We start from the raw sequence: 63,668 nt of genomic DNA, 5'->3' as shown, positions 1-63,668 counted from the left end.
TGGTACCACTGCACAGTCTAGCGGTGCTACCGTCTAACACACTGACACTAGGCAGTATTATTGGGAAATCTAGGGGCGACATCACATGCGCAGTGGAAGAATATTAAAAACAAAATCCTCAATTTCTCAAAGATGTGTTCGTCGTCGTATGAAGATTGGTGCACAAAAATCGTGAAACTTAAAATTACGTATATGAAAGATTGTGTTACCTACAGAGATCGTATATCCCTGAATCCTTGCAGATCTCTAAGAGAGGGTGAAGGAGGTCAAGCATCCTCCTCTCTAGCAGTGATCCACACAATAGGGCTGTGACGATGCTTCTCAAAACTCCAAGCCTATTATTTGAGGAGGAGAAGGGGAGGAGAATATGAGAGGCAACCCAAAAATGCTATAGCCTATGAACCATTGGTTCCCTCCTATTTATAAAGGTCCACTATCAACTTAACCCTGATGGATCCTATCCTATTTGGTATTGGATCTCCATCCAATAATATCTCATTGGCTCTTATTTGATCTCATCCATAGGATCCAATAATTCAGGGGCTTCTTGGATATCCAATAAGATAGGGACTCCGGCGGATACCTCATATCTGAACCTCTACTCATCGCAACACCTACCATATGTGTGTGACCCTCTAGACCCAATATCGAACTGGCCGTGAGTTATACCTATCAGAACTCCTTTTGACATAGTGAATTATTATCTTCATAATAATTCACTTGACTCGTCGATTGCGGACGTTCTAGGCCACTACGCTATAGTCCCTAGACGATATAGGGGAATTCAATCCTTTGAACATATGTGTCCTTAGTTACTATGTGCCTATAGTCCATTATTCATCTAATATCCCAAAAACCGTATATCGTGCATATTGTTATCAAACCCATACGGTTTTTACTCGAGTCTCACTTTAATCGGATTCTCCCGAAGAACTTTTTCTCTCTCAATCTGAATGACCCTGACGAAGGATTTGTTTGAGCAAGAATACATGAGATATTTCTCTCATGACATCGAGAGTGGATGATCCTCTATCGATACTCAATAGTCATCGTAAGGTTGGCTACCACTCCCGATGATCGACTGTGCTAGATATTGAACCTCCAGACCTATAAGTCTGATATCAAAGAATAAAGTACTCATACAAGACATCCTTGGTATCTTAAGTCTAAGGACTAGATACACCATTGGGACTATGGAATCGTTGTTTGACAATAAAGCATTATCAACCATCCAACATTCCGTAAGCGGATAAATTAATGAACTCATTTTCCAATGAGCACCTATATTATATCCCTAGTGTCCCCACATGAGCAACTATGAGACCAGTTGCATCCATCATATAGACGGATATACAACACACTAATCTTTCTGGTTATCTCGATGTCCCTCTTGAGTAACATATGATTGAGATTATTTAGAATCTATATTTAATGGTGAATCGGTCTCATTATCGCATCTAACATGATCTGATTCCTATTGCACAAATCCATAGACATTACAATATATTCAAACAATAATCAATATTAAGTGATAAAATACCAAAATATAATAATAAATAAAAAGACTACGTGTCAAGTAACATGTGTCATCACTCACGTGATTGGCTTGCAGGGCACCTATGACTAGTATGTATCACTGCCTAACACAGTTTGGGTATGTCTAGGTGATACCACCGTCTAGTTTGGGCGGTACCATCATTAGATTTTGTTACAAGACTTTGAATGGGCCAAACAATATACCCAATTTAATCTTGATTCAGGCCCAATTGACCCTTAATTGAGTTGGCATTCTTTCACCCCAATATCGACTCAATTATACCTAAACTAACTTGATATAGACAAATTATTATAAAGCATAAATTATATGTTGTCCGACTTGTCATTCGTTCTTTTAGCGCTTCGTTTGATTCTTCGGCACGTTGTCCTCTTCGACGTATTGCTCTATCGGCATATTGATTCCCATAACTTTCGATCTCATTGGTGCAATGTCTGATCCTTCAACCTGATGCCGAACTCACAGCACGAAGTCCTTCTATCAGCACGTCGATCGATCCTTCGGCCCGACATCCAATCTCCTGATATGTTTAACTCTGACTCAATGTCTGATTCCTCCTACTTTAATAAATTTGTCTCTCCTTGATCGAAGTTGCTCCTGCGTCACTCAAAACACAGATTAAATCATAAACTTATCAATTGATTTCTTCATCAAAATGCGAGATTCAATAATCTTCCCATTTTTGATGATGACAATCAATTGATGACAGAGTTTAAACTAAACTCCTCGTATCAATATGTCATATTGATAAAAACTTTTAATTCAGAAAATCATGCAATATTTTAAAATATAAAAGTATATCCTACCATTAATAATTCAACTCATCATCATATATTCTCTCCCTTTGTCATCAATAAAAAGGAGAAGTGCATCTAATAAGTTTTTAAGATATGCAAGTTTTACAACATATAAGCTAACAACAATTTTAAGTTGTGCAAGTTTGTAAATTTTGCTTGTTTAGATATGCAAGTTTGCACTTTTGCTTCTCTTGAGATGTGCAAGCTAGTAAATTCTTCTCTTTGAAATGTGTAAGCTAACAAGTTTTTTTCCTTGAAATGTGTAAGCTAGCACTACTTTCTCTCCCTTTGTTATTGTCAAAAAGAAGGAAAGAATATAATTTTATAATTATTTTTTCTTTACATCAATTTTCACATCATGACAAAGATAAATTTAAATCAAATGTGATGAGATATACACTTTATTAATACAAGGGAATATTATAAATAAATTATGACATGAAAGATATAATAATAAAGATCATTTAAATATCGAGAGACATGATTCATTTTGATAAATATCTTCTTTTGTAAATAGCAAAAAGAAATATAGGAGATTAAATACTAGGCAATCTTCAAAGGAAATTTTAAGTCATGAATTTTGAGAAATCAAGAGAAATCATGATTCATATAAAAAATCTCCTCTTAAATAAAATCTAAGAATCATATAAGAATAAATAGTAAGAGATCTTGATTCATGAAAGAAAATCTCAAGTTATAATTCCGAGAATTCAAGATCATGATATAGATAAAACTTATTTAAATTCAAATCGTCAAATCATCAAAATTACTTTCAAGAGATTCAAAATGACATAAATAGATTTATCAATTTCTTATTAATAAGTTTTTGGGGATAAAGTCATTTTCAAGAAAAATAATACATTCCTCTATGTGATTGATTTTATATAAACATGTCATTGTTTTCTAAGCCAATACCATGCATTATCATTTAAACTCGAAAAACAAGCTTCATCACGAAAATCATCAAGATAAAAATTTAAGCATTCATAGAATTATTTTTATTTGGTATGCAAGCATTATATTCGAATTTATATCACTTATTTCATAAATACTTAATGAGTTATGTCCATTAACATAGCATCTTCAAACAAAAGATTCGATTTGTTAATAATTGTTTCAATTCTAATGATCTTTCTTGTATTATTGTTTGTTATAGTAATATATTTTCTTTCTTAGTGAATCTAACTCATTGAATTTAGTGTAAGGAGTTAACATGCAATTGTTATGCTCATTTTTTATTTTTTATAATCACTAGAAAGAGAAGAGTGATTTTTTTATATTTTTTAAATTACTTACTAACTAATTTAAAAATAACTTATAAAATGGATCAAGTAATTTCATAATAAAGTAAAGGGGTTTTGGTTGAGTCACTTACCTTGTTGTCGAAAACCACCAAGGTGTAGTTCGTCACTTTGTTTTTGTTGTTTTACTTCTTGTCTTTGGATGCACTCATTTCGTCCCAAGCCACCTTGAGTGTTTTCTTCTTCTTTGACAATTTCTTCTTTTTAAGTTCATTTTTATTCTTTAATTCTTATTTTAAGAATTTTTTAAGCTTTTATTATTAAGAGTTCAAAGTCATCATCACTTGAGTTTTCGCTCGAGTGGTTTTTATTTGTTCTAAGTATCAAATCCTTCATGTTCTTTGGAAGGTTGTTCTCAAGTCCATCATTTTTTATATAAGTCATTTCATAAGTCATTAAAAACCTAAGTTCTTCAAGAAGAAAATTGTTCAAGTTCTTTGTCTCTTGTATTGCCTTCACTTTCGAATCCTAACTTTTTGGAAGAGATCTTAATATTTTGTTAACAAGTTTAAAATTAAAAAAACTTTTACTAAGTGCTTTCAAACTATTGATGATATTTGTAAAACAAGTGTACATGTCTCTAATGGTTCACTTGGTTTCATTTTAAATAATTTAAAATTATGCATTAAAAGATTAATTTTTTATTCTTTAACCCTAGTTGTGCCTTCATGTGTGATTTTGAGTGTGTGCCAAATATCATGTGTAGTTTCACAAATCAAAATACGATTAAACTCATTTTTATGTAAAACACAAAATAAAGGCTTTAGCATTCAAAGAAAAAGTCTTCTTCTCCAAATCATTTCATTTATTCATTAGTTTGGAAGACTTTTCAAAATCGCTTTAAACAATGTTCCATAAATTAAAATTCATAGAAAGCAAGAAACTCTCATTCAAGTTTTTCAATATATGTAGTTCATCCTATTGAACATAGGAGGACGAATGAAAGAGTGACTCTCTTGAAAGCCGAAAAAAGCCATCTCTCTTAGGTGTTAAACTAAACAGAGAGTAACTGGCTCTAATACCAATTGTTAGGATTAAGTTGGCACTAAGAGGGGGGGTGAATCAGTGCTTTCGTAAAATCATGTCGGTTTGTAAACTTCGTTTCATAAAATCATATCGGAAAGATGTTTAAACTTAAAACATTTATAAAAGTAGTAATAAGTAGGTAAATCAATTGCAATATAAGTAAACAAGTAGAGAAAGGGAGGCACACTGATTTAATAGTGGTTCGGTCATCATGACCTACATCCACTTTCGATTCCTCTTCACTCAAGACTACCGGCTTCCACTACCGATCTTCTTTCAACGGGTTATCACAGACAAAATTATAAATAGGATGTTTGATATAATACTTATGTATGTCCGTGTTTTTTGGTTTATTCATGCTTTGCACAGCATGTAGAGGGACAGTTGAAGGCTTAACAACCCCATTTTAGTTGGGTTTGGTGATCGTTTTAGGCTTGTAAATAAATATTTTATCATGTGAACACTTATGAGAGATAATCGATCTATAGTGGATCATTTTGACCATTTGTTATGCAACCATTCAAAGCTTGTAAAGTGTGTTTATAATTTACATTGACTATAAAGTGTTTTCGAAAATATTTGCTTGTGGATCCCGAGTGAGGTGCTTTTTCTAACTCGTTTTCTCTTTTGTAGGTCCTAAGGGACCATGGGAGATTTCGGGGAGGCTGACCTTTGCGGACGGACACACAAGGGTGCCACACGACTTAGGCGAAACCAGCTAAGTCTATGATAGATAGTATCAAAGTAGGACAAGCACTCATAGAAACACTTGGCATGTAAACGTGGGGGACCTAGCGTGGCTACGTTGAGGGCAGCCAGCATGCACGACTGTTTGGGGGAAAACGGGTATGGAGATGTAAGGAAAATGAGTCGCTTGGAGGAATAGACATCTGATATTGGCATTTAGAGGAATGGCCAACCCTTCGCACAAGAGGTACCATGAGAATAAGCAAGCTTAGAAAAATGCGTAGTGCACAAAGATTGGGATGGCTGAGTTTGAGCTATGACTCGACGTTAACAACAATACTTGATGGTGCTCAAGGCAAGCGAGGCGCTTGGTAAAGGATGAGACCATGCAAGGTGGAATGAGTTGCTCAGCGACCGAAAGAGTTGTGCAAAGCTCATAGAGGTGAGAAGAATTGCTAACTCAAATAATTCGGTACTCGTGCAAGGGCTTGTATGTGGACGATGGAATGTTTGCAGCTATACCAAGGCAACCGAAACTTAGCGCCATAGAGCATTGAAACTTTCTCTTCGGCATGAGAAGGATATGTCCGTAGGAGGCTGAAGTGTGCAGTGAGTTCAACATGTTGCTAGACCTTGAGTGGTGCAGCGGGGGCTATATTGACGTAGAGTTGTAATCTAGCAAGTGTGTTTATAGGAGGCAAAACAATGCACAGTTTGTTCAGTAAGTCGGAGCAGTCCAAGGGGATGGTGGTCTCCGAAGCTTTCAAAGGGAAGGAAACGAAGAGAGATGTTGCTCCAATGGGATAGTTACTCATGAGGGATAAGTCTCGACTCTCTAGAGGGAGAATCACATATAATAGACTACACATGTTGAGGAGGAGTACCTAAAAAACAACTCTACAAAGCTCAATAGACCGAGTGAGCGGCGAGGAGTCGTCGCATGATCTCGCTTGAGAGAATGCATTGGTGGATGCAAGTGGGGGAGCGACCTAAAGCAATACAAATGAAGACATACTTAGAGTCAATATGAAGATCAGACTCAAGGGAGGGCTGACCCGTGGAATGGTGGGTGCGAGGGCCACCATTAACTCAATGCAAAATAAGGAGTAGAGAAACTTGGGTGTAACTTGGCAAAGTACCTAAGCTGTATAAAGGGAGGTGAACTCTTGTAGAGGTAAGAGCGAGATCATGTTGTTCCATGGGTCCTTTATTCTAATAGAGCGAACTCATCTTGCATGGTGCCAAAGATTAAGGGAGCTTCTAGGCATATGCACATTATCTCGGAGAAGCATTTGATGGAGGAACTAAAACGACTCAACTTGTGGAGATGAAGTTGAGTTCAAAAAACCTTGGCACGGGGCAAGTGAATGCTGAAGCAGGTACTCTTGAAGAATATGCTACAGTGTTACCATTCAAGTTACCATAAAGGAAGCAGTGCATAGCGGAGATTGTGCTGGTAGGGGTAGAGGCCCAGGATCCAAACAATGGTGAACCATTTTCAATGAAGTCGATGGACTTCGGGAGCTACTAGGCGACAGACTGTCCTAGAGCTATGCTTCATCTAGATGTGACCTAAGAGTAGGTGGATAAAAGTCGATTGCTAAAGGAGCAAACACAATAAAAAGTGAAAGAGACCCTACAATATATTGGCAGAGGCCACATATGTAGGGATCGTAATTCGAGTTCATTCCACAATGATTAGAATGCAATGGAGATGTCACCAAGAGGCGACATGGTGCAGCGGATCATGGTGGAATAGTTCATGGTAATGCGCTACATATAGATTGTAGTCCCATGAGGGACTATCTCATACAGAGGTATGATCGAGAGCTATTGGGAGCTCCACTTCAATGAACAACACGACAGCAAGAAGGGCTATGGATTCAAGGAGTGAAGGCTATGGTACCGCAGAGGCAGGTCTTTCATGCGTGCATCAAGTTTTGCATCGGATAAAAGCCTTGTTTATCAGCATATGAGGGCTATGTTCCACCGAGGGAAAAGCTTGAATGCAAGTACCAGTGAGTCCCATGAGGGACTATATCATACGGAGGTATGATTGAAAGTAGTTGGAGAGTTGGACTACTCCATAGCCCATATTCACTTAAGGGAGCCTAGCAAGTCAGAGAACAACGTCGAATAAGTGAACATTGCTACCAAGGAAGCTAAGGAGAACAGAATCGGTGTAAACCCTATAACATGATGGCAGAGGCTATGCATAGGAGTTACAGTCTATCTTTGCATTGACCAAAGGGAGCTACTTGGAGAACACAAAGGTGTTAAAACAGAGGGTCGAAAGGGGCATGGAAGCGACGATGAGTCCATAGGGATTTAGCTACCCAAAACCAAGCATCAGTTAGAATGGATGTGGACTTGGAGGAGTGTCACAGTGCCACAGAGGCAGATCTACCAATCATGAAAAAAGGGATGCAGATACGAGGCAACTGATAGTAGGGCTATGGGCATGACAATGCCATAGTACCGCAGAGGCAGGACTTCCGTGAAGTCATCGATCCCTTGCTCTCATAGAGGGAGAGCGCTTGGTCATGAAAGAGGCCGAGAAGGTGGAGCATGCGGAGGTAAACTCTAAGTACCAAGACAAAGCTGAAGGGCAGAGACTAAGGAACTTTGTAAGATTGGTGTTAATGAGCTTCTCATCAAAATAACTGAAAACGAAAGACTTCGGGTTATGTAAGAGTACACAACTAAGGAACGAAGCAAGCAGTACACGGTGTTGTACCTTTGCTACTTAGTGGAGTAGGTGGCAGGGTTGATGGAGAAGACGGTACAATCCTATAGGCGACCAAAACTATTAGAGACTTACTTTAAGTTGGGGTGAAAACTTTCTGCATTCCAAAAGTTCGATAGCATTGAGAAGCTGAATCATAGTAGCTAACTCAACGCAATGAGTGCAAACACTACAAGTTCTTCAGAAAGAAGTGTGAGCAAAAAGTAGGCGAAAGCTAGTAATCAACTCGATGCATGGAGTACAACCCTCGAGGAGTGGGTGAAGTCAAGTAACCTTTATCTTCTCAACTCTTAAGAGAATGAGCGAAACCGAGTATCCCAATTCTCTTATCTATTCAACAGAGGAGCTCTGCATAGGTTCAAAGACATTTCGAAGATAATATAAGATAATAGTTGTCAAATCCTCACCAATGGTGATCAGTGCTACTGAGAGTAGATTATCCACTTCATTTCCCAATAGAATGCCAATCGAAAGCAAAAGTAATGCGAATTTACTTAGAAGTGACAACTAAGTGAAAGAAGAGTCGATGGGCAAATTTTATGGAGGAAGGACCCAAAACTTTAGAAGTTTTACGAGGCGATGCTCGTTAAAGCTCCAACAAGCATCCACCTAGTTCAAGCAGCATAGGACATTTGAGAGACTGACGCATAGTAGGGATGGTCTTTTCCTTCATCTGATGGATCCGTAGGAACCAACAATGATCATCACTACTCAGCTAACCCCACACTAGTGTTAGAGTCATTGGCGAGTTAAAGCAACATGACAGATCAAAAGTTTGACTACTCAATAACAGCAATGGAGAGCAACTGAGAGCCAAGAGGCGTATTACAGCTGGAGCAGAAGATTGAAGACTCAGTGAAGGCGAGGAGTTACAGTATCGGCAAAGGCTTTGATGAGGATGTCGAAGGAATAAGTGGGGGAGAATGTCACTGACAAAATTTTAAATAGGATGTTTGATGTAATACTTATGTATGTCCGTGTCTTTTGGTTTGTTCATACTTTGCACAATATATAAAGGGATGGTCGAAGGCTTAACAACCTCATTTTAGTTGGGTTTGATGATCGTTTTAGGCTTATAAATAAATGTTATGTCATGTGGACACTTATGAGAGATAATCAGTTTATAGTGGACCATTTTAACTCTTTGTTGTACAACCATTCAAAGCTTATAAAGTGTGTTTGTAATTTGCATTGGCTATGAAGTGTTTTCAGAAATGTTTACTTGTGAATCCCAAGTGAGGCGATTTCTCTAACCCGTTTTATCTTTTGTAGGTCCTAAGGGACCATGAGAGGTTTCGGGGAGGCTGACCTTTGCTGATAGACATGCAAGGGTGCCGCACAACTTAAGCGAAACCAACTAAGTTCATGACAGGGCAAAGATCAACTGCCCTTTTACACCCCTTTTTCTCATTTTTATAAGTTTAGGAGATAACATTTATAACTACTCACCCCTCTCTTAAACTTCACCCAACACCTAAAGCTTAAGAGGAGTTCTCACAATATTACAATATCATTTTTTTCTTTTTTGCTCTTAGTTCTTGTGAGCAGGGATGAGTGGGGTTTTTATAAGCTCTAAATGGATTCAAATTTAGAGTAAAAAATTTGAATCCTCGGGATTTCAGGATACTGGCAGTACCACCGCTTGTCAATTCTGACACTAGGCAGTACCACCGCCTAGTCTAGCAGTACTACCGCTTGACACACTGACACTACATGATAACACCACCCAGTCTGGCGATACCACTACCTAACATAGTCTAGGAGACTTTCTCTGGGCGGTACCACGACTAGACCCTGCTACAGAATACTAAATAGGTCAAACAATAGGCCCAATTCAGCCCTGATTCAGACCCAATTGTCCCTAATTGAGTTGCCATTGTTTCACCCCAATACCGACTCAATTAGACCTAAACTAACTCGATCTAGATAAATTATTACAAAGCACGAATCATATATTGTCCGACATGTCATTGGTTCTTCCAACACTTCGTCCGATCCTTTGGCGCATCGTCCTCTTCGTTGCATTGTCTATTCGACATGTTGACTCCCGCAACTTTCGATCTCCTTGGCGCAATGTCTAATCCTTCGGCTCGATGCCCAAACTCACAACATGAAGTCCTTTTACCAGCATGTCGATTGATCCTTTGGCCCGACGTCCAATCTCCTGACATGTTCAACTCTGGCCCAACTTCTAATTCCTCATACTTCAATCAATTTGCCTCTCCTTGATCAAAGATAGTCCTACATCACTCTAAACATAGATTAGATCACAAACTCATCAATTAATTTCATCATCAAAATTCGAGATTGAACATGAGAAACTCCATCGACTCGAGCACTAAGAGGTCACTATCGTAACGGAAGGCCATAGCCTGGTGCTTGTTCAACCTGATGGGGTTGGTGAAGGTCAAGTCCTGGACCACGACCAGGTCAAGATTGGACTGAGGATTCATAGTGAATTCTTATTGATTATAGAAAAGAAACTATAAGTGATGACTCTGAGGAAAGTTGAGTCTGAACTCATGGATGATAGCCGTGTTGTAGGTGGAGACGTCGACTATGTCGACATTGAGGGAGCTCGTAAGGATTGTTTTGCCCATCCTATCCTCGATAAATACCAGGTTTGTCTTCTTAAATGGCATTCGGACCATCTCCTTGTACAACCCTTCCTTTATGTAGATCATATACAGGCCAATGCTGTGCTCCGGTACAACATCGATCGCTGCTTGAATAGCTCATAACTAGCATTTGCCCTCCTTACAGATCGTTGTGTCCAATGGTGTCCCTAGTCATGGGAACTCCTTCCAAACAACCTCTTCGCTTGGTGACATTGAGGTGGCATCCGATCGGTACCCATCCCTCTCGATTTGCAATGGGGCCGAGAGCTAGATGTTGACATCGTAGTGCTGTAGGGTGGCCACCATTGTGGTGGCACCACCAATGACATTGGCGAGGTCAGCAAGTAAGGCCATAGCGTTTGCCACTTGCTAAGTATCATTGATGTACTTAAAGGTGGACAAATAATCGTACTGGTAAGGTATGATAGCAGATAAGATTTCTCCAACTGTACGAGAAAGCCTCGCTACTCTGTTAAGAGATATACGGTGTATGAGTAAGTGCAATGAGCAAAATCTCGTACAACATAGGGGGATCAACATGCTCTCATGTACAGAACCATATGTGGCATGCAAGCAAGTAGAAAAAAAGAGGAGAGGAGGAAATTAGTCACTAACGAAGGTGGTGCTGGAATCTTTTCTAGAACGTTAGTTGGTCTTGTGTGCTATCGACATCGTCGTTGGTTTGACATTCGTAGCATAATTGGAGGGGAGGGAATCAAAGCAAAAGAGAGTGATTTCTATTAAGGCTTTTAAGTTACCAAGTGAAAAGTTTATATAAAATTATATGAAATTAATAATTTTAAAAATAATACAATTATTTTTTTTTAATTTTTTTAATTCATGTCCTTTTTGTAAGTGATGTGATTTTCTTCATCAATAAAATTAATGATTTAAAAAAATTAAAATTAAATATTTCATAATTATAGGGATGCCAGTATTATTTTTTTAAAGATAAAGATTGAGATATTAATCATAATGAACTATGCTAATATGAAATTATTCTCTCTAATCGTGATCGCGCCGTATGTACGTATTTATAGATGACTGTGTCTGTGTACGTATGTACCCTTGTACGTTTCTCTCCCGTCGGGAGCACTCTCCAGCTCGTTCGATTCCGACGAAAATTCTAATGACTTGCCAACATTCTACGGGACGAATTAGCCCGTGACACGAGAGCAGGTCCCAGTTTCGTTTCTATTGGGACCCATCCGTTACACTCAGTTATAACAAGGGTACTAAAATTGGGTGTAAACAATACGGTAAAAAATATCGATCTCTTTTCCGTTTTTAATGATACCTCAAAGTGATATGTGCCTTCCCTCTCCCCATTTCCTCTTTGGCCCTTTCATTTCTTCCCCCCCCCCCCCCCCCCCCAACACCCTAACCCTAAAAGCCATCTCTAAAACCCTAATCTCCTTCCTCTTCTCTTTTAGAAGAAAGGGAAGAAGGTGGGGAAAGATGTATCTGTACAGCTTGACACTGCAGCAGGCGGGCGGGGTGGTGTGCGCCACGAACGGCAACTTCGTGGGCGGGAAGACGCAGGAGATCGTGGTGGCTCGGGGCAAGACTCTGGACCTGCTCCGCCCGGACGACGCTGGTAAGCTTCAAACCCTCCTCTCCGTCGAGGTCTTCGGTGCCATCCGCTCCCTCTCTCAGTTCCGCCTCACCGGCTCCCAGAAGGACTACGTCGTCGTCGGTTCTGACTCCGGCCGCCTCGTCATCCTCGAGTACTCCCGTGAGCGCAACCTCTTCCACAAGGTCCATCAGGAGACCTTTGGCAAGTCTGGCTGCCGCCGCATCGTCCCCGGCCAGTTCCTCGCCGTCGACCCGAAAGGCCGTGCCGCCATGGCCACCGCCTGCGAGAAGCAGAAACTAGTTTACGTCCTCAACCGTGACGCCGCGGCCCGCCTCACTATCTCTTCGCCCCTCGAGGCGCACAAGTCCCACACTATCTCCTACTCTGTTGTTGGCGTCGACTGTGGCTTTGACAACCCTGTCTTCGCCGCCATTGAGCTCGATTACTCCGAGGCCGACCTCGATCCCACAGGCCAGGCTGCGGCCGAGGCCCAGAAGCACCTCACTTTTTATGAGCTGGATCTTGGCCTCAATCACGTCTCCCGCAAGTGGTCCGAGCCCGTTGACAATGGTGCCAACCTCCTCGTCACCGTGCCTGGTGGTGGCGATGGCCCCAGTGGCGTCCTTGTCTGCGCTGAGAACTTTGTCATCTACAAGAACCAGGGCCACCCGGATGTCCGTGCTGTCATCCCCCGTCGTGCTGACCTCCCTGCAGAGCGTGGTGTCCTCGTTGTCTCTGCCGCCACCCATCGCCAAAAATCCATGTTTTTCTTCCTTCTGCAGACTGAGTATGGGGACATCTTCAAGGTCACCCTCGAGCATGAAGGTGACCGCGTTGCCGAGCTCAAGATCAAGTATTTTGATACCATCCCCGTTACCTGCTCTATGTGTGTCCTCAAGACTGGCTTCCTCTTTGCTGCCTCTGAGTTTGGCAATCATGCATTATACCAGTTCCAGGCCATTGGGGAGGCTGAGGATGTTGAGGCATCCTCTGCCACGCTGATGGAGACCGAGGAGGGATTCCAGCCTGTTTTCTTCCAACCCCGGGGCTTGAAGAATCTGGTGAGGATTGACCAGATTGAGAGTCTTATGCCCATCATGGACATGAGGGTCATGAACTTGTTTGAGGAAGAGACTCCTCAGGTGTTCACCCTCTGTGGAAGGGGCCCACGCTCCTCACTGCGTATCCTGAGGCCAGGACTGGCAATCAATGAAATGGCTGTGTCACAGCTTCCGGGTACTCCCAGTGCTGTGTGGACTGTAAAAAAGAATGTGAATGATGAGTTTGATGCCTACATTGTGGTGTCCTTTGTGAATGCTACCCTTGTGCTCTCCATCGGTGAGACCATTGAAGAAGTCAGCGACAGCGGGTTTCTTGACACCACGCCTTCACTCTCAGTCTCTTTACTGGGAGATGATTCCCTTATGCAGGTCCATCCCAATGGAATTAGGCATATCAGAGAGGACGGGCGTATCAATGAGTGGAAGACACCTGGGAAGAAGACCATTGTGAAGGTTGGATCCAATAGGCTCCAGGTGGTGATTGCTCTAAGTGGAGGGGAGCTTATCTATTTCGAGATGGACATGACTGGCCAGTTGATGGAGGTGGAAAAGCATGAGATGCCCGGAGATGTGGCTTGCTTGGATATTGCACCAGTTCCGGAGGGAAGGCAGAGATCACGCTTCCTTGCTGTTGGTTCTTATGATAACACAATTCGGATTCTATCATTGGATCCTGATGACTGTATGCAGATACTGAGTGTCCAGAGTGTGTCCTCACCACCTGAATCACTCCTTTTGCTTGAGGTACAAGCTTCAACTGGAGGAGAGGATGGAGCAGATCATCCGGCTAGCGTCTTTCTCAATGCTGGCTTGCAAAATGGTGTTCTCTTCCGGACAGTTGTTGATATGGTTACTGGTCAGCTTTCAGATACTCGATCCCGGTTCTTAGGACTGAGAGCTCCCAAGCTCTTCTCAGCTACTGTGAGGGGCCGGCAAGCGATGCTTTGCTTGTCCAGTAGGCCCTGGCTTGGTTATATTCATCAAGGACATTTCTTGCTGACTCCTCTTTCCTATGAGACACTTGAATATGCTGCATCCTTTTCTTCTGACCAGTGTGCTGAAGGTGTTGTTGCAGTTGCTGGTGAAGCTTTGAGAATTTTCACAGTTGAGCGGCTGGGAGAGACATTTAATGAAACAGTTGTACCTTTGCGATATACTCCAAGGAAGTTTGTGCTGCAGCCCAAGCGCAAACATTTAGTTATTATTGAGAGTGATCAAGGGGCGTTCACCGCAGAGGAGAGAGAAGCTGCCAGAAAGGAGTGCTTGGAAGCTGCAGGGATGGGTGAAAATGGAAATGCAATGGAAAATGGTGGTGGTGATGAGGAGGAGAAGGAGGATGCTCTCTCTGATGAGCAATATGGTTATCCAAAGGCAGAGTCTGATAAGTGGGTATCTTGCATCAGAGTTCTTGATCCACGAACAGGAAATACAACTTGTCTGTTGGAGCTTCAAGAGAATGAGGCTGCATTCAGCCTTTGTACAGTGAATTTCCATGATAAGGAGTATGGGACTCTCCTGGCTGTAGGAACTGCAAAGGGGCTACAGTTCTGGCCTAAGAGAAGTCTTGCAGCTGGGTTTATTCACATATATAGGTTTGTTGAAGAAGGAAAATCTCTTGAGCTTGTGCACAAGACACAGGTAGAGGGAGTTCCACTTGCGTTGTGTCAGTTTCAGGGGAGGCTGCTTGCAGGTATTGGCTCAGTGCTGAGATTGTATGACCTGGGGAAAAGGAGATTGCTCAGAAAATGTGAAAACAAGCTCTTCCCTAATACAATTGTCTCTATTCATACTTATCGTGATAGGATCTATGTGGGTGATATCCAAGAGGTATGACTTTCTTCTTTATGTATGTACTTTTTGTCAATAGTTTTTTTTTCTTGCAATAGACTGATTTCATTCAATGGAACTTTTATTCTTGCCTGTCCTTTATTTTAGCTGCTGTTCTTTCCCACTCATTATTGATGAACTTCACTTTTCATGACTGGTAGGATTAGTAGGATAATATTGTAAGAACCCCAATTTGGCTTTAGCTAGTGTGTAGTACCCTTTTTCTGTATTCGTGGTTGATCATTAGGTTGGTGAGGTGTTTCCTCAAGCATTTGGAATGGATAATTTTGTTACTGAATGAAGTTAGTGTGATATGTGTACATCGCTATTTCTTATGAGATGCAAAAACTTATTGTTCATGTGGATTTAGTTTCATGGGATGAGAGTGTGCTGATACTTCCCTTGACATGGCATGCCTAAGTCATGTCCTACACAAGCCAGAAATTGGGCTAGTTATGTCAGCACCTCTGGCATGGATCAGCACAACGCATGTTGATATCTTTCTGCAACAGCTTGTTCCAGCGTGTGTTGGTTTGTGCCAACCGATGCAGATACCTTTCTTGTTTGATCTTGAAAGTTTGATTATGGTTACACAGCTTCTGCAATTGATTAATCTTCAAGGTGGCCTCAGAGACCTGGCATACATAACTTATTCCGTGGTTTCTTCTGCTTGGATTATCAATGTAATATTGTCAGGGAAGAATGAGGCCTGAACAAGGATGAAATATGTAGAAAGGAGTGACTTATAATGGAGAGAAGGGATATAAAGATAATATGTTTTCTCTCCTAGTTGGCTCTGATGATAGATGCTGTATTGCAGAACATGCTCAAGTGAAAGTATATTAATTAAAAAAATAATATTTGAAGTGGATAGGGTAGAGGAACAAAATTAGAGAAGGGAAGTGGGAGCTGAATAAAAAAAATGATAAAAGAGAATAAAGTAGCAGGATTTGCATTGCAACTACAGAGTATTGGACTACTAATCCTGACTTAAGTATGAAATAATATCTGACCCATCTTAATTTGGTAAACCTAGTAGTGGTGATTCTAATGTTAAATAGACATTTTTTGAATCTACCCTAAACTAGAGCTAATTCAAAATCTTTAACTGACTATATGGTATCAGTTACCTGTAGTCTTCATCATATTTTGCTCCCACTATGGATTGACATTGTTCTTTGCATTTTCATGATAGATGGGAGATCAGTTATGAGGGGGCAACCTAACATATTTAGAATCGATTATTGTGTCACTTTTTGTTTGTCTGCTTGGCCCTTGTTGATTGTTTCTAAGTTGCACCATATTTAGTGCTATATCTGAATGGAAAGTGTATCTAACTTTAATTTTATACCCAGTTGTTTCAAGGGTGATAAATTCCCAGATAGATTCCTCTGCTAAAGGACCTTGCGCAAAAAAATTTGCTTTCCGGTGCCTGGAGTTGGAACTTAGTTTGGCTTGTATCCTATTGTAAGTGTTTCAACTTTTAGCCCATAGGATAAAAAGGTCCAGTAGTGAATAAGAAATACTTGGTAATGTCTAGAGTATATAACCTGAGGTTGACAGTGTAGGATTTTTTTTGCTAAAATTATGTAAGGAAAATAATGTGAATGTACAATTAACTTTGTAAAATATCTTGAGAAAAAAATTACAAAATAGTTGGTCAGAGTCTAGTAATGTGCTTGTATTGTCATGATGTAGTACCTTTTTCACTCATCTTGAAAATCACTATATCAGATTGATATGCTGCTTGTGATCTTACTTCCTGTTCCATCTATGTGTGCTATATAATGCAAATTTGATCAGTGATCTTAATCCAGTAATTACCTAAATTTAAGGTGTGTCATTTTATCTGCATATTTTAAACGCGGGAGTTTATATGAATAATCAGATTTTGGGTTGAGGATCCCCAGTATGTGATAAATTGCTTGTTGACTGCTCAACATTATGGTGTTCTTATAGTGTCTTGTTAGTTCATTGCAACTCCCTGTTAAATGTTCTCTCTCCTTGTAGTGTCATTATTTGATCTCTATCAGGAACTTAGGTTGTATTGCATGAAAGTGTATTGCCCATTCGGTAGACTTCTTATCAGGCAATCTTTGTTTGACAGGAAAGGCTTGTAATTAACTTCGATCATCTCAGTTATAAAATTCAGTATCACTTTGGAAGGTGAAAACGGCAGGGTAAGAGCAAAACCTTTATCTAATCCCAAATTAGTTAGGACAAGTCTTGTATATAGCTAGAATCCAATGATATATTCATATCTGTGAAAACATGTTGGGTGTTGAACCCTTTGTATGTGTGATAGTTCCTGTCCTTCCTGTTCCTTGTGCACTTGGATAACATAGGAATAAATGAGAGCGATTATGCTGGACTTGTCTGTTTCTGTCTTAGCATGTACATGCACTTTGCTATTTGGGTTTGTTTAAGCATACAATACTTCATCTGCTTGTATATCTGCAACCTCGTTTGGATCTGTTTTGAATAGCTGTGTGCATGTAGTCATTAAGCAATGGATTACAACCTTTTAGGCCGTGTTTGCTAACTAAATTGTCATTATGGTGTTCTCTTGCAGTCATTTCATTATTGCAAGTACAGAAGGGATGAGAACCAACTGTACATTTTTGCAGATGATTCTGTTCCAAGGTGGCTCACTGCATCACATCACATAGACTTTGACACCGTGGCAGGAGCAGACAAGTTTGGAAATGTATACTTTGTCCGACTGTCTCAAGATGTATCAGATGAGATCGAGGAAGATCCAACGGGAGGTAAAATAAAGTGGGAGCAAGGGAAGTTAAATGGTGCGCCGAATAAAGTGGAGGAGATAGTACAGTTTCATGTGGGAGATGTTGTTACATGCTTGCAAAAGGCCTCACTGATACCTGGAGGAGGTGAATGTGTTATTTATGGAACTGTGATGGGAAGTTTAGGTGCATTACTTCCATTCACATCTAGGGAAGATGTGGACTTCTTCTCTCACTTGGAGATGCACATGAGGCAAGAACATCCACCACTGTGTGGTCGGGATCATATGGCCTTCAGATCTGCTTATTTCCCTGTCAAGGTGACCTTTCAGGACTCAATACAGTTTGCTTGTGCATTTTTAGTATTGCTTCTGTCTCATTTGCAATTCTGGTTCTTTGTGCAAGAGATCTTTCGAGCATGTAGTTCCGATGGTTTAGGAGGGGAGACTACTCATGATATGTGATGTGGTATTAGTTTCCGACGTTATGTTCTTTAAAGGGTTAGAAAATGATGGGTAATATGCTTTGGTATCCCTTTTCATGGCAATTGCACTGCTAATTTTCTTTGGTTGGTGTACTTCTCGAGGTCAATTTCAGATTGTCGTGTCCCATGGGTCTCTTCATGCTTGTTCCCAATTTGACATTCACATGAAGGACTACCTACTACTGCACCTTATTGCCTTTTGTTTAAAATTATTTAAGGCTGCTGTACTTCAAGTTAAGCTTTACAAAGATACACAATAAAACAGTTGCTTATTGAAGTAAATCATTCTACAGGATGTAATCGATGGTGATCTATGCGAGCAGTTTCCGACCCTCCCCCCTGATTTGCAGAGGAAGATTGCTGACGAACTTGATAGAACACCAGGTGAAATACTGAAGAAGCTTGAAGATGTCAGAAATAAGATAATTTAAGGATTGCAACAATTGAGTTAGGGAATGGATCCTGCTTGGCTTTATGCTGCTATTATATCAGCAAGCTAAACGCTCATTGTATCGCATTATGTGGCCATCATTGCTCAAAGTGATATCACCAGTCAGAGCCAGTTCAGCAGTTTAATGTTTGTCTACAAGTTTAGGAGAATATCTACATCTGCTGTTCTTCCTGAACAAGAGAGCATTCATCAGTTGTACTTTGAATTTGCTAATCTTGACATGTTTAAACTGTTACAAGTTTGGTTAGCTTGTCATGTAGGATGCTACTGATTAATAGTGACCATTGTGAATTTTTTTGCATTACTTATCGTTCCTTCCGAGACAGCAGCTTGGAAGGGGAAAAAGAGATCTTGATCCAACATAAACTCAGAACATTTTTAGTGGTGTGAGATCTGGAATTTGAGGTTCATAAGATCAGAGGGAGAATGAGTCTGCTGCTCCCTTACTGAAAGCCATAGGAAGAGTTAACTTTGAATCAGTAAAGAGTTTTGTGGAAGTCTTTTGAGTTTTATGGCATTGTTAGGGTAAATTAATGTACTTGTCGCTTCCTACAGTGGATGATGTTAAAGTTACATTTGTAATCACTGAAATCACCAGATTCTGTAGGAGGTTAGGTTAAACCTTAAACCCATGATGCACAGTTCTTAACTCAACTCTCAAATATGTTAGGCTCAGTCTACCCTGTGATCAGGTACATGTGTAACACTTACCACACATACCAAACAAAGGAGCAGACAGGCAGATTTGTAGGCTCTAATGCACGGTTATATAGTACACAAGAAACAGAAATCCACACAACAAAAACAGGGCAACTCCCAATTGCTTCACGGTATACAGGAAAACAGAAAACCAAAACAAAATCAGATCAGCCGATACAAAAATTACTCTCCAAACACCCAATTGATACAAGCAACCGAAAAACACAAGTCCTATTTGTACAAAATGACAAGGAACAAAAGCAACACCAAAACAGAAACAGAGGAGAAACCAAATCAAAACAAGCGGCATCCAGAGAGAGAGATAGTGTGTGTGTATGTGGTTGCCACTCGCAACTCATCCCTACTCGACAGAGCGAAGGATTAAGGAGTCCTCCACCACCCACTGCCAACCTCCTCTATATTTGTTTGTATATATCTCCTTCTTTTATCCCTCTCATTCATTCCCATCTTTTTCTTCCGCTTCATCTTCGTTATCCAATCCATCCTTATTCCCTGCTCAAGATGAGAGGAGGCAGCCTCTGGCAGCTGGGCCAATGCCTCTTCCGCCGCCTCGCCCAATCCAAGTCCACCACCCCCAAGCCACGCCACTTCGTCGCCGCCCCCGCTGCGGAGCCGGCGGAGCTCAAAAAGACCGTCTTGCATGACTTCCACGTCGAGCACGGCGGCAAGATGGTGCCTTTCGCTGGGTGGAGCATGCCGATCCAGTACAAGGACTCCATTATGGACTCCACCCTCCACTGCCGCGCCGCCGCCAGCCTCTTTGACGTCTCTCATATGTGCGGCCTCAGCCTCCGCGGCCGCGATTGCATCCCCTTCCTCGAGACCCTCGTCGTCGCCGACGTCGCCGGCCTCCGCCCTGGCACGGGGACGCTCACCGTCTTCACCAATGAGCGCGGCGGTGCCATCGACGACTCCGTGGTGACCAAGGTGCGGGACGACCACATCTACCTCGTGGTGAACGCTGGGTGCAGGGACAAGGACCTGGCCCACATCTCCGCTCACATGGAGGCCTTCAAGGCTAAGGGAGGGGCTGTGGACTGGCACATTCATGATGAAAGGTCGCTTCTGGCTCTACAGGTATATGAGATCTGCTCCTTTGGGAAGTCATGGAAATGTGGATCTGATAATTATTTGTCTTTTTCATTTTAATCTGATTCGATAAAGATTCTTGTTGTTTTATGCTCCAATAAGGGAAAAAAAGATTCTCATTTATTCCTTAGTAATTCAACTACTTCATGAAATTAACAGAGTATTAGTCTTACAGAAGTCAGTCTACATATTATTAATTTCCTTCTGTCTCTGATTGATTAGGGTCTTAACTGTTGTTGATTCTTCTACCACTGTTCTTGATAATTAATCTTGAATCGGCGAGATGAGATCCTTGTGTTTGATATTTATTCTAGGTTTGTTCATAGACCAGTAGATCGAAAGTAACTAAGGTCATCAATCTTTGGAATTGGTCGGTATCTGAATCCACTGTGAACATGTTTCCACACATTTATAAAGATAGGGGAGTTGCATGATAATTAGTTCTTCTAATACCACATTGCATGGAGATAGTATGTGGTACAGGCATTCAATACAATCAGATTACTTTGAGACACTCAGGTTTCTGTTCTCAGCTTTACTTGATACCTGTGCATTCAATAGAGATCATTCTGAACTCATAAATAGGTCAGATGATGTTAAAAGCTTGGTCAAATGATATTCCTTTTTGCCTTCAGATTCTATATCACATTCATTTCTCCTTCAAATCTACAAGCGCAGTATTATAGAGCTATACAATCTAATGGCCTGAGTGCTATCGAAATGGCCATGTTATGTATTATCTAATAGAGGTCAAAAAGAGAGAAGTTTATGATGCTTATGGATATTTCAATGCAATTGGATCCATGCTTGAGAAATCTGTCGACTAGCTTGCAATTTGGGATTTGACATCAATCACTTTAAGCATGAAACCTGTTGCCCTTGGTAAGTGGATCTTGATGGTCATGTTTATTGTTGAGTTGCTTAGAATTGAAGCATGATTTTGACCACAAGATATAGCAAATCATCTTTTGTGGTAATTTCTCTTTCTTTCTTTTTCTTTTAATTTGAACTTTTTCTTTAGACACTAAACATTTATGGCAAGCATATCTTGACAAGATCATTGAATTATATGCATTTAGTCAGCACCTATAAGAACATCTTTTCCTAGTGTCCATGTAGCAGCTAATCCACTGTCTTGATCGAATTGCTCAGCTCACTACATATGAAATGATTTGCTTTATTTTATATATGAACTCAGGGTCCTCTGGCTGCACCAGTTCTTCAGCTGCTAACAAAAGACGATCTAAGTAAAATCTATTTTGGCGAGTTCTGCACATTGAACATTCACGGATCACATTGTTTCCTCACAAGAACTGGGTATGTTTTATTTTCTTTTGCTTTATTCAAGTAGTTGTTTAACAAAGTGCTTGCAACTGACAATGTTGAAAGCACACCTGAAAACAATAGGAGTTTGTTAATTTAATAATTGGATGTGGAAATTGGCTTGGACTAGAAGCTAATGTGGTTTAAAAAAATGTAAAATATATAATAACTGTTCATGGACAGGTTGGCAGATGAATTGTGGATGTAATTTTACAACTTGATCAGATTTAAATGAAAGGCTCACTGTCTTCTTCCGTCAAGAGTCAATTGGAGTGTTAACGATAAACTTGTCGGTATTTTTGCCAGAAAAAGAAAAACATTCTCTCTGCTTTCTTCCCCATTTGCACTGTTTGGATATTTCTGCAACAACTCAACCAAGGGGTTAGCTTCCAGAAAGGGGATGGTTGGTGCTGGTAGAGGAAGAAATATGTGGCTCGTCTTTTTTCTCCTTCAAGTGATGAATATGACCATGGTTCAGAAAGAATTTCTCCAAGAAACTGGGTTTAATTTTGCAAGAACTTGTTTTATTCAGCATAGTTCACTCACCTATAGAAAGCGAAAGGTACAGGCTTGCTCTGAGTGGTCTGATAGAGCTACTGACTAGAGCGGGGGTTGCAAGTGTTCAACTATGTTTTTAGAATTTGGGAGCTTTGCTGTTACCCAACTCTTATATTAATATGCTACCACTTTATTCAGCTTGTTATTTAGCGGTAAACTTTATTTTTGTGAATCACAAATATCTCAGGTTCTCATCTTCCTGAAACTTTCAGCTACACAGGTGAAGATGGTTTTGAGATCTCTGTTCCATCCGAGCATGCAGTAGATCTTGCAAAAGCAATTCTGGAGAAATCTGAAGGGAAGGTGAGGTTGACAGGGTTAGGTGCTCGGGACAGCCTTCGCCTCGAAGCTGGCCTTTGTCTGTATGGCAATGACATGGAACAGCACACCACACCTGTCGAGGCTGGCCTTACATGGGCGATCGGTAAGAGAAGAAGAGCTGAAGGTGGATTCTTGGGTGCGGAAGTGATCCTAAAGCAACTTGAGGAAGGCCCACCTATAAGACGTGTTGGCTTCTTCTCAACAGGCCCACCTCCGCGAAGTCACAATGAGATCTTGAACAGCAGCGGGGAAAAGATTGGGGAGGTAACCAGTGGAGGATTCAGTCCCTGCTTAAAGAAGAACATAGCCATGGGCTACGTGAAGTCTGGTCTCCACAAGCCAGGAACTGAAGTTAAGATTATTATTCGTGGGAAGTCCAATGATGGCGTTGTGACGAAGATGCCATTTGTTCCAACGAAGTATTATAAGCCATCTTAGATCATGCAACTTCTACTTTGAGTTGCCCATTCTAATAGATGGTTTTAACTTGGCATTTCCTTCTGTAAGAATACTGAGTTAATAAAGAAGTCTTTTGCTTCTTTCTATGATATCTGTTTAGCATTTGTGCTTGTGAGATTACACGTAACCAGTAGAGAAGCAAAAGTGTTGTTTCATAAGATTAAATTTGTATCTCTGGATGTGTGAAGATAGTGAGAACATTGTCTTGTAGATATCGTAGCATTGCTGTATCAGAACCTGATGAACATTATTATTTGATTTCAGGCTTTGAAATATTCCTTTGAAAGTTGATTATGATGTTTGTGCATGAGAGACCAAACTACATCATACATGTCTAGCTCAAATTACCAAGTCACAAGCTGAGTGGTTGCCACTGTATCTCACAGCTTGTGAATGGAGGTCAAGAACAACATCTCAATGGTCCCTGCATTAATTAGGTTTGGAGATGGATGAGTTGAGTCTGCCGCTGTAATGTTGCTGAAGCAAGACTTTGTTTCCGTAGGAGCCTCATCATGCAAAACTACATTGAAGATATGAAATGAGAAAATGGATTGTAGAGCAGAAAGTGTGATCTCTAAGATAAATGTGTGAAATATTCTTTGAAAAGATATGAAATGAGATACTGGATTGTAGAACGGAAGCTGAGCTCTAAGATAAATGTGTGAAATTTTCTTCTAAAAAGATATGAATAGAAGAAAAATGTGACATCGGAGATCATTTACTCGGCGAGTATGAACCATGTGATGTCGTTATGTTCTAGTATGAACCACGTAATCGAGAACAATTGAGGTCTATACTTAAATTAACCATACGTAGAAGAATTTTTTTCCTCACTAAACCGTGCACATTACAGCAAATTTAAATTAAATTAAATTAGGTTTTTTTATGACGATAATGATGTGGTTGATGCATGAACGCCATGTACCCTACACGTCAGCTCTACGAGGTCGAGGTGAGTTTTTCAATCCACTAAATCATTTTTAGGACATGGTTATGAACCAATGTCCTCTTAATCATCCTAGTATGGAAAAGACTCTTGGATATCTCCACTGAGTCCTTCCCTATTCCTCGAATAGTTTGCGAAGATGCAGGAGAATGGATCTGACATTCATCTTTTCATGTGGTCTTTATAACTCAGGAGTCATGGAGCCCAACATATTGAACAAGAGTAGAGTCATCTATGTACTTCACGTAGCGAGTGATCTCATTCTTGCTTACCCCTTCCTTGGGCGTAGGCATCACTATATCAAGAATATACATGATTTTCTCCACTGTGAGAACGATTATCAGGTTTCAGAGCTAATCGGTATAATTTGGACCAGTGAGATAGTTGACATCAATTATGTCATGTAAGAGATTTGAATATGACATATTTCTAAAAATAAAGACGTAGCAGAAATAAATAACATGCAGATTTTGTAGAAAAATAAATAATAAAGATAAGAACTTCTATCTTAATCTACTCCCACTATTTTTTTATGAATAACACAACTCCCTTCGGTATGTGAATCAGAGACCCCTAGTAGATCTAGAGTGGGGATCGAGATCCAATCAACATCTTAACGTAACCTTGAGTGACTCAACCAATTACGCTAAGCCCGTAAAGGTAGGCAACTCTTGCTAATTATAACTCCTTGTGATTATCATCTTGTTTGACCTCCGAATCATCATGGCCTCAAGTGACTTGACCAACCATGGTGTTCGGTTAAGTCATTACCATCGTTACAAGATAAGTCTGATTCAACAGTATGCCCTCGAGTGACTCGACCAAGTATACCATATTCTCAGGTTATCGGTGACATCTCTATGTCGTTGGCAAGATAACGAATCGTGAAATAGCCGAGCCTTGAGTGATTCAACCAACTCAACCTACGTCACGAATCGGTCCTTACCTATAATGATGGAAGGCCACGTGGGTCAATCTAATTGCCTCACGTTTACCGACTTAATATTATAAAGAGAAAGAATTTTTTATTTGATCTCCTATGATGTGTCACATACATACATATTTAATATATAACTACATCACATGCAAATATATATATATATATATATATATATATATATATATATATATATATATATATATATATATATATATATATATATATATATATATATATATATAGTATGTGTATAAGTAATCATACATCACATGAGTAATTATACCAAATGATCATGAACCACATCCTAATATGATCAAGCCCAAGCCAGTGGGCCTAATTACTCACATCATCTATGTGTGTGGTGGCATATCTCCATGCCCTGTGATCGTCCATCTCGTTCTCATCGATTTCGTCGACATCTCAGCGTATCTCCATGCGTTGCGATCGTCCATCTCAACCTCGTGGGTCCCGCTATCACTTCCACTCTCCAACGGTGCCTCCTCGTGTAATTACAACTTAATCATAGGTATGCAGGCCGGGCAATAAACGAGAAATAAATTAGAGGCTTACAAGCCCCAATAATAATAATCATATGTACACACACATCACACGGTTCATGATCATCTATCCACATCATACATTACATGTATCCATCATCATCACGTAGGACTACTAGATAATAATAATAATAATTAATTAAAATTTTTAATTAACTAATATTTTCAGAAATTTGGGATATGTAAAAAATTTCTTGAATTATGAAGGGCATTTTGGTAATTCAGATAGAAAGGATAGACTCGAAAAATTTGAAGTTATAAGGGGCAAAACAATCTTTTGTCTAGAAAAACCCTAATCCCCTTCCTTCTCCTTGTTATGTTGCTACCACTGCCACCCTATCGACGGCGGCCAGTATAGGGGGCGTGGGATGCCGCCCTTGCCCACGGGTGTTGTGTCTACGGGCGGCCCCACCCCTGTGGGGCCAATAACCATAGCGACACCCCTTTTGCCCGTAGGCGTGCCCCCCAGCGGGCGCAGCAAGTCGATGCCCCCTTTACAAGCAAGCGCCGCTATAGGCGCCACTGCATGCGGTGGTCGCCCCTGCGGGCTGCTCGCCCACGGGTGATGCCACCCTTGTGGGTGTTGTACCCGTATGCAACGCTCGCAAGTGCCGACCGCCGCTGCAAAGGGCCTGCTTGCATGCAGATGGCAACTAAGGCTGCCATCTGCGAGGGAAGTAAGGGTAGCAGCAATAGTTGCTATCCTTTCTCGCTTTTGCATCAATAATTTTGACGTCAAAAGCCTCTCTAAAACATAATACATGCAGTTCAAAACCAATCTTTCACATAAACAACCTAGCTCTAATACCACTATAGGGAAATCTAGGTTCAACATTACATGTGTAGCGGAAGAACATAAAACAAAAATCCTAAATTTTCCAAATATGTGTTCATTGTCGTGCGAAGATTAGTGTGCAAAATCCGCAACACAGAAAACCATGTGTGAGACAGTTGTGTTACCTAGGGAGATCGTATATTCCTAAATCCCTATAGATTTGTTGGAGAGGATGAAGGAGGTCAAGCGTCCTCCTCTCTAGCGGTGATCCACACAACAGGGCTACAACGACACTCCTCAAATCTCCACGCCTGCTATCTAATGAGGAGAAGGGGAGAAGAGAATAGGATGTGGCAACCAAGAAGCCCCAGCCTATGGGCCTTTAGTTCCCTCCTATTTATAGAGGCCCCTAGTTAACCCTAATAGATCCTACCATATTAGGTGTTGGATCTCCATCAAATTACCTAAGTCTCTTAGATCAGTGGGTCTTTATCCAATAATCTCTTATTGGATCTCATACATAGGATCCAATAATTCAGGAGCTTATTGGATATTCAATAAGAGATAGGCTCTAGCGGATATCTCATATCCGAACCTCTACTCATCATAACACCTACCATATGTGTGTGACCCCCTAGGCCCAATATCAAGCTGGTTGTGAGTCATACATGTCATAACTCATTTTGGCTTAGTGAATTATTATCTCCATAATAATTCACTCGACTCATCTACTATAGATGTACTAGGTGACTGTGTCGTAGTCCCTAAACAATACAGGGGAATCCAATCATTTGTACATATATGTCCTTAGTTACCATGTACCTATAGTCCCTTAATCATCTAATATCCCAAAGACCATATATCGGGCATGGTATTGTCAGACGCATATGATTTCTCATCGAGTCTTGCTATAATGATATTCTCCCAGAGAACTCTTTCTCTCTCGATCCGAATGACTTGGCCAAAGATTTGTCTGAACAAGAACACACAAGATATTCCTCTCATTATACTGAGAGTAGATTATCCTCTATCGACATTCAATAGCCCTCGTAAGGTTGGCTGCCACTCCCAATAACCAGCTGTACTAGATTTGAAACTTCTAAACATGTAAGTCCGGTATCAAAGAGTAGAGTACTCATACAAGACATCTTTGGTATCTCAAGTCTAAAGACCATATACACTACTGGGACTACAGAATCACTATCTAACAGTAAGGCATCATCAACCATCTAGTATTCCGTGAGCGGGTCAATCAGTGAACTCATTCTCCAATAAGCACCTGCATTGTCTCCTTAGTGTCCCCACACGAGCAACTATGAGATCAGCTGCCTCCATCATATGGACGGGTATACAGTACACCAATCTGTCAGATTATCTCGATGTCCCTTTCGAGTAACCTATGACTAGGATTATTTAGGGTCCGTGTTTAAAGATAAATCAGTCTCATTATCATGATCTTATTATGATTCGATTCACATTGTATAGATCCATGGACATCATAATATATATATACATATATGCAACAAGTAATATAAAGTGATAAAATACCAAAATATAATAAGCAAAAAGAATATATGTTATGTCACACATGTTATCACTCACGTGATTGGCTTGTACGACACCTATGACTAGCAGTTTTGGGCCAAGAGAAAGGCTCATTCAGTGACCCAAAAGTTGGGTCAGGTGGTTGCTAGTCATAAGTGCCCAGCAAGCCAATCACGTGAGTGATGGCACGTGTGACTTGATACAGAATCTTTTTGCTTATTATATTTTGGCATATATCACTTTATAACTATTGCATAAATGCATATATATTGTGATGTCCTTGGATTTGTGCAATGGGAATCGGATCGTGATGAGATCACGATAATGAGATCGATTCACCTTTAAACACATATCCTAAATAATCCCGGTCATAGGTTACTCGAGAGGGACATCGTGATAACCGGATAGACTGGTGTGCTGTATACCCGTCCATATGATGGATGCAGCTGGTCTCATAGCTGCTCGTGTAGGGACACTAGGGATACAGTACAGGTGCTCATTGGAGAATGAGTTCACTGATTGATCCGCTTACGGAATGCTGGATGGTTGATGATGCCTTATTGTCAGACAACGATTCCGTAGTCCTAGTGGTGTATCTGGTTCTTAGACTTGAGACACCAAGGATGTCCTGTATGAGTGCTCCACTCTTTGATACCAGACTTATAGGTTTGGCTGTTCCCAGATCTAGTACAGCTGGTCATTGGGAGTGGTAGTCGACCTTACGAGGGCTATTGAGTGTCGATAGAGGATCATCCACTCTCGGTATCATGAGAGGAATATCCCATGTGTTCTTGCTCAGACAAATCCCTGGCCAGGGTCATTCGGGTTGAGAGAGAAAGAGATCTCCGGGAGAATCCGATTAGAGCGAGACTCGAGTAGAAACCGTATGGGTCTGACAGCACCATGCTCAATATACGGTCTCTGGGATATTAGATGGATGAGGGACTATAGGTACATGGTAACTGAGGACAGACAGGTCCAATGGATTGGATTCCCCTGTATCGTCTGGGGACTACGGCGTAGTGGCCTAGTACTTCCGTAGTCGATGAGTCGAGTGAATTATTACAGAGATAATAATTCACTTAGTTAGAAGGAGTTCTGACAGGTATGACTCACGGCCAGCTCGATATTGGGCCTAGAGGGTCACACACATATGGTAGGCATTGCGATGAGTAGAGGTTCGGATATGAGATATCCGACGGAGCCCTTGTCTTATTGGATGCAGATCCAATACCCACTAGGGAAAAGACCCATTAGGGTTTTGACACGGGATCTCTATAAATAGGAGGGATTCACAGCCTCATAGGCTAGAGTCTTTGCTTGCCCTTCCTATTCTCCTCTCCCTCTCCACCTCAGAGTAGGCCTGGAGTTTTGAGGAGCGTCGTCGCAACCCTGCTGTGTGGATCACCGCTAGAGAGGAGGACGCTTGACCTCCTTCACCCTCTCCTGAGGATCTGCAAGGAAACAGGGATATACGATCTCCCTAGGTAACACAATCTCTATACGCAGTTTTGTGTTTTACGGATTTTGCGCACCAATCTTCGCACGACGACGAACATCTTTTTGGGAATCGGGGATTTTTGTTTTCTTGTTCTTCCGCTGCGCATATGATGCCCCCCCCCTATGATTTCCCAACAGTGGTATCAGAGCCAGGTTGTTCGTGCGAATGATTGGTTTTGAACTGCGTGTGTTGTGTTTAGGAAGAATATTGACGTCAAAATCGTTGACGCAAAAGCGAGGAAGGGCAGCAACAGTTGCTGCCCTCGATCTGCATGCCTGCAGCCACCTGCAGCCGCAGCCAGGCAGCACAGCGCCGGCGCAGTGCCTGCAGCAGCCGGCCGGCGGCCTGCTTGCAGCAGGCTTGCTGCCGGCGGGGCTGGCAACCCACGGGCAGAGGCGCCGCAGGGCAGCGGCGCCTGCCACCGAAAGGAAGCGGCGCCTGCCGCCGCAGGGCAGCGACGCACGACGCCTGCCGCCGCTGCTCCTGCGGGCGAAACCCCCCCCACAGGGGCGGCCGCCCGGCGGGACAGCACCGCCTGCGGAGGCAGCGACGCCCGAAGGGGGAGCCCACCTGTAGCGACGCCTGCCGCCGCTACTCCCGCGGGCGAAACCCCCCCCACAGGGGCGGCCGCCTGGCGGGACAGCACCGCCTGCGGAGGCAGCGGCGCCCGAAGGGGGCGCCCACCCGCAGCGGCGTCGCCGCCAGCGGGCGTGCCGCCTGCAGGCGAGGGCAGTGCCCTCGCCCCGCCGCACAGGCGCCGCCGGCAGGGTGGCGGCGGCGGCAGCAGCAGAGGGGGAATTAGGGTTTTGGGCAAAAAGACAGTTTTGCCCCTATGAATTTGATAAATTCCAGTTTCTGTCTTTTGTCCAAATTACGAAAATACCCTTAGGAATTGAGAAATTCCCTACATGTCCCTGATTTCAGAAAATATTAATTAATTAAAAGGTTTAGTTGATTATTATTTTTATTATTATCTAGTAGTCCTACATTATGATGATTATTTATACATGTGATGTATGATGAGTGGACGGATGATCATGGACCGTGTGATGTGTGTACTTGTGATTATTATTATTGAGGTCTGCGAACCTCCATTATATTTCTCGTTTATTGTCGGGCCTGCGTGCCTATGATTAAGTTGTAATCACATGAGGAGGCGCAGCGGGAGCGTGGATGCGATAGCGGGACCCACGAGACGGACGATCGTGATGCATGGAGATGCATCAAGATGTCGACGGAACCGACGAGGACGAGATGGACGATCACAAGGCATGGAGATGCACCGTTGCACACATAGATCTTGATGTGAGTGATTAGGCCTACTGGCTCGGGCCTAATCATATTAGGTTGTGGTCCATGATCATCTGGTGTGATTGCTTATACACATACTAGATATGTATATATATTTGCATGCGATGTAGATATATATTAAATATGTATATGTGTGACATTTCATATTAGGAGACCAAATCATAGAAACATCTCTCGATAATATTAAGTCGGTAAACGTGAGGAAATTAGATTGACCCACGTGGCCTTCCATCGTTATGAGTAGGAACCGAATCCCGGTGTAGGTTGAGTTGGTCGAGTCCCTCGAGACTCACCTATATCGCGATTCGCTATCTTGCTTACGACATAGAGATGTCACCGGTGACCTGAGGGCATGATATGCTTGGTCGAGTCCCTCGAGGGTATATCATCAAATCAGACTCATCTTGTAACGAAGGTGTTGACTTAACCGAGCATCATGGTTGGTCGAGTCCCTCGAGGCCATGGTGATTCGGAGGCCGAACAGGACGGGAATCATAAGGAGTTGTGATCGGCAAGAGTTGTCTACCTTTTAGGCTTAGTGTGATTGGTCGAGTCCCTCGAGGTTACACTAAGACGCTGATTGGATCCTGATCCCCACTAGAAGTCTGCCGGAGACTTCCGTTTCACGTGCTGAGGGTGTCGCGTGACTCGTTAGTAAAATAGTGGGAGCATATTAAGATAGAAGTCCATATCTTGATAGTTTATTTCTTGCAAAATCTGCATGTTATTCATTTTTGCTACATCTTTATTTTCAGAAAATGTCGCTTTCAAATCCCTTACGTGGCATACTTGATGTCAACCGCCTCACTGGTCCAAATTATACGGATTGGCTCCGTAACTTGAGAATTGTTCTCACAGCGGAGAAAATCGTGTACGTCCTTGATACAGTGATGCCTACGCCCGAAGAAGGGGCAAGCGAGGATGAGATCGCTCGCTACGTGAAGTACATTGATGACTCCACTCTTGCTCAGTGCTATATGTTGGGCTCTATGACTCCAGAGTTACAGAGACAACATGAAAAGATGGATGCCAGATCCATTCTCCTACATGTCCGCAAATTGTTTGAGGAACAGGGAAGGACTCAACGATATGAGATATCCAAGAGCCTTTTCCGCGCTATGATGACTGAGGGGACACCGGTTCAGAACCATGTCCTAAAGATGATTGAGTGGATAGAGAAACTCACAGGTCTAGGAATGGTCCTAGAGGATAACTTGTGTGTGGACATTGTGCTTCAGTCCCTACCAGATTCCTTTTCACAGTTCATAATGAACTTTAATATGAACAAGCTTGAGGTGACTCTCCCAGAGCTCCTCAATATGTTGAGGGAGGCAGAGAGTACTATTAAGAAAGAGAAGCCAGTTCTCTACACTGGTGAGACCAGAAAGAAAAGGAAAGCAGAAAGGTCCCTTAAGAAGGGAAAGGGCAAGGGCAAACAAGGTAAAGCAAAGGTTGCTAAGAAAGACCCAACAAAGGACAAAGGCCAGTGCTTCCACTGTGGTAAAGATGGGCACTGGAAGAGAAACTGCAAAGAGTACCTTGCAGAAAGGGCGAAACAAAAGCTTGATGAAGCTTCAGGTACATTCATGATCAGTCTCCATTTGTCAGACTCTTATGATAACACATGGGTATTAGATACCGGTAGTGCTTATCATATATGTAATTCGTTGCAGGTTCTGGCAAGGCCTAGGAGACTAGAGAGAGGCGAGATGGACCTCAAGATGGGTAATAGAGCAAAAGTTGCTGTATTAGCTGTTGGCGAGGTCGCCCTACATCTGCCTAGTGGAGCTTTTATTGCATTAGATGCATGTTATTTTGTTCCTTCTATTATCAAAAACATTATCTCCATTTCATGTTTAACAGTTAGTGGATATAAATTTGTTTTTGAGAACAATGGTTGTTCGATATTATTAGATGATAAGATCATCACGAAAGGAACATTGCATAATGGTTTATTTATGTTAGACACCACTCCACATATCATGAATATAAATGTGTCCAAAAGGAAACGAGATGAGTTGAACAGTGCATACCTGTGGCATTGTAGGCTAGGTCACATCCATGAAAGAAGGATTCAAAAGTTGCTAAATGATGGATATCTAGATCCATTCGACTATGTGTCATATGCAACTTGTGAGCCTTGCATTCGTGGAAAACTGACCAACTCTCCATTTAGTGGAACTGGAGAGAGAGCCACTGAGTTGTTGGAACTCATACATAGTGATGTATGTGGACCCATGTCAACTCATGCCATTGGAGGTTACTCCTACTTCATTACATTTACTGATGATTTCTCAAGGTATGGATATGTGTACTTAATGAAGTACAAGTCCGAGGCCTTTGAGAAATTCAGAGAGTATAAGAATGAGGTGGAGAACCAGACTGGAAAGAGTATCAAAACTCTTCGATCAGATCGAGGAGGTGAGTACTTAAGTACAGAGTTTACTCACTTCCTCAAGGACCATGGGATATTATCCCAATGGACACCTCCTTATACACCTCAGCTCAATGGTGTCTCTGAAAGGAGAAATCGTACATTATTAGATATGGTACGGTCCATGATGAGTTTCGCTGACCTACCCATCTCATTCTGGGGATATGCCCTAGAAACCGCAGCTTACCTTCTGAACAGAGTTCCAACTAAGTCGGTGGTGTCTACACCATATGAGATATGGAAAGGGAAGAAGCCTGATCTTAAAGTAGTTAAGATTTGGGGCTGCTCTGCCCATGTTAAAAGACACAACCCCGATAAGTTAGAATCAAGGACAGGGCGATGTAAATTTGTGGGATACCCCAAGGAAACTTGTGGGTATTACTTCTATCATCTCGAGGACCAAAAGGTCTTTGTAGCTAAGAGAGCAGTGTTCCTTGAGAAGGAACACATTCTTGACGGAGACAGTGGGAGAATGATAGAATTGAGCGAGGTTGGAGAACCAAGCTCAAGCACCACTCTACAGCCCGAGTCTGTTCAGGTATCTAATACACAAGTTTCAACTTTACGCAGGTCTGATAGAGTATCCCATCCTCCTGAGAGATATGTGGGACATATTAGAGCAGAGGATGTAGAGGATATTGATCCTCAGACTTACGAGGAGGCTATTATGAGTATAGACTCCGGGAAGTGGAAAGAAGCCATGAATTCTGAGATGGATTCTATGTACTCCAATAAGGTTTGGAACCTAGTTGATGCACCCGAAGGTATTGTACCCATCGGTTGCAAGTGGATCTTTAAGAAAAAGATCGGAGTAGATGGAAAGGTAGAGACCTATAAAGCAAGGCTAGTGGCTAAGGGGTATCGTCAAAGGCAAGGTGTTGACTACGACGAAACTTTCTCACCCGTAGCAATGCTAAAATCCATCAGAATTCTATTGGCTATTGCAGCACACTATGATTATGAGATCTGGCAGATGGATGTGAAAACCGCATTCCTCAACGGGAACCTGGAGGAGGAGGTGTATATGATGCAACCTGAGGGATTCGTGTCCAAGAACTGCCCAGATAAGGTGTGTAGGTTGCTTAGATCCATTTATGGACTAAAGCAAGCTTCCCGAAGTTGGAACATAAGATTTGATGAGGCAATCAGATCTTATGACTTCGTTAAGAACGAAGATGAGCCTTGTGTATACAGAAAGGTAAGTGGGAGCGCTATTAGCTTTTTGGTGTTATATGTGGATGACATCCTCATCATTGGGAATGACATAGGAATGCTATCCACAATAAAGGCTTGGTTATCTAGACACTTCTCCATGAAGGACTTAGGAGAAGCATCTTATATCTTGGGGATTAGAATCTATAGAGATAGATCCAAAAGGATGCTTGGCTTGTCCCAGTCCAGGTACATAGAAACTATTGTCAAAAGGTTTGGCATGGAAAATTCCAAAAGAGGTCTCATACCGATGAGACATGGGATATCGCTTTCTACGAGTATGTCCCCAAAGACTCCAGAAGAAAGGGCGAACATGGATATGATACCTTATGCCTCAGCAATAGGGTCTATCATGTATGCCATGCTATGTACTAGGCCTGATATAGCGCATGCTCTGAGTGTCACGAGCAGGTATCAGGCGGATCCAGGCTTGGAGCACTGGAAAGCAGTAAAGTGTATCCTTAAGTACTTGAGAAGGACTAAGGATCTTTTACTAGTTTATGGAGGTAATAGCCTTAAGGTTGAAGGCTACACTGACTCAAGTTTTCAGTCTGATGTCGATGATAGCAAGTCGAATTCAGGGTATGTGTACACCTTGAATGGAGGAGCAGTGTGCTGGAAGAGTTCCAAGCAAGATACCACTGCTGACTCGACCACAGAGGCGGAGTACATTGCTGCATCAGATGCAGCAAAGGAGGGAGTCTGGTTGAAGAAGTTCATCACAGATTTGGGAGTCGTGCCGGATAGTGAGGAGCCGATTTCCCTATATTGCGACAACAACGGGGCAATTGCTCAAGCGAAGGAACCTAGGTCTCATCAGAAATCTAAGCATGTTCTGAGGAGGTTCCACCTTATCAGAGAGATCGTGACCCGAGGAGATGTAGCAGTGGAAAGAGTTCCATCCGAAGATAACATTGCAGATCCACTAACAAAGCCATTGTCTCAGATTGTCTTTGAGCGTCACAGGGGTCTGATGGGGATCAGACACATAGGTGATTGGCTTTAGGTCAAGTGGGAGATTGCTAGTCATAAGTGCCCAGCAAGCCAATCACGTGAGTGATGGCACGTGTGACTTGATACAGAATCTTTTTGCTTATTATATTTTGGCATATATCACTTTATAACTATTGCATAAATGCATATATATTGTGATGTCCTTGGATTTGTGCAATGGGAATCGGATCGTGATGAGATCACGATAATGAGATCGATTCACCTTTAAACACATATCCTAAATAATCCCGGTCATAGGTTACTCGAGAGGGACATCGTGATAACCGGATAGACTGGTGTGCTGTTACCCATCCATATGATGGATGCAGCTGGTCTCATAGCTGCTCGTGTAGGGACACTAGGGATACAGTACAGGTGCTCATTGGAGAATGAGTTCACTGATTGATCCGCTTACGGAATGCTGGATGGTTGATGATGCCTTATTGTCAGACAACGATTCCGTAGTCCTAGTGGTGTATCTGGTTCTTAGACTTGAGACACCAAGGATGTCCTGTATGAGTGCTCCACTCTTTGATACCAGACTTATAGGTTTGGCTGTTCCCAGATCTAGTACAGCTGGTCATTGGGAGTGGTAGTCGACCTTACGAGGGCTATTGAGTGTCGATAGAGGATCATCCACTCTCGGTATCATGAGAGGAATATCCCATGTGTTCTTGCTCAGACAAATCCCTGGCCAGGGTCATTCGGGTTGAGAGAGAAAGAGATCTCCGGGAGAATCCGATTAGAGCGAGACTCGAGTAGAAACCGTATGGGTCTGACAGCACCATGCTCAATATACGGTCTCTGGGATATTAGATGGATGAGGGACTATAGGTACATGGTAACTGAGGACAGACAGGTCCAATGGATTGGATTCCCCTGTATCGTCTGGGGACTACGGCGTAGTGGCCTAGTACTTCCGTAGTCGATGAGTCGAGTGAATTATTACAGAGATAATAATTCACTTAGTTAGAAGGAGTTCTGACAGGTATGACTCACGGCCAGCTCGATATTGGGCCTAGAGGGTCACACACATATGGTAGGCATTGCGATGAGTAGAGGTTCGGATATGAGATATCCGACGGAGCCCTTGTCTTATTGGATGCAGATCCAATACCCACTAGGGAAAGGACCCATTAGGGTTTTGACACGGGATCTCTATAAATAGGAGGGATTCACAGCCTCATAGGCTAGAGTCTTTGCTTGCCCTTCCTATTCTCCTCTCCCTCTCCACCTCAGAGTAGGCCTGGAGTTTTGAGGAGCGTCGTCGCAACCCTGCTGTGTGGATCACCGCTAGAGAGGAGGACGCTTGACCTCCTTCACCCTCTCCTGAGGATCTGCAAGGAAACAGGGATATACGATCTCCCTAGGTAACACAATCTCTATACGCAGTTTTGTGTTTTACGGATTTTGCGCACCAATCTTCGCACGACGACGAACATCTTTTTGGGAATCGGGGATTTTTGTTTTCTTGTTCTTCCGCTGCGCATATGATGCCCCCCCCCTATGATTTCCCAACAGTGGTGGCATCGTCGGTCATGACGGTGGCATCACTAGAGGCTTAGTCTCCAAGACACAATCTCTGAGACTGTGTCATGTGATAGTACTGCCAGATTGGGCGATGGTACCACCCTATGTTAAGTGGTGATACCGCTAGTCTATGCGATGGTCCCGCCCAGATATAATCTTCCAAACTATGTCAAGCGGTGATACTGCCAGATTGGGCGTTGGTATTGCCCAATGTAAGTGTTGCAAGCAGTAGTACCGCCTAGCACAAGCAGTGGTACCACCAGGACCCGGGAAACTCAGGATGAAACCTTTGTTGGCTCCATTTTTGAATCTATTTGGGATGTATAAATACCCAAGGTATTCCTGCATAGAGATGCAAGAATTAAGCAGAAAGGGGAAAGAATTCTAAGTTGAAAAAGTGTTGTAATCTCTCTAAGTTTAGTGAGTCTCTTCCTCCTAGAGTTAGAAGGTTTCTAAGGGAGGAGTGAGGTTTAAAAGAAAGAAAGGTATAAAGGTTCCCTTCTGAGCTTGTGAAAAAGAGAAAGAGTGTAAAAGAGTAGTTAATCTTCGCCCGTTAAAAGAAGATCGGTAGTGGAAACCAGTAGCCTCGAGTGAAGAAGAATCGGGAGTGGATGTAGGTCACGACGACTGAACCACTATAAACTTGGTGTGCAATTTCTATTTTGTTTTATATTATTATTGCTATTACTTTATGAGTTAATTGCTTAGTTCACTTACTTTAAGTTAAGCACTCTTTTCGGATATCTGTTTTCATCGAACGAGAATTTTCAAAATCGATATTTTTATTATAAGCACTAATTCATCCCTCCTCTTAGTGTCGACTTGGTCTTAACAATTGCTATCAGAGCCAGTTTCCCTCTGTTTGGTTTAACACCTAAGAGAGATAGCTTTTTTCGATTTTCAATAGGGTCACTCTATCATTTGTCCTCTTATGTTCAATGAGACGGACTCGTCGTATTGGAAAACTCGAATGAGAGTTTTCTTGTTTTTTTAGATTTCAATTTATGAAATATTATTGAAAATGGTTTTCAAAAGTTTTCTAATCCAATGAACGAATGGAATGATTTGGAGAAGAAATTTTTTTCTTTGAATGCTAAAGCGATGAATGCTTTATTTTGTGCTCTAGATAAAAATGAATTTAATCAGATTTTCATTTGCGAAACTACACATGACATTTAGCATACTCTTGAAATCACACATGAAAGCACTAGTAGAGTTAAAGAGTCTAAAATAAATCTTTTGAGGCATGATTTTGAATTATTTCGAATGAAACCAACCAAAACTATTGTTGACATGTACACCTATTTTACGGATGTCATCAATAGTTTAAAAGCACTTAGTAAAAGTTTTTCAAATCTTAAACTTATTAATAAAATTTTATATTCTCTTCCTAAAAATTGAGATTCGAAAGTAAATGCAATACAAGAAGCGAAGGACTTGAATAATTTTTCGCTCGAAGAACTTATTGGGTCTTTGATGACCTATGAAATAACTTATATTGAACATGATGAACATAAGAACTACCTTCCAAAGAATATGAAGGATTTGACACTTCAAACAATAGAATACCACTTGTGATAACTCAAGTGATGATGATAACTTTGAACTTCTCAATATAAAATTTAAAAACTTCATGAAACAACAATTAAAGAATAAAAATAAACTTAAAAAAGATAAAACAATTTGCTATGAATGTAATCAGTCGGGGCATTTCAAAAGTGAATGTTCGCAACTAAAGAAGAAGGTGCCCGCACAAAAGAAGAAGAATGAACTCAAGGCGATAATGGAGGATGAAACAAGTGCATCCGAAGACAAGGTTGCGAACTACGCTTTGGTGGCTTTCGATAATGAGGTAAGTGACTCAACCAAAACCCCTTTACTTTACTACAAAATTATTTGATGTATTTCATGAGTTATTTTTAAATTAGTTAAAAAAATTATATATAAATTGTTAAAAAAAATGATCATGACAATTACATGTTTTATGATAAAAGAATAAAATGTTAGATTTAAATCTAATACTTATACACCTAATAAGATTAATTCTATGTATGTTTTAAGAAACAATAATGTGTATCTTGATGATTTCTGTATTGCTTTTCGATTTTAAATGATGATGCATGACTTTTCTATGGAAGACTAGAGTATGAAATCAATTACAAAATTTGGAACTAAAAGAACTTTAGCTATTGTTAATCTTATAGGAATCAATCATCGTTGCTTTCAATAAATTTCCCGAATGAAAGAAATTTGATTTTGATGATGATTTTGGATTTGACAATTTGTTTTCATATTTATCCAAACACTTGATTTATTTGTGTTTACGACATGAGATTTTTTTTATATAAATAATTTTGTTCTCACATGATTTTATCATCTAAGAGAAGATTTATCCAAACAAATCTTGATTCTTGACATTAGTGATTTAAGATTTATTTTATATAAATCAAGATATCTGATTTGATCTCCTATGATTCTATTCGTTATTTACTAAAAAGAAGATTTGTCAAGATGAATCATTCACAAATAGATCTTTCATATCATGAATTTTATATTACTCCTTTATAATTATGGTTTGTATATCTCATGATATAATTTAATCATTGATGAAGAAAAGAGAAGATTAATGAATTTATTTATATATTTTTTATGAATCTTTTGAAAATGATTTTGATGATTTAATGATTTAAATTTGAATGAGTCTTATTTATAACATGATCTTAATTCTTGGAATTATAAATCTTTTATGAATCAAGATATCTTATTATGTGTTCTCGTATTATTTAAGTGGAGATTTTTTTTATGAATCATGATTTTTCTTATGAATTCTAGAAAATTATAACTTAAAATTTTTTAATATATGAATCATGATTTTGACAACTTGAGATTTTTTATACATGAATCGAAATCTTTTATTCTCATATATCCCTTTTTGCTATTTACTAAAGAGAATACTTATCCAAATGAATCATAACTTTTCTCTTGATTTTTCAATATTTGATTCACAACTTGAAAGTTGTCTATTACTCCCTTGTATTCATGAAGTATATTTTATCATCAAATTAATTTTTTATATTATCCTTTATATTATAATTTGAAAATTGATGTAAAGGGAAATAAATTACACCATTGTATTATTATTCCTCTCTTTTTGACAATGAGAAAAGGGGAGAAAGATTTGCTAGCTCTAGAAAAGCAAAACTTATTAGCTTGCTCATCTTAAAACAAAAGCAAAGATTGCTAGCTTACTCATTGCAAAAGGAAGAAAAATTGCTAGTTTGTAATCTCATGCAAAAGTGCTATCTTGCCCATCTCAAGAAGTAAAACTTGCAAACCTGCACATCTCAAAAGAAAATTACTAATTTGTACATTTCAAGTAGAAGCAAATATTGCTAACTTTCACATCTCTAAAACTTGCTAGTTTGCTTGTTCTAAAGTGTTGATATATGCAATGATGTTTTAAAGAAAACTTGAAATTATGTCTAAAAAATTACTAGTTGTACTTCTCCTTTTTGTTGATGGTAAAGAGGGAGAAGATATGATGATGATGTATAAGTTATGATTATAATCATATATGTGATGATGTACTTGGATATTTTGATTATGCATGATTTTATGTTGCATGCAATGATATGATTAATTGGTTCTTTCAATATTTATAATGCATTAAATGGTGAAATACTTATAATTCTATGAATTTAAAAGTTCTATCAATATGACATATTGATATGGGGAGTTTGGTTTAAACTACGTCATTAATTAGTTGTCATCATAAAAAAGAAGGAGATTGTTGAATCTCGGATTTTAATTATGAAACTAATTGATAAAGTTATGATCTAATGCGTGTTTAAGTGATGCAGGACTAGATTCGATCAGGAAAGATAAATCGATTAAAGCAGTAGAATCAGAAGTTGGGTCGGAATGGAACATATCAGAAGATTGGACGTTAGATTAGAGGAAAGTCAACGTGTCGGCAGAAGGCTTCGTGCCATAAATTCGGGTATCGGGCCAAAATGATCGAACATTGTACTAAGGAGATCGAGTGTTGCAGAGGTCAATATGCCGATTGGACAACATGCCGCAAGAGAGGACGTTGCACCGAAGGTTCGAACGAAGCACCGAATGAATCAATGACATACTAGATAACTTAGTATTCTTGCTTGTAATAATTTATCTAGTTCGAAGTAGTTTAGAGGGCTAATTGAGTTGGTTTCGGGTATAACCATGCTAACTCAATTAGGGGCCAATCGGGCCCGAATTGGGGTTGTTTTGGGCCAAGAGAAAGGCTCATTCAGTGACCCAAAAGTTAGGTCAGGCGGTGGTACCACCGGTCCAAGTGGTGGCACCACTAGAGGCTTAGTCTCCAAGATAGTCTCCGAGATTGTGTCAAGCGGTAGTACCACTAGACTGGATGGTGATACTGCTAGTCATAGGTGCCCAGCAAGCTAATCACGTGAGTGATGGCACGTGTGACTTGATACAGAATCTTTTTGCTTATTATATTTTGGCATATATCACTTTATAACTATTGCATAAATGCATATATATATTGTGATGTCCTTGGATTTGTGCAATGGGAATCGGATCGTGATGAGATCACGATAATGAGATCGATTCACCTTTAAACACATATCCTAAATAATCCCGGTCATAGGTTACTCGAGAGGGACATCGTGATAACCGGATAGACTGGTGTGCTGTATAGCCGTCCATATGATGGATGCAGCTGGTCTCATAGCTGCTTGTGTAGGGACACTAGGGATACAGTACAGGTGCTCATTGGAAAATGAGTTCACTGATTGATCCGCTTACGGAATGCTGGATGGTTGATGATGCCTTATTGTCAAACAGCGATTCCGTAGTCCTAGTGGTGTATCTGGTCCTTAGACTTGAGACACCAAGGATGTCCTGTATGTGTGCTCCACTCTTTGATACCAGACTTATAGGTTTGGCTGTCCCAGATCTAGTACAGCTGGTCATTGGGAGTGATAGTCGACCTTACGAGGGCTATTGAGTGTCGATAGAGGATCATCCACTCTCGGTGTCATGAGAGGAATATCCCATATGTTCTTGCTTAGACAAATCCCTGGCCAGGGTCATTCGGGTTGAGAGAGAAAGAGTTCTCCGGGAGAATCCGATTAGAGCAAGACTTGAGTAGAAACCGTATGGGTCTGACAGCACCATGCTCGATATACAGTCTCTGGGATATTAGATGGATGAGGGACTATAGGTACATGGTAACTGAGGACAGACAGGTCCAATGGATTGGATTCCCCTGTATCGTCTAGGGACTACGGCGTAGTGGCCTAGTACGTCCGTAGTCGATGAGTCGAGTGAATTATTACAGAGATAATAATTCACTGAGTTAGAAGGAGTTCTGACAGGTATGACTCACGGCCAGCTCGATATTGGGCCTAGAGGGTCACACACATATGGTAGGCATTGCGATGAGTAGAGGTTCGGATATGAGATATCTGACGGAGCCATTGTCTTATTGGATGCAGATCCAATACCCACTAGGGAAGGACCCATTAGGGTTTGACATGGGATCTCTATAAATAGGAGGGATTCACAGCCTCATAGGCTAGAGTCTTTGCTTGCCTTTCCTATTCTCCTCTCCCTCTCCACCTCAGAGTAGGCCTGGAGTTTTGAGGAGCGTCGTCGCAACCCTGCTATGTGGATCACCGCTAGAGAGGAGGACGCTTGACCTCCTTCACCCTCTCCTAAGGATTTGCAAGGAAACAGGGATATACGATCTCCCTAGGTAACACAATCTCTATACGCAGTTTTGTGTTTTGCAGATTTTTTGCGCACCAATCTTCGCACGACGACGAACATCTTTTTGGGAATCGGGGATTTTTGTTTTCTTGTTCTTCCGCTGCGCATATGATGTCGCCCCCCATGATTTCCCAACAGTGGTATCAGAGCCAGGTTGTTCGTGCGAATGATTGGTTTTGAACTGCGTGTGTTGTGTTTAGGAAGAATATTGACGTCAAAATCGTTGACGCAAAAGCGAGGAAGGGCAGCATCAGTTGTTGCCCTCGATCTGCATGCCTACAGCCACCTGTAGCGGCAGCCGTAGCCGCAGCCAGGCAGCACAGCGTCGGCGCATGCGCAAGCGCTGTGCTTGCAGTAGCCGGCCGACGATCTGCTTGTAGCAGGGTTGCTGCTGGCGGGGCTGGCAGCCCACGGGCAGAGGCGCCGCAAGGCAGCGGTGCCTGCCGCCACTGCTCCCGCGGGCGAAACCCCCCCCCACACGGGCGGCCGCCCGGCGGTACAGCACTGTCTGCGGAGGCAGCGGCGCCCGAAAGGGGCACCCACCCGCAACGGCATCGTCGCCAGCGGGCGTGTCGCCTGCAGGCGAGGGCAGTGCCCTCGCCCCGCCGCACAGGCCGCCGCCGGCAGGGTGGCGGCGGCGGCAGCAGCGAAAAGGGGAAAGGGTATTAGGGTTTTCTGGGCAAAAGATAGTTTTGCCCCTTGGAATTTGAGAAATTCTAGTTTCAATCTTTTGTCCAAATTACGAAAATACCCTTAGGAATTGAGAAATTCCCTACATGTCCCTGATTTCAGAAAAATATTAATTAATTAAAAGGTTTAGTTGATTATTATTTTTATTATTATCTAGTAGTCCTACATGATGATGATTATTTATACATGTGATGTATGATGTGTGGACGGATGATCATGGACCGTGTGATGTGTGTACTTGTGATTATTATTATTGAGGTCTGCGAACCTCCATTATATTTCTCGTTTATTGTCGGGCCTGCGTGCCTATGATTAAGTTGTAATCACATGAGGAGGTGTAGCGGGAGCGTGGATGCGATAGCGGGACCCACGAGACGGACGATCGTGATGCATGGAGATGCATCAAGATGTTGACGGAACCGACGAGGACGAGATGGACGATCACAGGGCATGGAGATGCACCGTTGCACACATAGATCTTGATGTGAGTGATTAGGCCTACTGGCTCGGGCCTAATCATATTAGGTTGTAGTCCATGATCATATGATGTGATTGCTTATACACATACTAGATATGTATATATATTTGCATGCGATGTAGATATATATTAAATATGTATATGTGTGACATGTCATATTAGGAGACCAAATTATCGAAACATCTCTCGATAATATTAAGTCGGTAAACGTGAGCCAATTAGATTGACCCACGTGGCCTTCCATCGTTATGAGTAGGAACCGATTCCCGGTGTAGGTTGAGTTGGTCGAGTCCCTCGAGACTCACCTATATCACGATTCGCTATCTTTCTTATGACATAGAGATGTCACCGGTGACCTGAGGGCATGGTATGCTTGGTCGAGTCCCTCGAGGGTATATCATCAAATCAGACTCATCTTGTAACGAAGGTGTTGACTTAACCGAGCATCATGGTTGGTCGAGTCCCTCGAGACCATGGTGATTCGGAGGCCGAACAGGACGGGAACCACAAGGAGTTGTGATCGGCAAGAGTTGCCTACCTTTTAGGCTTAGTGTGATTGGTCGAGTCCCTCGAGGTTACACTAAGACGCTGATTGGATCCTGATCCCCACTAGAAGTCTACCGGAGACTTCCGTTTCACGTGCTAAGGGTGTCGCGTGACTCATTAGTAAAATAGTGGGAGCATATTAAGATAGAAGTCCATATCTTAATAGTTTATTTCTTGCAAAATCTGCATGTTATTCATTTCTGCTACATCTTTATTTTCAGAAAATGTCACTTTCAAATCCCTTACGTGGCATACTTGATGTCAACCGCCTCACTGGTCCAAATTATACGGATTGGCTCCATAACTTGAGAATTGTTCTCACAGCGGAGAAAATCGTGTACGTCCTTGATACAGTGATGCCTACGCCCGAAGAAGGGGCAAGCGAGGATGAGATCGCTCGCTACGTGAAGTACATTGATGACTCCACTCTTACTCAGTGCTATATGTTGGGCTCTATGACTCCAGAGTTACAGAGACAACATGAAAAGATGGATGCCAGATCCATTCTCCTACATGTCCGCAAATTGTTTGAGGAACAGGGAAGGACTCAACGATATGAGATATCCAAGAGCCTTTTCCGCGCTAGGATGACTGAGGGGACACCGGTTCAGAACCATGTCCTAAAGATGATTGAGTGGATAGAGAAACTCACAGGTCTAGGAATGGTCCTAGAGGATAACTTGTGTGTGGACATTGTGCTTCAGTCCCTACCAGATTCCTTTTCACAGTTCATAATGAATTTTAATATGAACAAGCTTGAGGTGACTCTCCCAGAGCTCCTCAATATGTTGAGGGAGGCAGAGAGTACTATTAAGAAAGAGAAGCCAGTTCTCTACACTGGTGAGACCAGAAAGAAAAGGAAAGCAGAAAGGTCCCTTAAGAAGGGAAAGGGCAAGGGCAAACAAGGTAAAGCAAAGGTTGCTAAGAAAGACCCAACAAAGGACAAAGGCCAGTGCTTCCACTGTGGTAAAGATGGGCATTGGAAGAGAAACTGTAAAGAGTACATTGCAGAAAGGGCAAAACAAAAGCTTGATGAAGCTTCAGGTACATTCATGATCAGTCTCCATTTGTCAGACTCTTCTGATAACACATGGGTATTGGATACCGGTAGTGCTTATCATATATGCAATTCGTTGCAGGTTCTGGCAAGGCCTAGGAGACTAGAGAGAGGCGAGATGGACCTCAAGATGGGTAATGGAGCAAAAGTTGCTGTATTAGCTGTTAGCGAGGTCGCCCTACATCTGCCTAGTGGAGCTTTTATTGCATTAGATGCATGTTATTTTGTTCCTTCTATTATCAAAAACATTATCTCCATTTCATGTTTAACAGTTAGTGGATATAAATTTATTTTTGAGAACAATGGTTGTTTGATATTATTAGATGATAAGATCATCACGAAAGGAACATTGCATAATGGTTTATTTATGTTAGACACCACTCCACATATCATGAATGTAAATGTGTCCAAAAGGAAACGAGATGAGTTGAATAGTGCATACCTGTGGCATTGTAGGCTAGGTCACATCCATGAAAGAAGGATTCAAAAGTTGCTAAATGATGGATATCTAGATCCATTCGACTATATGTCTTATGCAACTTGTGAGCCTTGCATTCATGGAAAATTGACCAACTCTCCATTTAGTGGAACTGGAGAGAGAGCCGCTGAGTTGTTGGAACTCATACATAGTGATGTATGTGGACCCATGTCAATTCATGCCATTGGAGGTTACTCCTACTTCATTACATTTACTGATGATTTCTCAAAGTATGGATATATGTACTTAATGAAGTACAAGTCCGAGGCCTTTGAGAAATTCGGAGAGTATAAGAATGAGGTGGAGAACCAGACTGGAAAGAGTATCAAAACTCTTCGATCAGATCGAGGAGGTGAGTACTTAAGTACAGAGTTTACTCAGTTCCTCAAGGACCATGGGATATTATCCCAATGGACACCTCCTTACACACCTCAGCTCAATGGTGTCTCTGAAAGGAGAAATCATACTTTATTAGATATGGTACAGTCCATGATGAGTTTCGATGACCTACCCATCTCATTCTGGGGATATGCCCTAGAAACCGCAGCTTACCTTCTGAACAGAGTTCCAACTAAGTCGGTAGTGTCTACACCATATGAGATATGGAAAGGGAAGAAGCCTGATCTTAAGGTTGTTAAGATTTGGGGCTGCCCAGCCCACGTTAAAAGACACAACCCCGATAAGTTAGAATCAAGGACAAAGCGATGCATATTTGTGGGATACCCCAAGGAAACTTGTGGGTATTACTTCTATCATCTCGAGGACCAAAAGGTCTTTGTAGCTAAGAGAGCAGTGTTCCTTGAGAAGGAACACATTCTTGGCGGAGACAATGGGAGAATGATAGAGTTGAGCGAAGTTAGAGAACCAAGCTCAAGCACCACTCTACAGCCCGAGTCTGTTCAGGTACCTAATACACAAGTTTCAACTTTACGTAGGTTTGATAGAGTATCTCATCCTCCTGAGAGATATGTGGGACATATTAGAGGAGAGGATGCTGAGGATATTGATCCTCAGACCTACGAGGAGGCTATTATGAGTATAGACTCCGGGAAGTGGCAAGAAGCCATGAATTCTGAGATGGATTCTATGTACTCCAATAAGGTTTGGAACCTAGTTGATGCGCCCGAAGGTATTGTTCCCATCGGTTGCAAATGGATCTTTAAGAAAAAGATCGGAGTAGATGGAAAGGTAAAGACCTATAAAGTAAGGCTAGTGGCTAAAGGGTATCGTCAAAGGCAAGGTGTTGACTACGACGAAACCTTCTCACCCGTAGCAATGCTAAAATCCATCAGAATTCTATTGGCTATTGCAGCACACTATGATTATGAGATCTGGCAGATGGATGTGAAAACCGCATTCCTCAATGGGAACCTCGAGGAGGAGGTGTATATGATGCAACCTGAGGGATTCGTGTCCAAGAACTGCCCAGATAAGGTGTGTAGGTTGCTTAGATCCATTTATGGACTAAAGCAAGCTTCCTGAAGTTGGAACATAAGATTTGATGAGGCAATCAGATCTTATGACTTCGTTAAGAACGAAGATGAGCCTTGTGTGTACAAGAAGGTAAGTGGGAGCGCTATCACCTTTTTGGTGTTATATGTGGATGACATCCTCATCATTGGGAATGACGTAGGAATGCTATCCACAGTAAAGACTTGGTTATCTAGACACTTCTCCATAAAGGACTTAGGGGAAGCATCCTATATCTTGGGGATTAGAATCTATAGAGATAGATCCAAGAGGATGCTTTGCTTGTCCTAGTCCAGGTACATAGAAACCATTGTCAAAAGGTTTGGCATGGAAAATTCCAAAGGGCAAACATGAATATGATACCTTATGCCTCAGCAATAGGGTCTATCATGTATGCCATGCTATGTACTAGGCCTGATATAGCGCATGCTCTGAGTGTCACGAGCAGGTATCAGGCGGATCCAGGCTTGGAGCACTGGAAAGCAGTAAAGTGTATCCTTAAGTACTTGAGAAGGACTAAGGATCCTTTACTAGTATATGGAGGTAATAGCCTTAAGGTTGAAGGCTTCACTGACTCAAGTTTTCAGTCTGATGTCGATGATAGCAAGTCGAATTCAGGGTATGTGTACACCTTGAATGGAGGAGCAGTGTGCTGGAAGAGTTCCAAGCAAGATACCACTACTGACTCGACTACAGAGGCGGAGTACATTGCTGCATCGGATGCAGCAAAGGAGGGAGTCTGGTTGAAGAAGTTCATCACATATTTGGGAGTCGTGCCGGGTAGCGAGGAGCCGATCTCCCTATATTGCGACAACAACGGGGCAATTGCTCAAGCGAAGGAACTTGGGTCTCATCAGAAGTGTTCTGAGGAGGTTCCAGCTTATAAGAGAGATCGTAACTCGAGGATATGTAGTAATGGAAAGAGTTCCATCCGAAGATAACATTGCAGATCCACTGACAAAGCCGTTGTCTCATATTGTCTATGAGCATCACAGGGGTCTGATGGGGATCAGACACATAGGTGATTGGCTTTAGGTCAAGTGGGAGATTGCTAGTCATAGGTGCCCAGCAAGCCAATCACGTGAGTGATGGCACGTGTGACTTGATACAGAATCTTTTTGCTTATTATATTTTGGCGTATATCACTTTATAACTATTGCATAAATGCATATATATATTGTGATGTCCTTGGATTTGTGCAATGGGAATCGGATCGTGATGAGATCACGATAATGAGATCGATTCACCTTTAAACACATATCCTAAATAATCCCGGTCATAGGTTACTTGAGAGGGACATCGTGATAACCGGATAGACTGGTGTGCTGTATACCCATCCATATGATGGATGCAGCTGGTCTCATAGCTGCTCGTGTAGGGACACTAGGGATACAGTACAGGTGCTCATTGGAGAATGAGTTCACTGATTGATCCGCTTACGGAATGCTGGATGGTTGATGATGCCTTATTGTCAGACAGCGATTCCGTAGTCCTAGTGGTGTATCTGGTCCTTAGACTTGAGACACCAAGGATGTCCTGTATGAGTGCTCCACTCTTTGATACCAGACTTATAGGTTTGGCTGTCCCAGATCTAGTACAGCTGGTCATTGGGAGTGGTAGTCGACCTTACGAGGGCTATTGAGTGTCGATAGAGAATCATCCACTCTCGGCGTCATGAGAGGAATATCCCATGTGTTCTTGCTCAAACAAATCCCTGGCCAGGGTCATTCGGGTTGAGAGAGAAAGAGTTCTCCGGGAGAATCCGATTAGAGCGAGACTTGAGTAGAAACCGTATGGGTCTGACAGCACCATGCTCGATATACGGTCTCCGGGATATTAGATGGATGAGGGACTATAGGTACATGGTAACTAAGGACAGACAGGTCCAATGGATTAGATTCCCCTGTATCGTCTAGGGACTATGGCGTAGTGGCCTAGTACGTCCGTAGTCGATGAGTCGAGTGAATTATTACAGAGATAATAATTCACTGAGTTAGAAGGAGTTCTGACAGGTATGACTCACGGCCAGCTCGATATTGGGCCTAGAGGGTCACACACATATGGTAGGCATTGCGATGAGTAGAGGTTCGGATATAAGATATCCGACGGAGCCCTTGTCTTATTGGATGCAGATCCAATACCCACTAGGGAAGGACCCATTAGGGTTTGACACGGGATCTCTATAAATAGGAGGGATTCACAGCCTCATAGGCTAGAGTCTTTGCTTGCCTTTCCTATTCTCCTCTCCCTCTCCACCTCAGAGTAGGCCTAGAGTTTTGAGGAGCGTCGTCGCAACCCTGCTGTGTGGATCACCGCTAGAGAGGAGGACGCTTGACCTCCTTCACCCTCTCCTAAGGATCTGCAAGGAAACAGGGATATACGATCTCCCTAGGTAACATAATCTCTATACGTAGTTTTATGTTTTGCGGATTTTTTGCGCACCAATCTTCACACGACGACGAACATCTTTTTGGGAATCGGGGATTTTTGTTTTCTTGTTCTTCTACTGCGCATATGATGTCGCCCCCCATGATTTCCCAACAGGTACTGCCTAGTGTCAGGCGGTGGTACCGCTAGTTTAGACAGTGGTACTGCCCAGACAATCTCCTAGACTATGTCAGGCAGTGGTACCTCTTAGACACAGTCTTCTAGACTATGTCAAGCAGTGGTATTGCCCAGACATAGTCTCCAATGTTAGGATCGGAGCGGCACTAAGAGGGGGGGGGGGGGGGGGGGTGAATTAGTGCAGCGGTAAAGTGCGATAACTTTTCACGATTTAAACACTTTTCGGAAACTTCGTACGATAAAAGCAACGTTTTTGTTTAAAATCGTTTCGATTGCGTTTTAACTTGAAGGGATAAGTAAGACTGAGACAAAGTAGTATAACATTAGAGTGCAAATGGTTTGCAGTAATGTAAATGACAATAAGTAAATATAAACCAGAGATCACGCCGATTTTATAATGGTTCGGTCAAGTGACCTACATCCACTTGCTAGGCCCCTCTTCGGTGAGGCTCCCACCTTCCACTAGCAAATCTCTTGAAAGGGAAGGGTGAATATCCCTCTTACAACATTTTACAAGCAGTTCACTCTCTTATAGATTTTCAACAAGAAAGTAGGAGGTGAACACTAGCAAATTGAAAACAAGGCTAGCTAAGACTTTTCTAAGGCCTTTCTCTCAAACACTTGCCACTCAAAAAGTCGTTCTCTCAGTTGAGATTTGAGGGGTATTTATAGGCCTCAAGAGGATTCAAATTTGGGCTCCAAAATTTGAATTCTCTTTGAGTTCCCGATGCTGGCGGTGCCACCGCCTGTCAATGTCAGACACTGACAATGCTGGGCGGTGCTACCGCCCAGCTCTCGGGTGCTGGGTGGTGCAACCGCCCAGTCTGGCAGTGCCACCGCCAGACCCTTCGGTTCACTTGTTGGGCTTCAAATTTAGCCCAAACCAAGTCTAATTTTGGGCCTAGTTGACCCCTAACCAGGATATAGGAATATCTCTTAATCCTAATCCTAATTACAAGTGAACTGCATAACAAAACACATCCTAAGAAAGTTTTCAATCGCGAACATCGAGTATTGTTCCGGCGAGCTTTCCGATGAACTTCTTCCGACGGGCTCCCAGCAAGCTCCCGAACTTGTGATGACTTTAATGAGTAGCCGAGCCTTCTCGGTGATCTCTGTGAACCTCCGACGATCTCTTCGGCGAACTTTCAAAAATTCCGACATGTTCCCGATTTCTTCTCGGTTGGTTCCGGCAGCATCTCTGACGATTCTTCGGACTCTTAAACGTCCATCGAACTTGACTCCGGTATCCTTGCTTTGTGTTTTCTGGTTATCGTAGTTAATCCTGCACACTTAACTCAATAATATGGATTAGATCATTTAACCCATCAATTGATTTTATCATCAAAATCCGAGATTCAACAATCTCCCCCTTTTTGATGATGACAATCAATTGATGATGGAGTTAAACATAACTCCCCCTATCTATATGCCATATTATGAGAAGATAAAAACACTTGAATTCCATCCCATTGAATTTAAGCATAAACTGATAAGTTCTAACAGTAGAACTTATCGTTATTCTCATTAAGCATAATGTAAAAGCGAAACTTCGATGAAAATCCTTTTCAAGTCGAATGATAAGAGATAATTTTTACTACGACGGGAGATAAAGATTTTCAACATAAATTTCATGATATACATGTTAGACATGCTTTCAATATGATCAATCGATCTTGCGATATTCTCAAGGATTTTGCAAGGCATATAAGACATTCATCGATCGATCACTTTTCTCAAACATTTTGAAAAGCTTTTGCAATTCATATAAGTTATGCTGTTAAAATGATACAAGTCATCACTTTTCTCCCCCTTTGTCATCAACAAAAAAAGGAAATGAGACCTGAAGCACATATTTTGTCATACAAAGATTTTATCATTCAAAATTAAGTATGCAAAAATATTTACGCAGAGTTCATCTTAAAGGAAAATTCAGCATGCATCCATATTATCTAATCTCTTCTTTCTATAAATAACAGAAATTGTAGATGTACAAGGAAGAGATTGGGATAAAAAAAATTTCAAGTAGTAACTTCAATAAGTCAAGATCATAATTCGAATACAAACTCATTTAAATTCAAATTGTCAACTTGAAACTCATAATCAAAAAATCAATTTCGAGATTCACAAAATGTCATAAAATCATTAATCTTCAGCAGATTGGAGCGGTAGGATAAGATAATTTAACATGTCATTTAGAATTGAAGGAGAAGGATTAGATTCACCGAGGAATGGAGAGAAGATGAAAAACTTTACGAAAAATCCATTCAAACAAGTTTATTGTTTAGGGACAATTTAACATACCTAATTCCCTTCTAATGAATTCAAATTGGTCTTCATTCAAGGCTTTTGTAAATATATCTGCTAATTGATGCTTTGTGTCAATGAATTCTAGAACAACATCATTGTTAAGGACATGATCGCATATGAAATGATGCCTAACGTCTATGTGCTTAGTTCTAGAGTGCTGAATTGGATTTTTAGTAAGACATATGACACTAGTATTATCACATTTTATGGGAATGCTTTTAAAGTGAATTCCATAGTCCTCTAATGTATTTTTCATCCAAACAACTTGTGCACAACATGCACTTGCAGCAATGTATTCGACTTTCGCCGTAGATAGTGCAACTGAATTTTGTTTCTTGGAAGTCCAAGAAACAAGTGCATGTCCTAAAAATTGGCATGTTCCGGATGTACTTTTTCTATCTATCCTGCATCCGCCAAAATCGGTATCTACATAGGCTATTAAATCGAATTTTTCATATTTTGGATACCATAGTCCTAGATTTGGAGTTTCTTTAAGATACCTAAATATTCTTTTAACACTTTTAAGATGAGATAATTTAGGATTTGATTGAAACCTTGTACAAAGTCCTACACTAAACATAATATCCAGTCTAGTTGCGATAAGGTAGAGTAGACTACCTATCATTCCCCTATATGTTTTTTGATCGAAATTTTCACTATTTTCATCCATATCTAACTTAGTCGCAGTACTCATAGGGGTGTTTATTGCTTTTGAATTATCCATGTTAAATCGTTTTAATAATTCTAATGTATATTTAGATTGGTTAAGAAATATACCATCACTAAGTTGTTTGATTTGTAATCATAAAAAGAAAGTTAATTCACCCATTAAGCTCATTTTAAATTCATGACTCATACATTTGGCAAATGATTCACATAGTGATTCATCCGAAGAGCCAAAAATAATATCGTCAACATAAATTTGCACAATAAGAAAATTATTTTTAAAATGTTTAATAAACAATGTAGTATCAACCTTGCCTTTGGTAAAATTATTTAAAATAAGAAAGGAACTAAGCCTTTCATACCAAGCTCTAGGAGCTTGTTTCAAGCCATAGAGAGCCTTAGTCAATTTGAATACATGATTATGAAGAAGAGAATTTTCAAATCCGGGAGGTTGTTCGACATATACTTTTTCGGAAATAAAACCATTCAAGAAGGCACTTTTGACATCCATTTGAAATAGTTTAAAATTATTACTACTAGCATAGGCAAGGAGCATCCTTATGGCTTCTAATCGAGCCACGAGAGCGAAGGTTTCTTCGTAATCGATACCTTCTTCTTGGTTGAAACCTTTGGCCACTAATCTAGCCTTGTTTCTAACCACGATACCATTTTTGTCTTGCTTGTTTCTAAAGACCCATTTAGTACCAATGACTAAATGGTCACTAGGCCTAGGAACAAGCTTCCACACCTTATTCCTCTCAAATTGATTCAATTCCTCTTGCATTGCAATAACCCAAAAATCATCTTTTATGGCATCGTCAATGCACTTAGGTTCGATTTGAGAAAGGAAGGCGGCATTAGCACAAAAATTCTTGAAAAAGGAACGAGTTTGAACCCCTTTTGATGTATCTCCTATAATTAGCTCCTTTGGATGAGCATCTATAAACTTCCATTCCTTGGGTAAGGAAATTTCGGAAGAAGGTGCATCCAAGTTGCTATTTTGAGGAGGGGGTTCATTTAAATTCAAATTATCAAAACCAAGATCATCATCAAAATCATTTTTCTTTAAATTAGAAATTTCATTAAAAACTACATGAATTGACTCTTCTATTACTAAGGTTCTTTTGTTAAAAACCCGAAAAGCCTTAGAAACGGAAGAGTAACCAAGAAAGATGCCTTCATCGGATTTAGCATCAAATTTTCCTAAGGCATCCTTTTCATTCAAAATAAAGCATTTACAATCGAAAACTTTAAAATAGGAAATATTTGATTTTTTGTTATTCCATAATTCATAGGGAGTTTTTGATATGGATGGTCTTATTAGGACCATATTCATGATGTAGCAAGCCGTATTTACGGCTTCGGCCCAAAAATACTTAGGTAAACTATGTTCATTTAACATAGTTCTTGCCATTTCTTGTAAGTTTCTATTTTTTCTTTCAACTACTCCATTTTGTTGGGGATTTCTCGGAGTGAATAAGTTGTGATTGTATCCATTAACTTCACAAAAATTTTGAAAGTCACGGTTTTGAAATTCGCCACCGTGATCACTCCAAATTGATGAAATCATGAAACCTTTTTCGTTTTGAGTGAGTTTACAAAATTTAGAGAAACACTTGAAATAATTACTTTTGTGAGCTAAGAAATAGGTCCAAGTGTATCTAGTATAGTCATCCACAATTACAAATACATATTTGCTTCCTCCTAGACTTGTCGTATCAATTGGTCCAAATAAGTCCAAATGAATCAATTGTAATGGTCTAGTGGTGCTAATTTGAGTTTTTGATTTGAAACTAGTTTTTATTTGTTTACCTAGTTGACATGCATCGCATACTTTGTCCTTAATAAACTTTATATTTGAAATTCCTCGCACTAATTCTCTAGATGAGATCTTAGATATTAGTTTCATGCTTACATGGCCTAGTCTCCTATGCCAAAGCCAAGCATCATCATTTAAAACAGAGAAGCACATTTCATTACTTAGTTCATCAAGGTTGATGGTGTAGATATTATTTTATTTTAATACAATCATAGTCATGTTATGGTTTGGTTTTTCAATAATACATACATTTGATTCAAATCTAATGATATAACCTTTATCGCATAATTGACTAACACTCAAGAGATTATGTTTCAATCCATCAACTAGTAAGACATCATCAATAAAAAATTTTAATTTGTTACCTATGGTTCCCTTGCCAATGATTTTCCCTTGGTTGTTGTCTCCGAAGGTGACATACCTTTCTTCTTTGCTAATGAGCATAGAGAAATGAGATGGATCTCCAGTCATATGTCTTGAGCATCCACTATCTAGATATCATCTCTTGCTCCTAGCTTGTGATGGTGTATGTTTCTACAAGAAGGGATTATTTTTAGGTACCCATTTTCTTTTGGGTGCCTTAAAAACTGATTTAACTTGTTCATCATATTGCATAGAGTTGATCATGGTTCCTTTAGGAACCCAAATTAGTTTGTTCGGACTAATTTTCTTGAATGGACATTTATAAGTTTTATGTCCATATTTGTAACAAAAGTTGCAATTGCTTTGGTGCCGAACATGTAAGACGGGGCCTTTAATGAAGGTGGTTGGATTTTGGTGAGGACTTTTCACAAATCCGATTCCACTTCTTTTAGGAACGTGACCCTTATTTGTAAGGATCATATTCAAAGATTTGCTACCAACCTCGAATTTTTTCAAGGTATCCTTAAGTAGCAAGTTCTCCTTTTGGAGAGATTCTAGATCATGACATTTTATACATGGAGCTAAACTATCATGATATTCAGTTTTTAATTTATCAATATCACAAGTGAGACTATCATGTTCCTTTTTTAGCAATTTGTATTTTCTACTAATTGTCTTACATTCATCAAATAACTCATGGAATGCATTTAATAATTCATGACAAGGTAAATCTACATCAATTAAATCTATTACCTCTTCTCCGATGGCCATTAGGGCGTAATGAGCAACTTGCTCGGTGTTGGACTCCTCTTCTTCGGACGCGCTTGAATCATCCCACGTTGCCTTGAGCGCCTTCTTCTTTGATGTTCTCTTTTTGGCTTGAGGGCAATCGTTCTTATAGTGTCCCGGTTTTTTGCATTCATAGCAAATCACTTGGTCCTTCTTGTGTTCGAACTTATTTTTTGTATTATTTTTAAATTTGTTTTTTCTTAAATATTTTTTAAAATTTTGAGTCAAAAGTGCAATGTCATTGTCACTGTCCTCATCACTTGATGTTCCTTTCAAGTGGTCTTCTTGTGATGTGAGTGCCATATCCTTCTTGTTCTTTGGAAGGGGGTTCTCGAGCTCATCATGAGCTTGACATGTCATTTCATAGGTCATTAGAGACCCAATAAGTTCTTGAAGATGAAATGTTTTAAGGTCTTTGGCCTCTTGAATTGCCGTAACTTTTGGATCCCAACTTTTAGGGAGGGATCTTAAGATTTTAGTTACTAGTTCAAAGTTAGTAAAATCTTTACCAAGAGCTTTGAGTCCATTGATGACATCCATGAAACGGGTGTACATGTCTCCAATGGACTCACTTGGCTAGTGCCTTCATGAGTGACCTCAAGAGTTCTCCAAATATCAAAAGCCGAATCACAAATTAAAACACGATTAAATTCATTTTTATCTAGTGCACAAAACAAGGCATTCATAGCCTTTGCGTTTAAAGCAAAAACCTTCTTCTCCGATTCATTCCATTCGCTCATCGGAAGAGAAGATTTTTGAAATCCGTTTTCGACAATAGTCCAAAGTTCGAAATCCATGGAAATGAGGAAGATCCTCATACGGGTCTTCCAATACGTGTAATCCGACCCATTAAACATAGGTGGATGTGTGATAGAGTGTCCCTCATGCATGCCGGAGTAAGCCATATCTCTTGGGTATTAAACCAAATATGAGAGTGAGCCTCGCTCTGATACCAATTGTTAGGATCGGAGCGGCACTAAGAGGGGGGGGGGTGAATTAGTGCAGCGGTAAAGTGCGATAACTTTTCACGATTTAAACACTTTTCGAAAACTTCGTACGATAAAAGCAACGTTTTTGTTTAAAATCGTTTCGATTGCGTTTTAACTCGAAGAGATAAGTAAGACTGAGACAAAGTAGTATAGCATTAAAGTGCAAATGGTTTGCAGTAATGTAAATGACAATAAGTAAATGCAAACCAGAGATCACGCCGATTTTACAGTGGTTCGGTCAAGTGACCTACATCCACTTGCGAGGCCCCTCTTCGGTGAGGCTCCCACCTTCCATAGCAAATCTCTTGAAAGGGAAGGGTGAATACCCCTTTTACAACTTTTTACAAGCAGTTCACTCTCTTACAGATTTTCAACAAGAAAGTAGGAGGTGAACACTAGCAAATTGAAAACAAGGCTAGCTAAGACTTTTCTAAGGCCTTTCTCTCAAACACTTGCTGCTCAAAAAGTCGTTCTCTCAGTTGAGATTTGAGGGGTATTTATAGGCCTCAAGAGGATTCAAATTTGGGCTCCAAAATTTGAATTCTCTTTGAGTTCCCGATACTGGCGGTGCCACCGCTTGTCAGTGTCAGACACTGACAGTGCTGGGTGGTGCCACCGCCCAGCTCTCGGGCGCTGGGCGGGGCCACCGCCCAGCCCAAGCGGTGCTACCGCCCAGTTTGGTGGTGCCACCGTCAGACCCTTCGGTTCACTTGTTGGGCTTCAAATTTAGCCCAAACCAAGTCTAATTTTGGGCCCAGTTGGCCCCTAACCAGAATATAGGATTATCTCTTAATCCTAATCCTAATTACAAGTGAACTACATAACAAAACACATCCTAAGCAAGTTTTCAACCGCGAACGTTGAGTATTGTTCCGGCGAGCTTTCCGACGAACTTCTTCCGACGGGTTCCCAGCAAGCTCCCGAACTTGTGATGACTTTAACGAGTAGCCGAGCCTTCTCGGTGATCTCTGTGAACCTCCGACGATCTCTTCGGCGAACTTCCGAAAATTCTGACATGTTCCCAATTTCTTCTCGGTTGGTTCCAGCAGCATCTCCGACAATTCTTCGAACTCTTAAACGTCTATCGAACTTGACTCCGGTATCCTTGCTTTGTGTTTTCTAGTTATCGTAGTTAATCCTGCACACTTAACTCAATAATATGGATTAGATCATTTAACCCATCAATTGATTTTATCATCAAAATCTGAGATTCAACATCTAAGACTGTGTTAAGTAGTGGTATCACCTAGTATCAGTGCTGTAGACGGTAGTATTGCCCAACACAAGCGGTGGTACTGCCAGGACCCGAGAAACCCGAGATGAGATATTTTTTGGCTCTATTTTTTAAACCATTTAGGGTCTATAAATACCCCAGCTATTCCTGTATGGAGATGCAAGAATTGAACAGAAAGGGAAAAGAATTTTAAGTTTCAGTATTGTAATCTCTCTAAGTTTAGTGAGTCTCTTCCTCCTAGAGTTAGGAGGTTTCTAAGGGAGGAGTGAGGTCTAAAAAAACAAATAGGTGTAAAGGTTCTCTCGTGAGTATGTGAAATGGAGAAATAGTGTAAAAGGATAGTTGATCTTCGCCCATTGAAAGAAGATTGGTAGTGAAAGCTGGTGGCCTCGAGTGAAGAGTGGATGTAGGGCACGACGACCGAACCACTATAAACTCGGTGTGTAATTTTTATTTTACTTTTCATTATTATTGCTATTACTTTCTTAGTTAATTGCTTAGTTTACTTACTCTAAGTCAAACACTCTTTTCTGATATTGGTTTTTATCGAACGAGAATTTTTAAAACCGACTTATCATAAGCACAATTCACCCCTCCCTCTTAGTGCCGACTTGGTCCTAACACCACCCCTTAGTGCCACCTTAGCGTCACACGGCACCCATGGAATGGAACCAATTGGCCATACTCGATCGATACCATGTGTCAAAAGGATACGTAATTTCGGGTTCAACACAAGCAAGTAGCAGTTATGATCGAATTATATGCCCCTGCAACTGCATAATCAACACAATAGATTACCCTAATAACTATAGACACCAACTATAAAATGATGGCTCACATATACGTATGAGACATTGTACACTGTAAATATAATGTGTTATACTTATCAACTGACTTAAACTTCGAAGGAGTATTATCGAAAGTACTCTCGATTAAATTTTGTAAAGTTCAAATGATACCGAGAGAAGTTCACATTGAGATTAGCTTCAAAAACGAGTCAGATTGGATCTGAATTAGCCCTAGCCTGGACAACTAAAAGCTAAAGAAATAGTTTCTCTCGCTAATAACTTAAAATCCTAACTATCCATTATCTAATGAGATGCTAGCAAGCTTTCCCATTAGTCCATACACTTGCTTCTTGGAACATTGGGATTGCAAGAAGAGAAAGAGGACAATAATCACCTTTTATATCTTATATGGCTTGATAGCTTGGGAGATTATCATAACTTCGATTCGATTCAATGAGATAATTGACTAGTAAATTATTGAGTCTAAATCACTATATCAAAATACTTAAATCCAAAAGAACAAACCCTAATCAAACTTTATAAACCAATTTAATTTTTCTTCCATTGAAATATGGACCTAAACTAGAGTGTCATAGGTTTAACTCGATGATAATTTTGATTGATTAATTTGATAATTCCAAATCACATAAAAGAATAATAGTAAGCTCATTTAATCCTACGAACATATTCATCAGCATGTTTTGTTTAAAATCCTATCAACCCTTATGCACATCATGTCCGGTCGCGTCGATCTTCCAAAAACTATAACATCGACCACTGAGGCCAATTAAACTCTAATTCTTGACTTCATTCTACTATGATCCCAGAGAAGTGGATTTTAGGGGAGTGCACGGGGAAGCGAGGAGGCATATGTGATGGTCAATGTGTCATCGCGTAGTACCTTGCATGTCAGCTTTATAAGGTCGACAGTTTGACTTTGCATGGCAGACATGTCAGATTAACCTCGTTGACATGCCAACTCTCTCGATTAACATGTTGGAGTCATGTGGTTGACACCTTAACTCGACATGGTTGACATGATGAAGCTATCACCTCTACTCCACATGGTTGACACGATATGACCACATGTCCCATCCCTTAATGCCACCTCAGCATCACGTGGGCATGCATAGAGTAAAAACGAGTTAATTATACTCGATTAGTGTCATATGTTGAAAGGCTACATATTTTGGGTTTAGTGTATGTCCATAATAATTATATTTAAATTTTATACCGTCATAATCGCATGATCCATATAATAGACGATCATGACGGTTTTAAATGCCCACTGTAAAAGGGAGCCTCACATATATCTTGGAAACATTATATATTACAAGTCTGACTTATCATATTTATTGACGAAGAATTATTAAAAGTATCCCCGATATAGTTTTACCGGGTTCGGATGACAATCAGAGCAATTTACCTTTAGATCAATTCAAAAAAGAAACTAGATTAAATCCGAATTAGCTCCTCGCTCGCATAACCTAAAATCCTAAAGATCCATTATCATTGCATACCATTGCATCTTGAAACATATGGGGATTCTGAGAAGAGAATATAGTGATAGTCACCTTTTATATCTCATACGACTTAAATAGTTTTAAATTGTTGAGTCTAAATCACTACATCCAAACAAACAGTCAAACCCCAATCGAACTCTATAAGTCAATTTAATTTTTCTTCATCTAAAATATAAATATGGACCTAAATTGGAGTATCATAGGTTTAACTGGGCATTGATTTTGACTCATTAATTTAATAATTTCAAATCACATAAAATAATAATAGTAAATTCGTTTAATCCTATGAACATATTCATCAGCATATTTTGTTTAAATTGGTTATTTTTTCATTTTGATAGCTTGTTATATATACAATTATTAACTATAAAAATACAAAAAAATATTATTTTATATATCAAACCTCTGCACATCTCACATTCAACGATCCAACGGTCATATATTTATTATTATTCTCTTCAGAATTGGATTAATTCTCGTAAATCCCACGTGTCATTTTACCTTCTCAAAGCTCATGTTGTGCCATTTAGCTTGAGTGTCCATCGCAATTATTTATTTTTCTTTCTTTGGAAAAATAATATCATTTATGACATGTTTGGTTGGTAAGTCTGAATCTGCATGTACCTTGAAACATGGCTTGATGCATTCTGTAGTGGCTAGGACCCCAAGCTCCAGGAGATTTGTTTCCCATGTTATCGGATCTGCGACCCGAGACGCAGCATCTCGATCCGCATTATATCACCGTCACGAGCGACACAATGCCAGCACGCGAGAGCTCATCGCAGCCGTCCGTCTGTTCCAACCAAACGATACCGCGGTGGTTCGTTGAGAGAGACAAAAAGTTGTGGTGAGACGGTCGACTCTTGATGCATCGTCTTGAATCATAGACGTCGGATCCGAATCCGCGCGTACAATAATTGGACGAGTGTGGACCAGCCTTTAATTAAACGGTGAATAGAGAGCCACGTTTATCACGTGGAGTTTTCGTCGATGCTTTTTTTTTTACCATATTAAACAAAAAAATATTTCACGTTCTCTGAAATTTAATAATTCATATAAAATGATATAAACATATTGGCACGATTTCTTTTCTTTTTTATACATAAACCTTTGCAGATGTGATAAAATGTTCGGATCCTTTCCAACAATTGTACACAAAATGTACCCCTGATGTTAGAGCCAGCGTGACAATCCGTGACATCGACCCACGTAGACGGCTGTGATATGGAAATTGGAAGAATTGATTTAAAATCACAGCTCGAAGGGACCACATGAAGATTATCGGGCAAAAGGGCCTATTTATATAGAAGGCAGAGCAGAGCGAGTGTGCGACAACCACGGCTCTTCTGGGAGATTCATCTTCGGTAAGTCTCCGAGGCCCCTCGCCCTGTCTCTTTGTCCTCTTCCTTTCTCTTATTCGATATATGAAGAAGTTAGGGTTCCTTTGCCCTGCAATCTTTTATCAAGGAGAATGATCTTAGATGGGTTCAAGAGGATCATATACGTTTCGGATAATGATGGCATTGACAAATGACCCTAAATCTCGATGTAGATCAAACAAAAAAAAATCTTTTTTTCTCTTTATTGTGGGTGTTGGATGATATCGGATGGTTAAAACGCTTATGACGTCTTTGTATACATCGAGTAAGAGTTTTGGGCAAAATAATAGACTATGGTTAACCCCACACGAAGCGAATGGCTAAAGTGAAGGGAGTCTGCGATTATTGAGTTACTTTGATTCTTTTTACGGTTGGTTAACTCCTGGTGAATTAGGGCTAGACAGGGTTTAACTGACAAGTTATGATCTTTATTCAGTCTGTCCTTGTGTCAAGAACCATGGATCATGAAGGTGCCAGTTAGGTTAACTGGTACGGACTTTTGATAGATCATTAGAAGGTCCTGGGCTCGAATTTTATTACCTTTTGTAAATAAAATAAATAAAATAAAACCATGGATCGTTGTAAAAAAATGTTACCTTTAGGTAATTGGGTGGTAAGAAATGAAATCCGTTTGTTGAAACAACCTAGTGAAGCAGTAAATAGCTCTTCTTGAACAGGAAAACGTTTCATAAAATATGTCTGTAACCAATGTGGCAATTTATCATTTACAAAGTACCTTTTGATCTGTAACTTCAATCCTCATAGCATTCATGTTAACCATGAGAAGCTACAACCGCAGCCTGTCCTTTACAGCACATCATTTTAACATTTCTTATTTTCAGAAGCTAATATTTGAGCAGTTTGTAAGAAATGGATCCTTATGTTGATTATTTCCTTCTTTATGCAAAAGCTTCTTGCTTTACATTTCAGAAAACTGTGTCGTTTTCTTATAATGATAAAATCATGTATGCATATATTTCTCTTGATTAGTGGAATATCTACTAGTGTTTTCGAAAGGCGCTCGGGCGCTTGCCTAGGTGCTTGGGTGAGGCGAGGCGAGGCCCGAGCACCTTGTAGAATCCTCAAGCGCAACACTTCATTGAAGCGCTACTTGGGCGCTCGCCTGAGCCCAAGCGTCGGGCACCTCGGGTGAGTGCCTGAGCCAAATTTGGTTGGGTTCAAACTTTGATTCAATTGGACTTATAAGTTGGTTCAATTGAACCAACTAATGTAGTTTCCCTAACACCGTCCAACCCCCTCCCGCCCAACCCAGTAAAAGAAAACAAGGTGAAATGAAACCCTACATATGTCACCTTCATTCGCTTTGCCCGTCTCCGTTGGCTACCTCATCCAATCTCGTCCACCATTGCAGCTCGGCAGCTGTTACTGCAACTCGTTCGTCGCTACATCTCGTCGAAACCCTAAACCTCATCCGTCACTATAGCTTTGTCTGTTGCTGTAGTAGCTTTGTTTGCCACCGATGACATCCTATTCCATCGCCTTCGTACACTCTGTCCAACGCTGTAGCTCCATCTGCCATTGTCGACAACATCATTTTCTGCCTTTGTTTGCCACTGCAGCTTCGTCCATTCACAGTTACAGACTTGCAGATTCCTCTTCCCTCGCCTTCGTTAGCTGTTGACAACATGGTCTGCTGCC

The 63,668-nt window shown here is 40.9% G+C and overlaps 3 protein-coding genes across 7 annotated transcripts in view; all 3 read left to right on the top strand.

The window, feature by feature from the left end:
* The first annotated feature begins 12,099 nt into the window (after positions 1-12,099).
* LOC103988529 (spliceosome-associated protein 130 A) lies at positions 12,100-19,177 on the top strand. 5 transcript variants are annotated; one of them, XR_010487846.1, is made up of 4 exons: positions 12,100-15,194; positions 16,550-16,661; positions 17,302-17,374; positions 17,767-17,813. XR_010487846.1 is itself a non-coding variant. In XM_065113184.1 (4 exons), the coding sequence occupies exons 2-4, from the start codon at positions 12,576-12,578 to the stop codon at positions 18,851-18,853; spliced, it is 3,249 nt and encodes a 1,082-aa protein (XP_064969256.1). In that variant the 5' UTR covers positions 12,188-12,327; positions 12,408-12,575; the 3' UTR covers positions 18,854-19,177. The 5 variants fall into 5 exon arrangements, 4 of the variants coding, with proteins under 4 accessions (XP_009405352.2, XP_064969258.1, XP_064969256.1 ...); XM_065113184.1 differs by lacking the exons at positions 16,550-16,661; positions 17,302-17,374 and adding an exon at positions 18,716-19,177 and having other exon boundaries at positions 12,188-12,327; positions 12,408-15,194; positions 17,767-18,258; XM_065113185.1 differs by lacking the exons at positions 16,550-16,661; positions 17,302-17,374 and adding an exon at positions 18,716-19,177 and having other exon boundaries at positions 12,190-12,327; positions 12,411-15,194; positions 17,767-18,258.
* A 750-nt stretch (positions 19,178-19,927) lies between these two features.
* LOC135615109 (aminomethyltransferase, mitochondrial-like) lies at positions 19,928-23,432 on the top strand. The gene is made up of 3 exons (XM_065113183.1): positions 19,928-20,670; positions 21,881-21,999; positions 22,776-23,432. Exons 1-3 carry the CDS (start codon positions 20,095-20,097, stop codon positions 23,320-23,322), a joined length of 1,242 nt encoding a protein of 413 aa, XP_064969255.1. The 5' UTR covers positions 19,928-20,094; the 3' UTR covers positions 23,323-23,432.
* A 38,418-nt stretch (positions 23,433-61,850) lies between these two features.
* LOC135615108 (lactoylglutathione lyase-like) overlaps positions 61,851-63,668 on the top strand; it is a 7,758-nt gene continuing 5,940 nt past the window's right edge. The window contains exon 1 of the mRNA XM_065113182.1: positions 61,851-61,994. The gene's annotated coding sequence lies outside the window, so the exon portion shown is untranslated. The remainder of the gene's footprint in view (positions 61,995-63,668) is intronic.

Source organism: Musa acuminata, chromosome BXJ2-6 (genome assembly GCF_036884655.1).
Source record: "Musa acuminata AAA Group cultivar baxijiao chromosome BXJ2-6, Cavendish_Baxijiao_AAA, whole genome shotgun sequence".
Lineage (NCBI taxonomy): Eukaryota > Viridiplantae > Streptophyta > Magnoliopsida > Zingiberales > Musaceae > Musa > Musa acuminata.
This window is presented reverse-complemented; position numbering and strand designations above follow the sequence as displayed.

Coding starts and splice junctions, on each gene's coding strand:
- LOC135615109 (XM_065113183.1), top strand. CDS start 20,095: ATGAGAGGAGGCAGCCTCTGGCAGCTGGGCCAATGCCTCTTCCGCCGC. Junction 20,671..21,880: donor GGTCGCTTCTGGCTCTACAG/GTATATGAGATC, acceptor ATATGAACTCAG/GGTCCTCTGGCTGCACCAGT. Junction 22,000..22,775: donor TGTTTCCTCACAAGAACTGG/GTATGTTTTATT, acceptor TGAAACTTTCAG/CTACACAGGTGAAGATGGTT.
- LOC103988529 (XM_009407077.3), top strand. CDS start 12,189: ATGTATCTGTACAGCTTGACACTGCAGCAGGCGGGCGGGGTGGTGTGC. Junction 15,195..17,766: donor ATGTGGGTGATATCCAAGAG/GTATGACTTTCT, acceptor GTTCTCTTGCAG/TCATTTCATTATTGCAAGTA. Junction 18,259..18,715: donor CTGCTTATTTCCCTGTCAAG/GTGACCTTTCAG, acceptor ATCATTCTACAG/GATGTAATCGATGGTGATCT.